The following is a 72,089-nucleotide window of genomic DNA, read 5'->3' as shown; positions in this document are numbered from 1 at the left end:
TTTACCGTCCTTTCCGTTTTTGAAACGGAAGAAAAAATAGGGTTCTGTTCCGTTCCAAAAAACGGAACATAACTGAAAGGACGAAAATCGGATGTCAGCGTATGGTCATCCGCTGACAAACCCGCAATGCCATTGACATACATTATGTCCGTATATCATCCGCAAAAAAATGGGATGATATACGGACATACGGAACGCCCGTGTGAAAGAGCCCTTAGTGACTCTTCTCACCGAGCGAGACAAAAAGTGAAGAAAAGTACAAAATTTAAAGTTGCTACCAAAACAAGAAGAGAGGAAAAATCTAATAATGGGGTCACTAATTCCAGTGACAACTGTCGGTGAAGTATTTACTACTGTTCATACTTTCCAGTCCCATTCTCTTTCCCAGTGGCCACTGGTCTTTTTTTTTTTCATCTCCCTGCATCACAGGGGTGTTTTGCTGGGAAGCAAAGCAAGGGTAAACGTCCCCATTGGATTTACTAACAGATGCCTTCTAGGGATGGGATGGCAGAGTTGACACCTGTTTGGCTTTGCACAAGAAAGTCCATTTTATAGCACTTCTGTCAGATTCGCAGAACTGTGTCTAAATGTACTATATCTGTAGACCTGGCAGATCACAAAGTCGGGTCTGGTTCCAGCATCAACTTGTATCTCTCTTTTGTTAAAATAACAACATATCTGGTCATGGACATCCAAACATTCTACGATGGCATGCCAAGGATTGACAGGAAGGAATGTGTACTCTATGATGATGGCTTCTGACTGGCTTCACAAACAGATGCCTACTGGGGACGGGGACAGAGTTGAAACCAGTTTGGCTTTGCTCCAGAAAGTCCATTTCTCAGCTCTTCTGTCAAATTGTCGGCTATGTGCAAGTTTCTTATATCTGCAGAAGGCAAAACCAGTTCTCTGGTGCAGCTTGTAGCTCATACTTGTTTAATAACAACAACATCCCTGCCTATTTATTGAAGGGCACCCAAACATTCTATGAAGATATTGATCCGTCAGCATTTTTATACACTCAGCTGGGCATGTGCAGTATAATGTATGCTATGGCATGGCTCTATTCTAAAATGAGCCAGTGAGTCTGAACTTGTATTTTTTTTATTGTCTTGGAGCCTGGTGTCTCCTGCATTAGGTGGGAAGAGCCACTCTCTCTCACGTGCTGTCCTAGAAGACTCCTGGAAATTAGGTTACCAGGTAATCAACTTTTTACTTTTTTACTTATATAGCTTTTACATCAAATAATAACTGGACTTCAAGCGGTAGTAAACCACTGGGTGTTTTTTTTTTTTTTTTTACCAACCTAGAAGGTAATGTCATAATGTGCTAGCATACTAGCACATTATGGTAAATTTACCGAAAAACAAAGCCTTCTAGCGCCGCACTGTCACCGCTGCAGGCGCTTCCATCTTCACCCAGTCTTCCTTCTGGGCTCGCAGACTCCGGCTGGGTGACTGGCTGGACCCGCAATGACGTCACTCCCACGTATGCGCATGGAACCGTGCTTTACGGCACAGGACTCTGAAGGAACGGCCACCCGGGGTCATCACCAGCTGCATGTACAGTAAATACCTCCTGAGCGGTGCACGTTTAGGAGATATTTACACTAACTATAGGTAAGCCTTAATATAGGCTTTCCTATAGTTAAAAGTCAGAGATGGGAGTTTACTCCCACTTTAAGACCCTTGTAGACTCAGAAGCCCATAGATGCACTTTAATGATTTTTAATGAACACATCCTTGCATGAAATGGTGTGTTTTGCAACTGCTTTGAGTTCAATATTAATATTCATTATACAATTTCCACAAAATCAATAGACTTTGGCCCAAGTTAACAGTTTTCAGGTAACCTGTGTGAAATATGAGCTGATTTCCAATTGCAGTAGTAAGTAACATACAACATGTAGCTGAATAACTGCACATTCTAGCCCAGCCATTCTCACTAAGTGGTCCATTGAACTCTATAGCTCCTCCAGAGTATGATACAGGTTCCTCAAACAGTGGTTAATTGACCTTACATTTGATGGTGCCTACACAGTTTAGGGCCAATGCCACTTGGCAAAGCCAGCTACATGACACCAATGATCTGTTTAGCTGACTGTAAAGGTATTCTGACTACCACTGTAAAGGGGGCAATATTTCCAGTAGCCACCATTGCAAGGTGCACTTTTCCAACTGACCTCCAAATTAATTGGTTTAAGCAGGGGTCCTATGAGACCTTCAAATATTTGTAAAGGGTTCCTCTGGGTTAAAAAAGTTAACAAAGGCTGTTTCTAGCCACTTCCAGAGTCAGCCATTTTTTCCTCATTAAAAGACGACAACTTGTCCCCAGGATATTTTAGATAAAACAACCACAAAGCTGCATTGTCTCAGCTGAGAATTTTGGCAAGTGACACTATGAACCATAAAATAATTTGAGTGTTGCAATAGCAATACTAGTCACATAATACTTTTGTACTTACTTGGGTGCTTATAGCATGTTACTCTTGTTGGGGAATAGCGCAAATACTATGTTACAAAATGGATTCTCTTTTGCCTGAATTTGTGTCAAACCCCAAGCATGTATTCAGTATGAGAACTCCAAGGCCATTCTCCATTGTGGCCACAATGCTTTCAATCAGCCCTGAAGAAGAAGGCATTTGTGATCTTCGAAATACAATGACTTTTCAAAATAAAATCAAGCAGTCTTTTCAAATTCTCCTGTTAGCACTCCAAATACACACATACCATGGCAAGTTACACCCAATTTGTCATTGATGTGGGTTTGACTTTGGCATAGGAACTGCCCTACTGTCAGTTCATTGGCTTAGGAACTGTCTTGTGGCCAGCTTGCTTTTGAAACATATCTCCTCTAATATTTGATCCATCCCCACCATTCCTACACCTTGTCACTTTGGAGTTAAACCTTTTGAGATGGTTGGGGTTGATTTACACACAAAGCAAATGACCAGAATAATCAGATAATATAGGAATAACCTGATAATAAGGAGCAACCCATATGTATTTGTTTAATTTAAAAAGTAACACTGGACTGCTTGCCCTTGTTTACGTTTTACTGGAAAACTAGATAGCTTTATTAACATTTCTAAAGGCAACATTTTTTTTGTTTGGATACAGTAGGAAATGGTTAAAGCCCTTATGAGGTTTTTTTTTTGCTGTGCTGCTTTGGAGATATTTCCTTTCTTCAAAGTGAGGCAAATCCCCTTTTGGACAATGGTCACCAGACAGTTGTCCCCATTGTATGATTTGCCCTCACCACTAGTTCTGGTGGCAGTTGTAAAACCAGTTAGGACCCAGGTGGCAATTATAGCCTGTAAGGATCCATCCCCCTTCATCAAAAAGTAGAGGTTTTGGCTTTCCATTTTCTTTGTATGGAAGAGCCCTGGGGCCATCATAAAAAAAAATTTCAAAGATTTCTGAGTTTGAAAATATTTTTTTTTTTTTTTTTTTACAGAATTCTGAGTTTGAAAGTCAGAATTCTGAGATTAAAAGTCAGAATTCTGACTTTGCAAGTCAGAATTCTGAGATTACAAGTTTGGACCATGCTAGAATTTATTAAACACAATTCTGAGATTAAAAGTCGGAATTCTGAGATTAAAAGTCAAAATTCTGACTTTGAAACTCAGAATTCTGACTTTGAAACTCAGAATTCTGAGATTAAAAGTCAGAATTCTGAGATTAAAAGTCAGAATTCTGAGTTTAAAAGTCAGTGCTTTGCCCAGCCTCTTCCTAATCCTGCATAGATATATCAATCTCTACCATATTCATGGAAATACAAATACATATACTGTTGGTGGAAGGTTGCCTAAATCTGTTCTTGTGCTAAAAAATGGCCCCTCATTAGCATTTTTTTCACAGAAAGGAAAATATAAAATAAAAAAATCAAGGCAACAGTACACAGATAAGGATGAAATACACATGTGGAAAATACACAAATACAAAGAACACTCAATAAAATAAAAGAAAGTACCCTAAATGCATCACCCAAAAAAAAACACATCCTCAAAATAAAAAATTAAAAAAAAAAAAACATTTTAAATGTATTTTTTATTTTATTTTTTACTGCAGATGTAAGCAAAGTTGACCGACTTTTGGAGAAGTTCAAGTCTTGGTATCTTTTGCCAGCATGCTGAGACCTAAAGTTCATAGTCAATAAAAGGGAACAGGTATTTTGTATGTATACAGTAATTTGTATCCAGGTTGGCCCTTTACAGTGATGTAATAATGCAATGGGTATAGACCTGCCATGTCTGGCCCTCTCTGGTTTTCATGTCACACAATGCGCCTTTTGTTTACTACTCGTTTTAAGAATGTATTCATTCTCTAGAAATGCTCTGTACATTTTAATGTTCCAATTGACTGTGCGGCCTGGAACCAAGAATCTGCCGGAAGGCGTACTTCGTGTCACCTTAATTCCCTAGTATCTGTCAGTAAAAGGAGCAATATATCTTAAACACTGAGAATGTCATTGTTTGCCTTTGACACAGTTTGAACTGAGCAGTCTAAAGTAGACCACACATATAATCGGATTTCTGTACTGCAAGGTTAAATGCTAGTTTTTGCTTAGGGAATCATTTCGGCTGGGCCTGCATTGTACATAGTGATATCAGAGTCCGAAAAGGGCGCTGAAAATAACTAACTTAAGCTGGATACACACTATCCAACTTTTGTGGTTAGATTTCCTTCAGATTTACCTTTTCTATGTAGTGCAAGGGCCTGCCTGATTGCATACAAATTGAAAGTGTTTAGGTTTGACCTCATATTATATGGTTTTGGTAAGTCTAAAGGAAAATGTCTTCAGAAAATCTTATAGTGTGTATGGCCCATTAGGGGGACCAGTTGCTTCAGAAAGAAGGAAACCTGCAGGAGCCAAGGATAAGGAAGCTAAAGCTGATTTTTAATGGTACCCTAGACCAGAGGTTCTTAACCTTGTTGGAGGTACTGAACCCCACCAGTTTCATATGCGCATTCACCGAACCCTTCTTAATTGGAAAAATAAAATATGATTTTTTCAAATTCAAAACATAGGTATATATTTAGGTATATATTTATACATAGGTGCACAAAATAAACAAAACCATTAAAGAACAAAACCATTAAAACATGATTTTCACCCAAAAACATGAATTTGGGATAACTTAACTTCAGCCGCTTTTCCCAGCATGATATTCGCCATCTTCAACACAGCTGGTTTTATGAGTGTTTCACCAATTGTGTGTGGTTTGCCCTGCTTTGCAATCAGGTAAGCAAATTCGTACTATGCTATGAGGATCGGTTTGTTGATGGGTACAAAGCCGAGAAAAGGCAGACTAGCCTTTTCATCGAATCTGGCTCTCCTCACCTTGAATTCAGCGAGCGTTGTGTTCTTGTATTTTCCATCTCCATGCAGCTTAAGGAAGTGTTCTCTTAGTTTTGCCGGTGCTAGACTAGAATTGCTCAACTTGGCATTGCAAATCATGCAGTTAGGACGCTGACTCCCATCACGTTCCGTTATACATGTGAATCCATATTGTACAATTCGACTACTGGGCGTGCCAAATTCCCTGCAGCACAGATAGGCCAAGCGATGTTGTGTGATCACCTGCAGCCAATGAGCGGGGCGTGTCATCACGAATCATATGAGTCTTGTGTGTGTCTTGACCTCCGCCGAACCCTCCAGACTGACTCACCGAACCCCTGGGGTTCGATCGAACCCAGGTTAAGAACCATTGCCCTAGACAAAAACAAGCATTTTGCAGTGCAAGAAAAGCCCTACAGCAAGGGTAGTATTTATAATCCCCAGAGTTCATAGATCTTTAGTCGAAACTTGGAAAATGGTTAAAATCTTTGCTGAATTTTTTTTTTTTTTTTTTACTATCTGTGTCCCATTAAGGTAGATTTCCTTTCACTTTCTATCCCGTAGACACATTAGGAAATGACAGAGATAGCTCCATAAAGAAATGGGTTTGAGGAGTTTGGTTTGAAGAACGTGAGTGGCCTGCACAGAGCCCTACCATTACCCAACCAAACACTTTTTGGGATGAAATGCATGGCCAACTTCAGTCCAGGTCTTCTTGCCCAACATTTGTAGCTGCTCTTTGGCTGAATGGAAATGAATTCCCATAGTCACACTCCAATCTTTGATGCAGTGATAGCTGTAACATAAGTGCCATCTGCTGCTAGAAATGTATAGGAAACATGCTGTCGTGCTCCCAAGCAGTGGATAAATAAGCCATGCTTTCTAGCAGTAGGTAAATTCTTCTGAATAGCAGCAACCATGGGCGTGCGCAGCCTATTAAATTAGGGTGTGCACCCCAAAGCTGAAACACATGTGTTTGTGTGTGTTTACATATATTTGACCCCAGCACATTTATCTCCCTGCTGACACATTGAAAGGCAAGTGCCTAAAGACTTCTCTTATGGCAGAGCCAGTAAGAGAGAGATTTTTCCCATCTTCCTACCAGCACAAAAAATGATAATGTTAATGTACATGGGGTGATTAGGGTGGGCCAAGGCACACCTGGCACACCCTGTGCACACGCCTATGGCAGCAACTATGTATTTCTCAAACATGTACTCTATGTCCAAGCTGTAAAAGGCATTGTAAACTCACCAGGGTGCTGTAGAGAAAGAAGACATATCCTCGTTGCCAGTCTTGTTATGTCCTGTACTCTAGATGTAGAGTGCTTTATTAAAAACCTCAGACATCTATGAGTACATTATAACAAGAACATGAACTAGAACAAATTTGTAAGGATTATAGATAGCATAAACCTCCCAATCTTAGCAATAGCTAAAATGGATCATTGGTGTCCGGAGCTACTTACCTGAGAGGAAGAATTTGTTAATTGCTCAGGGAAAAATCTGAAGGAACCCAAGGGTTTCACAGAATCCTAGCAAAGAAAGATTGCTATAAAAATATGTTGTAGTCTACACTCTGTTATCTCGTGATTTTTTCCTGTTTACCTACAGTATTTCATCTAGTGATCCGGCCGAGAGAAAACTCTGGTATTCAGGAGCCATGTTTTTTTTTGTCTATGACACAGGTTACGGTCACAGTGCCCTCCAGACCCAGGCACAGACAAACCATGTTTGCGCTCATGGTTTGGATTACAGCTGATTGAGCGATTTGCGGAACGTCCTGCTCTCCTGCCCTAATTTAGTCCTCTATAATGCATCCCTTGCCTGTGGAAGCAGCTGGAAATCAAATAAGCTATTATCAGCAGTGACATTACCTAGCTTCTAAGAATTCATGAAAGCTGTTCTCTGTATCCCATTTTGTGTATGGAGAGGTTTACATTAATTTGGCCAACTCTCCCACTCACAACATGATGAATGTTACCCAGAATGCTTTGGGTTGTTGTGCTATTCCATTGGGGGGTCTTTCTCTAAGAATGTTCAGTACAATTAAAGTATTTGTAAAGCCCTGTATATTAAAAACTGGGGTTTCACCTTTGCCAATGTGCTTCAATTGGGGCCATAAAGGCCTTAAATAAAAAGCTGGGAGTCCAGTACTGGGGTGGGGGAAGAGGGAGGGGTAGATACGATTTGTTGGCAGCAGAATAGAGACTTGGCTACTTTTTTTTTTTTTTGAAAATATTTTTATTGAAAATTTTCAAAAGAAACATACAGAAGGTCACAATAAGCAACAATCAACAATACACGATATGAGATAGAACACATAGAGGTAGCAGATATGCAAAATATCAATGTAGTTATACAAAACCAAGAGAAGCTCCAAGTGTGGGAATGTGCAGAAGTGGAGAGCTGCACGACCTCCCCAGCACCCCCAATGGGAACAAACTGCGCCCGGGGAAGTGGCAGCCCCCCGCCCCACCCCTGTATACAAAAAATTTGTGACATGGGGCTTCAAGAAATTGAGACTAGGGTATAAAGGGTTATCAGAGACTTGGCTACTTTTAAGGTAGTTCCCATGAGTAGGTGGTTTCTGACTTTGGATGAGCTCAGGGTTATTTCCCATGGTAAGTCTTTCCGGAGAGATAGTTTCCTATTTTTTACAGTAGGATGAGGGGTCTTGGGATTCTTGCACAGTCAAGAGCGAGTGAAGGAACTCTAGAAAGTGAAGAATGGGACTAGGATCTAAGCATGTACTTCCAAAATGTATAAGTAGACTATGAAATGCTTTCTAGGAGGGTTTTTAAGTAGTGGCTGAGTTGTAAAGTCCTACATCAGTCTAAGTCCTCATGAAAGGGGCCTACAAGGCCTTCGTAGCTTTGGAATTTACAATCAGAGGAGTAGTAAAGATTCCTGAATATTCAACCATTGCAAAGGTGCTTAAAAGCACACCACCAGCCTTTAAAACTCTATGAGAGGCTGAAAGCTGAGTGATACTAATATTGAGGGCAGTAAGCGCCCAGGGACGAATGACCAGAACACAAGCAGTCTTATGTACCATCTCATTACATCAATGCATAATTGTATTTTCAGTGCCTTTCCTATGCCTTCTTTCCATCCTGGGCACTTTCAACATATATAATATTTGCCCCACCCTCCAAGATCTGCACTTTGCAGCTTCCTGGCAAAGCAAAACCTCTGTCAAAAATACTCTGAATTCTCTTTGAAAGGGTACTCCAGGCAAATTTAACATGATCCAAAAACAAGAGGCATGTGGGTTGTTGAATCTAGGCATCTTTTGTGTATTTCCTCATGTGCAGTAACCCAACATTAAACAACTCCTGCACTTTGCCTTTGTGCAGGAGCCTCCTGTAATAAAGAATAGCCACTGATGCTCTCTCTCCTTGTGCAAGATGGCTGATCTTGTATCTACCCCCTGTAGTTTTCTGCAGACCACATGTAGTTGATGGGCCAGCTTGGATTAGTTTAACTGTGCATGTTCCATATGTAGAAGATCCCAATGGAAAGTGGGAATCACTGTAGTAGGTACTGCTACTTTAGTGATCGCATAGTTGCCAACAGTCCTGATTTGCCCGGGACATTCACAGAATTCTGACTCTTGTCTTGGTCTGAGCCTGTCCCGGGCAAAATAGGAAACAGGAAAATAGACTTTGTCCCAGGCAGGGGGCGGAGCTGGGTGGGGGGGTCTGACCCCCCATAAAAAAGCTGCACCGCTCCACTATCACTCTGTGTTGCACTAGCATGGTCGGAAAAGGTGTCATCCCGGGCTGCCCACATAGTAGGCTGGGGGGGCTGGTAGTTTGGGACTGGGTGATGGAGGAAGAGGGAGGGAATTTAAAGAAAACTTCAGACAGCTACTGGCCAAGGAGGTAGCAGGAGGCAGGCTGCACCACGTCCCCAGAAAATGGGTGCGTTGTCCATTACTGGTCATGTTGTGGCATGGAGCAGCTGTGGAAAGAAGTAATTGAGATGAGGAAGAACAAAGTTTATTATGGCTGAACAGTACTAGAATCTCTCTCTGTCTGCAAAGAACAAAGTATATTATTGTGGAACTTGTATTTAGTAGGCAGCAGGGTCAGGAACCCAGATCTCTCTTTCTTCCTCTCCCACCCTCACTCTCTTTCTCTCTCTCCCTCTCCATCACTCTTTCTTTCTCTCTCCCTCCATCCCCCTTTCTCTCTCCCTCCATCCTGCTTTCTTTTTCTTTATCTCTCCCTCCATTTCCTTTTCTTTCTCTCTCCCGCCATCTTTCTTTTTCTTTCTCTCGCCATCCCTCTTTTTTTTCTGCCTCTCTCCATCTTTCTTTCTCTTTCCTTCCATCCCTCTTTCTTATCTCTCCATCCCTCTTTCTTTCCCTCCCCATCCCTCTTTCGCTCTGCCTCCATCCATTTTCTTTCTTTTTCTTTTTTTTTTTTCTCTCTCCCCGTCCCTCTTTCTTTCCTTCCTTTTCTTTCCTTCTCTCTTTCTATCTCCATCCATTCCTCTTACCTTCTTTCTCTCTCCCTCCCCCTCCATCTCTTTTCTTCCTTTTTTTCTCTCTCCCTCCATCCATCTTTCTTCCTTTCCTTCTCTCTTTTTCTTTCTCTTTCTTTCTCTATCCCTCAATCACTCTTTCTTTGCTTTTCTCTTCCCCCCTCCAGCTTTCCTTCTCTCTCTCTCTGCCACCATCTTTCTTTCATTCTTTCTTTCTTTCTTTCTTTCGATTTTGCTCCCCCTCAATCTTTCTTTCTCTCTCCCTCTATTCCTCTTTCTCTCTCTCTCTCTCTCCTCTTCTTTCTCTCCTTTCTCTCTCTCTCTCTCTTTCTCTCCTTTCTTTCCCCCCCCCTCCCCCCTCTATCTCCCATTTCTTACATAGTTACCTAGTCAAGTAGGAAAGACACAAGTCCATCTGGCTCAACCAATAAAAACAAAAAACAGTAAAGAAAACACAACCATACAGTCCCATATACAGAATCCCATACCTGCAGTGAATACAGAGAAAGGCAAAAAGCCCCAGCAAAGCATGATCCAATTTGCTACAGCAGGGGAAAAGATTCCTTCCTGTTCGCAGAGAGGCAATCGGATATTCACTGGATCAATTTTACATATAAATACCTTTTTTAAAGCAATCTAATGAGCTTGCCAGAACCACCTCTGGAGGGAGTCTATTGCACATTTTCACAGCTCTTACTGTGAAGAAACCTTTCCGTATTTGGAGACAAAATCTCTTTTCCTCTAGACGTGAAGAGTGTCCCTTTGTCCTCGGTGATGACCTTAAAGTGAATAACTCAACACCAAGTTCACTATATGGACCTCTTATGTATTTATACATGTTGATCATATCCCCCTTAATCTCCACTTCCCTCACGCACTTAGCACAACACATTTTTCGCTCCTAATAGACCACGCCCACAAATTAATGTCCTGCCCCTAATTAAAATAATACCCCGACGACAGAAAAATAAGTGTCCCTAATATTTTTTTTTAGACTGTTGGCAACTATGTGATTGCTGCTGGCTTCCAGGTCCCACGCCAAGAAGCTACCCTGCTGAAGGTTGTTCACTCGGCACAGGCGCTATTCAGAGAACACTTTAAAAAAATCAATGAATACAAAGCATTCTCTTATTGGATGAGGTGGAGAGGCGGGGCAGTAGTGTCACAATATTCAACTCGTCTAACCAGAGAACACTTTAGATTCATTGAGAAAATGTGTTGTCTGAATGTTTGTTGCCATTTTTTACTTAAGAGATAGGATAACCGGATTATAGCAGATCTTTGATGGAGGACAAACTCACACAGGCACCATGCTTTAGTTTTTTCTCAGGAACACACACTGCAGTCTCTGCTGCCTCTTTTTTCTCTTTTTTTTTTTTTTAGTGAGTGCAACTTTATTTAAACACTTCCTGGTTAACAAACAGACAACATATTCATATCACTGTAGATCAATGGATAAGCTGTATAAGGGCATATAAACAAAATGTCATATATCTTAACACCCCCACTTGCTCTTATACTGCTTATGAAAAATAGTTTAGTACAGTTACATCATTTTACTCTCTATACTCCAAAAATATAACTCACAAACCTATCAAGCTTAAACTTTGTTATTGGTTTAGTCATAACATCAGCTACCATTTTATCCGTAGAACAATACTCAAGATCTATCTTGCCTTCACTCAGAATAGACCTAAGGAAATGGAATTTAATGTCAATATGTTTGCATCTTTGATGGTAAACTGGGTTCTTTGCGAGAGCTATCGCACTCTGATTGTCTTCAAAAATCTTCACTGGCTCAAACTGACATTCACTGTCCAATTCTCTCAGCAGTTGTGTAAGATATAGACTCTCCTGTGTGGTTGCAGCTAATGCTATATATTCAGCTTCACATGAAGATAGTGCAATTGTTGGTTGTTTCTTTGATTTCCAAGAAATCAGAGGTCCATTTTCAGTCAGGCTAAAACAATATCCTGTTGTGCTTCTCCTATCAATCTGGTCTGAGGCCCAACTGGCATCACTATACGCCTCTAGTTTTAACTTTTCTTTACATTTTCTGTAGCATAGTTCAAAATTGACAGTTCCTTTCAAATATCTCAGTACGTGTTTGGCCGTGATCATGTGTTGTACACTTGGTTGTGAAAAGTGTTGTGACAGTTTGCTTATAGTCCAACTCAAATCCGGTCTTGTACACGTAGCCACATAAATCAAACTGCCTACTATCTCCCGATAGCTTTTTACATCTGCAAGTTCACTTTTGTCGTCGAAATCTAATTTTTGTTCACAAGGAGTAGATCTCGGTTTACAATCTGACATACCAAATCTTTCTATCATTTTCAAAATGTATCTCTTCTGATTCATCTTCACCGTTTCATTAGTCTGTCTAAAATCAATGCCCAAAAAATAGTTCAGTTTTCCAAGATCCTTCATTTTGAATTTTGTCGCAAGTGTTGACTTCACATCATTGAGTAGTTTTTCATTGCTTGCAGCAATGATGAGATCATCCACCCATATTAGTAATATTGCTTGTTCATCTCTGTTCTGTTTGACATAAACACAATGGTCTACAGAATTTTGTATGAATGCATTTGAACATAGATAATCATGTAGCATCTTGTTCCAGTTTCTTCCCGATTGCTTAAGACCATACAGTGACTTTTTTAGTTTGAGAACTAGCTTTTTATTTGTGTCATCTTTGATCTCAAAACCTTCTGGTTGGTCTATATATATATCACAATCAATTGGGGCATGTAAGTAAGCTGTCTTCACATCCATTTGATGCAAGATTAAATCATATTGTGCTGCCATTTGCATCAAAATGCGTAATGAAGTAAAATTCGCAGTTGGAGAAAAAGTTTCCATGTAGTCGGTTCCCTTTACTTGATTATAGCCTTTTGCCACAAATCTGGCTTTGTACGTTTCAGTTCCATCTGCATTGCTTTTTATTGCATATACCCATCTACCCCCCACTGAATGTTTGCCTTCTGGTAATGTGGTCAATTTGAAGGTATCATTCTCCTTTAGTGATTCCATCTCATCTTTCATTGCATTTAACCAACTTTGTGACTGGGGTGTTTCCATAGCTTCTCTGAAGGTCTGAGGTACATCATGTGCTCTATAGCAGTAATCTATGTTCATTAGTACCTGATCATCACCAACAGATTCTAGTACATAGTCATTTAAATACTGAGGAGTTTTTCTATTTCTTGTAGGGTATCTTGTACCATGGTCTTCATCTTTGTCCTCTACAATCTTCTCTAAAGAATCTGGGGTCTCATTAGTCATTGGACCTGATACAGGAATTACACTCCTTTCCTCATAGAAATCATCATTATTGTCCAACAGCTCAGTCTGAGTTTGTTTCTCGATTACATCCTTTTCAACGAATTTTACTAGTCTGTGCTTGAAGACTTTGCCAGTTTCAGGGTAATACACTAGGTAAGAAGGACTATTTTTGTCATATCCTACAAAAATTCCTTTTGTGCATTTTGGATCCAGCTTTTTCTTATCGTGTTTGTATGCAAAACATTCTGACCCAAAAATCTTCATTTTTGATAAGTCTGGTTTCTTCCCTGTCAGTATGTTGTATGGCGTTTGCTTCAAACGATTGTTAAAACATCTATTTCGAATCATAGCTGCTGTCATCACTGCATATGTCCATAACTCTTTTGGTACTTTGCTCTCTATTAGCATACATCTTGCCATCTCTATCAGTGTTCTCCAGTTTCTTTCAGCTGTTCCATTTTGATGTGGTGAATAAGGTGCTGAAGTCTCATGTCTTATGCTCTTCTTTATGAGTAGTGACTGGAAGTCATTCGATGTGAATTCGGTACCATTGTCTGACCTCATTCTCTTGATGATCCCATAGGGGGCAGTATCAGCGATAAACTTCTCTGTGGCTAGAACTGTGTCACTCTTGTTTTTCAGAAAGTATACAAACACTGCACCAGAATAATCATCAGTGAATCCTAAGACGTATTTGAATCCGTCCTTTGCAACTGGCTCTATAGGACCTGTTAAATCTGTGTGTACTAGTTCAAGTGGGTATTTTGCACGGGTGTCAGGCTCCCTGTTTCTACTCTGAGCAAATTTCCCTTGGATACAAATCTCACAATTCAGGTTGGACTTATCAACCTTACCTTGGATCTTCATTCCATCTACTAGATTCTGTAGTTTCAAGATATCATCGTAATTACAATGACCTAGGATTTCATGCCATGTCTGAATATCATAACAACCGTAACAACTGTCATCGCATTCCTTATAGGTGTTCAAATAGTAAAGCCTGTTGTATTTCTTTATAACAAATTTTGTACCATTCTTATGGATCAGAATACTGTCATCTTGTCTGAATTCAACAGACGCCCCATTTCTTGTTGCTGCTTCAACAGAGAAAATGTCTTGTGGATATGTGGGGATAAACAATGCGTTCTGTAGCAATGTCCTCCTTTGTCTTCCCTTACTGTCCATTAGGTACACCTCAGCGTCGCCTCTCTTGAGTGCTACACCGGAAGTTCTTTTCCCATCTGCCAACTCCATGTAATGTTTCTCTGGCTTAAACGAGGTGTCAAATCTTTTAAATTTCTTGATGTCTGTGATAATATGCGATGTTGCTCCTGTATCTACCATCAGGTTTTTTGTTTTGGGATTGTTTAACTGGTCTTCGCTTATTTTAAAAGCAAATGTTTGTTCTGTATCATCCACTACCTGCTTTACATTGTCTCGTGCCTTTCGTCTGCACAATGTCTCACTGTGAGTGGAGCTCTTGCAATAATTACACCAATTTGTCTTCCTCTTATTCATTTTGTATGGACATGCATTAGCTTTGTGACCTTTCTGATGACAACTGTAGCAGACAATGATGTCTTTCTCCCTTGTTGGTACAACAGGGGTGCTGATTTTCATTACATTATCAGTGCTTGTGCTGCTGTGATATTTTTCAGTGTCCTCAAAAATCCTTAACTGGGTTTTAAAGTCAGTAAACGTCATATCTTCTTTACCTTGTGTTATGTGGATTGCAAATGGTTTGAATGATTCAGGCAGGCCTTTAAGAATCATAGCCACTAATAGTCCATCACTGAGGGTCTCTCCTGCATTTCTAAGTGCTGTAATCGCTGTTTCTGTGCGTATGATATAGTCTGTGACACTTTCACATTCAGACTTCTGAAGAGATGTTAGTTCTGTGTATAAATTTATGATACGTGGCTTACCTTGGCCAGCATAATGATCTCTCAGGATTTTCAGCGCTTTTCTTCCATTATCAGTTGCTTCTCTCATTATAAGAGATAGACTTTTATCATCCAGGAATTGTATTAACTCAGCATAAGCTTCCTCATTCTTATTCCTGTCTTGTACAGGGTCTGTTCCGTCTGGTGGTTCCTGCAGGATCGTTTCTTTGAAGGCCCGTACACACGTACCGATCGTCGGCATACAAACGTCGGTGGACGAAGGATCTGCCGATTGTACGCGTGTTAGTATGGTGCCTCCGACAGATGTCTGCGCACAATCCGCGGACAAAAGTCTTTCGTGCAAACATGAAAATATTTGTATGCCGACACCAGAACGGACTATTGTTCGCCTGTCAGTACACAATTCGGCCGACAGACCGCAGATTTGCAAGACTGGGCATGCTCAGAAAATAGAAAACACAGGGAAAGTTAACCATTACATGACATCACTTCTGCAGTCGGCGGACAAAATTCTTGTGCTGTCCTTGTGCTGTCTTTGCACTTTTCAGCAGACACCGACATCCCGGGGAGAAAAGAGGAACATTTGTAAGCCGACCATCGGTACGTGTGTACGGGGCTTAAGATTCATCAAGCGCAGATGGCCTAGGAATTTTGTCTCCCACAGCTCATAATTTTTCTCATCTCCATCGAAAAGCAGCCTGTTCCATCGGCTTGTTCCCTCTCTCCTGGGCCCATAACCTGTTGCCATTTTTTACTTAAGAGATAGGATAACCAGATTATAGCAGATCTTTGATGGAGGACAAACTCACACAGGCACCATGCTTTAGTTTTTTCTCAGGAACACACACTGCAGTCTCTGCTGCCTCTTTTTTCTCTTTTTTTATTTTAGTGAGTGCAACTTTATTTAAACACTTCCTGGTTAACAAACAGACAACATATTCATATCACTGTAGATCAATGGATAAGCTGTATAAGGGCATATAAACAAAATGTCATATATCTTAACAATGTTGCCCATGCCAAACGATCGACTTTCTGTGTTCACTAAGCAGCTAGTCAGCTGCTAGACACAGGACCTGGAAACTAATGGAGATCAATAGAGTAGCGGTGTCTGCTACAGTAAGTCCTCATGCACTGCAAAGCCAGTTCTGACGCCAGGAAAAAGTAGCTGTAAAAACGTGCTTTTAGAAGCGTTTTGTTTTTTAATGCACGTTTTAGCCACGTTTAGCAGCATAAGCGTTTAGCAGCCTTTCTTTGCCCTCTTTTATTTTCCATCCTCAAATCCAACTACTACAGCCTAAAAACAGCTGACATGGCCGAACGCTGTATGCAGCCTTTAGCAGCATTAGGCATTTTTACAGTTTAACGCTGCTGCTCCAGAACGCACTGACTCTGGGTTTTTTTACAGCTAAAAAAACGCCTATGCCACTTGCAACTCCTGCAAGCTTATGTGTGCATGAGCCCATAGAATAACATGGAGGGGTGTTTTTAAGCTGCAAAAAAAGTCTGACGCTCCTAAAAGCAGCTGTAAAAATGCTCTGTGTGCATGAGGCCTTTTTTCCAGCTTCCATAGGTTTCGGCCAGGTATGGTATATGGTTACGTACATTGGTCCAAGTTGGGTCAATATAATTATGCAAAAAAAGCTGGAATACAGCTTTAAAGTCATAATAAACCTGGAATTCTACTTTACGGTTGTAATCCAGCCTTCTCAACCTTTTTACTATAGAGGAACCCTTGCAATTATTTTTAGGTCTCAGGGAAGCCCTAATAAAACCAATTAATCTGGGGCCAATCTTGAGCAGTGAGTTCTTGTCTTTTCAATCTGGTGCCAGTTGGAAACATGCACCTTACGTTAGTGGTCAAAAGAAAGAATGAAACCCTTAGTGCCGGTTCACATTTGTGCGGCTTGCGAGATTGCATGTAATTCGGAGCGCACTGCTCCTTCATTACATGCGATCTCATGTGCAGATGCAAATTCAGCCATACACTTTGTATGGCTGAATTCGCACTGTATCCGTACCAAAGACGCACATGAGGCATTTTTTCAGCCGCATCAGAATCGGGTAGCACAGTGGTTCACACTTGTGCCATCCGATCCTGTGCGAACTGTCAGATCACACTGCGATATACGATCAAACTGGGGTTGTCGTTAACATTTAATTGACACCCCCTGTGTATCGCATATTCGCAGCGTTCCCGCATTGCACAAGTGTGAACCGGCACTTAGGCCTCTTTCACACGGGCGTTCCGTATGCCCGTATATCACCCCATCCGTTTGCGGGTGATATACGGACATAATGCATGTCAATGGGATTGCGGATGTCAGCGGATGACCATCCGCTGACATCCGATTTGCGTCCTTTCAGTTCTGTTCTGTTTTTTGGAATGGAACAGAACCCTATTTTTCTTCCGTTTAAAAAACGGAAAGGGCGCAAAATCGGATGTCAGCGGTGTCATCCGCTGACATCCCCAATCCCCATAGACATACATTATGTCCGTATATCATCCGCAAACGGATGGGATGATATGCGGACATACGGACCGGATGACACAAGTGTCATCCGTGTCTGTGAAGAAAAAAAGTGCAATACAGTCCGCTCTGTGTGAAAGGGGCCTTACAGTAATGGTCGGAATGCCCCCCTTACAGACAGCTACAAAGATAACTGGTGTCATGCAACTGGCTCTCTCAAGTGGTGTTGGTCCTGGAACAATCCAAGCATTAAATCGGAAGTAAATCAGACACAGCCCTATGGAACCCCTAGCAATCTCTTGTGTAGAATGGCTGCTCTAAACTCTTATAAGTTTGGTCTGATGCTGGTTGCAAAACTATGAACTATATTATTATAGCATAGTGGCCTCTAAAGAAATAATGAGTAGGCACTGCCATCTGGTGGTAGAAAACAATAATACAAGTAGCAGATAAAGAAAACAGATCCAATAATTAATTGCAGTTTCATAGTACAGAACAGGAAATGATAGAGCTCAGCTGAAAGTACATAAACACAGGCTCACCTGTGTCCTAGCAGGGCAGAATATTGACAATCTTTATGTAACTGTATATTTACGCCAGGATCTCCCAACCTGCTATTATTGCATTGCATAATTCATTTTCATAGAGCTAATATATTCCATGGCTCTGAACGGAAATTATTATTGGATTAACCACTTTACCACCGGAGGATTTTGCTGTCTTCCGTCCAGGCCACTTTTTGCGATTCGGCGCTGTGCGACTTCAACTGACAATTGCGCGGTCGTGCGACGCCGTACCCAAACGAAATTTACGTCCTTTTTTTCCCACAAACAGAGCTTTCTTTTGGTGGTATTTGATCACCTGTGCGATTTTTACTTTTTGCGCTATAAACAAAAAAAGAGCGTTTATTTTGAAAAAATAACAATATTTTTAACATTTTTTTATATGAAATTCCCCCCAAAAAAGATGTAAAAACCAATTTTTAAAAAAAAATTTGGCCAATTTGTTTTCTGCTACCTATGTTTGGTAAAAAAAATCACAATAAGCGTATTTTGATTGGTTTGCGCATTTTTGGTGTTTTTTTTTTTAACACGTAATGGCGGCGATCTGCGATTTTTTTTGTGGGACTGCGACATTGCGGCGGACAGATCGGACCCTTGACTGACATTTTTGACACTTTTGGGGGTACCAGTGACATTACTGCAGTAATCAGTGCTATATATATGCACTGTTACTGTAAAAATGACACTGGCAGGGAAGGGGTTAATTTTATTGGAGAGGGAGGGGTTAATGTATGCCTGGTGCTTACTGACGTGTGGGGGGGGAGGTGACTGTGTGAGTCATGGACAGATCGGATGTCCAGCTATGCTGAACAGTCCGATCTGTCACTCCCTGTCACTATGGAGATCCGCCCGCTTGTGTTTACACAGGCGGGCGGATCTCCACACTAGATCCCCGGCGATCGGGGCAGAGCAGCGGCAATCACCGCTGCTCCTCCCCTGGCCCGACTCCCGCTGTGAATGAAAACAGCGGGAGCGAGCCTCCGGCGGCGCGCAAGCGCCGCCCAGAAGGGGGAGTGTCTGACGACGTTAATACTACGTCGCCAGACGATAACGAACCACTTTGCCGCAGTACTATTACCGTACTCGGTCGGCAAGTGGTTAAAAGAGTAGGTGGAGGGCAGTTGCAGGAGTGAATTACCGGCAGACTTCACCCAACTCTTTTAACCCTCCTCTTTTGTTAGGGTCAAAACTGACCCGTTTTCAGGTTTTGAATGTCTATAAGTATCACATAAATTTGTTTATTGCATCAAGATTTTTTTACTTTGTCAGGAACCTCTATTTAAACAATGTAATAGAAAAATAATCCTTTTCACTAAATTATAAAATACTGTGGTGAAAATTAAGACGTTCATGGTGTTAGGGTCAATTCTGACCCAGTTATAATATAGGATTTCTCTCACAAGATCTACCATGTAGAAATTTTATTTTATAATATAGGATTTTAGGACACTAATAAGTGCCAAAACTGAAATCATAAACACTCTCTCTGCTTAGTAACAGTGACAGCCAATCCCCTCTCAACCCTGTGAGCTGTAGTTAGGGAGGGGCCTATCTCTTTTCCTGCTTGTCTGCTTCTCTAAATAAAGTGAAGAAACATAGGACCAATACATTTCAGAGTTGCTGACTTTATTTTACCATTTTTTAAATTTGACAATGAGAGGTATGCTATCAAAAGAAAGGTCTAGGGGTCACACCAAAAATATTAAAACCAATCTTTTCGAGGATAAAGAAGCCTAACAAGGTAACCAAGAGGTAAGAAACAAATTTGATGATAAATAATTATTCAGAGGGTATTTTATGGCTGATTTAAAACACGGGTCAAAACTGACCCTAACATCATGGATAGTAATGGGATTCTAACATAAGAGGAGGGTTAAACAAAGGTTGTTTGTTAAAGGTTTGACAATCATATGTTTCAAGCACCAGAGGATGGTGGAAATGGTATAAAGACAACATACATTCTTCATCCATGTATCAGTGGTGGAGTTGTGACCCCCACAGAGAAATAACCTCTGTCTTGCACAATGTGGTCACATTCATCCTCAGCAGTATAGAATTAGTGACACCGATAAAGTCTTGTTCATATGTTGCGCATTAATTGCTTTGGTGCGAATCAGCACAGTTTATTCTGAATGGCACCCCAACACACTTGCCATCGAACTTCCATTGCATTGCAGCACGGCACAACACACTAACATGCACTGCACTGACAAAAAAGGATCATGTCTGGCAACATACTGTATGTCCATCAGCAAGTTTTTTTTGGGCGCCTTTCAGAATGAATGGCACCACATTGCACCAATGCAATTAATGTGCATGCATTAAAATGTATTTCAGACGAGCAGGTGGGGTGCAGTAAAAACAGGTGGGTGAGCCGCAGCTTTACCACCCCCAGCTGCCCACCCAAACTGTAAAATAACACCCAGACAGGGCTGTTCATTTGCTGCAGCAGTTTTAATGCCGGGTGCAGAGTTTGACAAGCTACTGCTTGCCAAACTCACCTACTGAGTTTATTAGGACAGTGTCAGTAGGACAGGTTGGGCAGTGGTTGGTGTCGGTAGCTTTTTATTTGTATTGTTTTATTTTTTTTTATATCTTTTACAAATTAATTTTTTATTTTTTACATTTTTAAATCATTTTTTACACTTTTATTCATTTATTTTATACTCTTATTTTTTTTTATTTAGGAGTCCCATTGGGGGGCTATGGTGATATATCAGGGGTTTTAAAAGACCCCTGATCTCTCACTTTTGAGACAGAGAAAGGGACTGAGGACAGAGATTGTCCAGTCCTTTCTCTGTTGCCTCAGCTGCACGGAGCAGTGAATGAATGGGAAGTGCTCTGTGCTGAGTAGCTTCCTGTTCATTCACAAACTGAAGCATTGTTTACTATGCTTCAGTTGTGATTGAACAGTCAGTGATTGGTATTAATCAATGGCTCAATCAATGATTAGTGTTCATTCAGAAAAGGAAGGGGCCCGACTATGACACATTTAGGAGCCCCTTCCCTGCTCTCAATCCTGACACATCCCTTACAGCAGCTGAAGGGAGAGGTGAGGAGGTGAGAAGAGGAACCCGGCAGCGCTTCGGGGGGCACAATGGAGCATACAGGGCATGTCTTGTATCTGGACTATCATTGAACCACTCTGCCTGTCTACCAACTGCAAGTACCTGTTTGCTTTGCTCAGTTTGCACCTGCCACGGCGTGATAGCCAAGCATTATAGCATTGTGTATAGATCCTGGGGGCAACCGAGTACCGGTGCTTGCCTTATGAGAAAGGGGGCTACTGTCGATGAACACAGATACTAGCTATAGTGTCTGAGCACCGGTGTAAGGGGTAAGCGTGGCAATTACAACTTTTTTCCCCACAATTTTTCTGTCCAATGGCTGATTCCAAAAATCCTGTTCTTTTGGTTCCTGAAGTGTCATTCTCTTGTAGCTCCAGCAAGGACAACAGCTTGGAACACAAATGGTCTCTGAGGCTGGGAAGCAGAACAAGCCTACAGGGCAATGACTGCAATATACAACACAACGTCTAAACACGAACAGAGCTGGCCATCTATTGATCCAAGGATGGCAATGATGATAAAGAGCCAGGCTAATGCTTCTTCCAGAGATACGCCTCTATAATGAGTATTATAATCACCCTCATCCATCAGGCTGCTGCAGTCACCGTTAATGAGAGCTAATGTGGTTAATTGCTCTGCACTTCATTTGGCTTCCATGAAGGATGGGCATTAGGTGCAAGCACAGGGATGCCAGATTTACTGCATTATACATAATCCCCCTGGGACATATTTACTGTATTTTTGACAGTTAGTCTTAAAAGACCAGTCCTCCCAAAAGTGAGATTTTAGTTTTAGGGGGTGCTTGGTGGAGTCAATACCTGGCTTTTTTCGTCTTGGATGTCGGAAGTGAAACAGCATCTACTATGCACTCTGAACTATAGATAGGGCTGTAGTGATATACTAGCGTCTGTGTGTTTATAAATGCTTGTATATTTTGCACAAAAAGAAAGATTTTTTTTCTCTGCTCTCTCCTGTAATGCTGTTCTCACACACATATGCTCAGGGATGTACAGTATCTGCCTCAAAGAAAACAAGGCATTTGCGACAGCCCAATAGCCAAATGATGGCTACAGTGCAATTGTCCAGTTAAATAGATGCCCTCCCAGAACTCGCTGTGATCGCTTTCAGACACAGCTGATCACAGATCAGGGTAAAGAGCCAATCACAGTGACTCTTTACCTTGTAATCAGCTGTGTCCAATTCCACAGCGTGAGGAGAGAGCCGGTAACTAGTCAGTTTTAAAAGGGGACATCTACACTGATAATTAGGGCACTGATCATCAGTGACCTAATCAGTGTAGCCCCAACAGTCCCATCAGTGCTGCCTATCAGTGACAATCAGTGCTGCCATTCATTGCCCATCAATGCCCTTCATTGCCACCTTTAGTGCCCATCAGTGCATTCTATCAGTGCAGCTTCATCAGTGCAGCCTCATGAGTGCACTCCAGTGCTACCTCATCCTCCGGCCCACTGACCACATCCTCTGCTCCATTGAACACATATGTGGCACTTGGACAGATCATGTCTTAGGGTCTGATGAGAAAGCCACAGCTGTTCAGTGTGAATGGCCTGCAGCTTCCTCAGACCCGAAGAAAAAATGGTATACTGCGGCTGGGGTGGGACAAATTTAGATGGGTAGGGGGGCACCAGATTTAGGTCTTGTCTAGGGCAGCACAGAACCAAAATACACCACTGCATATGCTGTTCTTCTATGCAAGCAAAGCTAAATTCTACATTCCTCAAGATCTCAGTGCCTCATCTTATCACATAACCAAAAGGTGTTGGGCCCAGGCACTAAACAAAATACTACAAGTGGGCAAGTGCTGCATTCCAGCTGCTGAAAAATGGCAAGTTGCTCATGTAAGGGTCTGAAAATCACAAAGCTCAATAATACCAACTACCAGCTTTGGAAGTTCAAGCTGGAGATGCATCTAAGCAAGGGCAACTTGTGACAAGTACTGGACACAGACAGACCCACTAATGGACCAATGGAGAAATTAATAGGACAGGAAGATCAGGCAAGCAAAAGCAACCATAAGTCTGCTAGTGGAAGATGATCAGCTCATCCACATAAGAAAAGAAAATACAGCTAAAGATATGTGGACTGCACTACAAAAACTGCTTGAGAGTTCAAACCTAAATATATATATATATATATATATATATATATATATATATATATATATATATATAAAATGACTATGGATGCACTCACCAAGCCATTGTTAAAGGAACATCATGGCCTTTTTTAGAAGAACCTCAACATCATATAGCAAAGCACATGTTGTTGAGAAAGGGTGTTAGAAGTGCAACAATATGAACCGTGCACTCCAAATTATAGAAGGTGCTGTAGTGATATACTAGCATCTGTGTGTTTATATATGTATGTATATTCTGCAGAGGAAGGAGTTTTTTTCTCTGCTCTCTCCTGTAATGCTGTTTTTAGACATGTATGCTGTTCTCCTATGCAAGTAAAGCTGAGTTCTACAATTCTCAAAATCTCAGTGGCTCATCTTATTAAATAACCAGCATACTTCAGCAGCATGAACTCCCTCCTATATATTTATTACTCTTTTCCAGTCCACCTAGGAATTTTGTGTGCCCCCCCAACCCAACACCCCAGCTCCTTAGGTTAAATTCTCCATAATATAAAAGAAATATTAAATTCCACCAGGGATGGCGAGAATACTTCAAAATGGGAACTAGTAACAGAGATCTCACTTATAGAGCATCAGAGAGATAGAAGAGACCATCAGGGTGTTTATCTCTCCATATTCACAAAAAACTAAAATTTTACCTTTCTTCATTCTTCTTTGGTCATCTGGTCTTTAACTGATTTAAGATTTCCATTCGCCAGTTTCCGGCCAGCCTATAGTCAAATGACGGCTGGGCGAGACCTTTACTGGGGCCGCACTGCAGTGTGATCTGTCACCTACTGTGTCCACTAGACACAGCAGATGACTGAACGGTGTACCAGCTGCTGGTACCATGTGATCACTGTGACTAATCACAGCAGATCACATGACAATTGTACACAATGGATGGCTTTCATTCAAGACATCCAGTGTGTATTATTGTGTTGATCTCTGTGATCGGTCACAGTGGTCACATGGTACAGACAGGACCAATCACAGCCCTTCTGTACCATGTAATTAGCTGTGGCCAATCACAGCTAACCACAATAGTAAATACTGGATGAATCAGTTTCATTCAGTAAAAATGGTTGCTTATAACAGTGAACTTCACTGGTATAAGCAATCATAATGTGTAACACTGTATTGCTCTGGTCACAGTGTGTTAAAAGAAATTGTAACAAAAAATAAATAAAATGTAATAAAAAGAGGAAAATAATTTTTCACAATTATTATTATTTTTTTTTTTTTACATACTGTCACTAATCAGTGTCCCTGATCACTGCCACACTATTTATATGATGACGCTGTACTGTACTGCTGACAGTATAAAACATTTTGACAAAAAAATTACAACTTGGAAAAACTGGCCATGCCTCTTACTAAATATCTCATACTGTCTACTTTCCAAAAAGGGGTCATTTGGGGGGTATTTGCACTGTCCTGGCGTTTTCGAGCCCCAAGAATTTAGATGTCATGAGATGTCAGAAGCCGTCAGTAGATCAGGAGTGATCAATTTTCAGGTATATATCATAGTTTGTGGACTCTATAACTTTCCTACAGACTAAATAATAAACACGGATTTGGTTTGTTTCCACCAAAGAAATGTATCAGAATACACTTTGGACTAAATTTATGAAGAAGAATTATTATATTTGCAAAATTTTATAACATAAACTAAGAAAAACTTGTTTTTTTTTCCGGTCTTTTTTCATGTATTTAGCAAAAAATAAAAAACCCAGTGGCGATTAATTACCACCAAAGGAAAGCTCTATTTGTGTGAAAAAAAATGATAGAAATATCATACGGGTACAGTGTTGCATGACTGGGCAATTGTCATTCAAAGTGTGACAGCGCTGAAAGCTAAATATTGGCCTGGGCAGGAAGGGGGTGAAAGTTTCCTGTGAAGAAACTATATATCCAACAATCCCTGGGTCTCTGAGGTGAGAGCAATTACCAGGTCGGGTACTCTGTCCTGTCCCTGATCCAAGTCCTATGTAGGACATTAGGACTGTTCCAGGTATTCCTCAGCTGGGGAAGCTTTACAACTCAGCGGAAAGGGTCCCAAGTCCCAAGGGGGCCAGCTACGGAGCCTAGCTCCTGTCCTCTCAGATTCCCCATCTGAAATCTATTCTCTGCGACTCAACTTACTATATAAAATTTTGGGGGAAGTACCTAGTAGCCAGGCAAGGAATTGTACTAAAACCCCCTTTACACATCTATACAAGGCCCAAAAGGCTTATGAGACAAAGTAGAGCACCTAATAAAAATACACACATGATCTATATTATATTTGACATGCACTAAATAATAATTTTATTCTGCTAAACATTGGTTGTCAAATTGTGAAACCTTTTCATATAAACATTATAGGTGCACCCAGGATAGTTGGCATTAAGGATGTGTCCCCGGATTATAATAAAATACGCTCTAGCACACCTACAATACACACTTTGGACCCTTTGACTGGGTAAAGCTGAATCTCTAGATTCACTATGTCAGGAGTGTGCAGGGCTCCTGATCCTTGATAGCTGTTGGTCCCATTTCAGCATCCTGGTTTCAGCTGTAATACATTCTCCCTGTCTGTTTGTCCACCTGCAAGGTGATTGATGTGGCCAGTCTCTGGGTGGAGACCAAACCTGGTTTAAGCCAGCCAAGCCTTCAGTCTCATACTTGTGATATTGCGTTTGTAACATGTGCTCAATACTCTCTGTATGTCTGTCCTGCTCTGCTGTTTGGATTCCCTCGTCGATGACCTCAGATTGGATATTGACAACTCTCTGAACTCTGCCTGCCTTTTGACTATGGATTTGACCCTGACTATTCTGAACCTTGCCTGACTTGTATCTGGACTGGCATTAAACCACTCTGTCTGTCTGACAACTGCAAGCACCGGTTTGCTATGCTCAGTTGGCCTCTGCCCCTGCGTGGTAGCTGTGTTAAGGGTTTGCGATAAAGAGGGGCTGTGGCGTCAGGAGGTTAAAGGGAGTAGTCTGACTCCAGATTGGTCATTCTCCTACCCTTTTTTGGCCTGCAGCCATAGACCTTGCTTGGTTAAAGTTACTAATTTCTTTCTTCCCAAGGGACTGACCATTTATATAAAAAGTTTGACAATAACCTTATTTCTTCTATCTGATCCATTTTCTGTTGATTCCATTTACTGCAAATCCTTAAAGTGGGAGTAAACTGCCATGCATGATATTTACCTATAGGTAAGCCTATAATAAGGCTTAAGTGCCGGTTCACACTTATGCGATGCGGGAAGGCTGCGAATTCGCAGCCTGTTCCCGCATCGCACACGCACCCCCGGCAGTTCACACTGCCATATGCGATACGCTGGGGGTGTCAATGTAATCTTAACGACACCCCCAGTTTGATCGCATATCGCAGTGCGATCGTGCAGTTCGCACAGGATCGGATCGCACAAGTGTGAACCGCTGTGCGATCCGATCCTGATGCGGCTGCAAAAATGCCTCCTGTGCGTGTTTGCTGCGGGTGCGATGCAAATTTAGCCATACAAACTGTATGGCTAAACTCGCACCGCACAGCCGATCGCATGTAATGTCGGAGCAGTGCGCTCCGATATTACATGCGAACCCGGCACTCGCACAAGTGTGAACCGGCACTAAATTAAAAGGAAAAAGGGTGCGCTAACCTTGAAACAAATATAAATATAATAAGGCTTACCTGTAGGTACTGTATATATCTACTAAACCTGCACCCTTTAGGAGATACTTACTGTACATGCAGCCGGTGATGTCACGGGCGCATGCGCTCTGAAGGAAAGACCATCCGGGCCGTTCCTTCAGAGTCATGTGTCATAAACAACACCTCCCGCACTCTTACATGGTAGCGACATTGCAGCCCCAGCCACTCACACAGCCAGAGTCCGCGATCCCGGAAGGAAGACTGGGTGAAGATGGAAGCAGGGGCGTAACTACAGGGGTTGCAGGGGTTGCAATCGCTACCGGGCCCCATGCTCCAGGGGGCCCGGTAGCAAACCAGTGGGTGAACTTTCAGGATCGCAAAGGTCACACTTGCGACCGGACCCTGGCATTGCACCACTGTGGGGAGGCCCCAAGATTGTAGGAAGGGGGCCCACTGCAGAACTTGTGAAAGAATCCTGCTGCGGGACTGAAATAAAAGGCCATGCAACGAGTGTAAAGAGCCCCAGGATTAGTGGGAAGAGCCCTGGGCTTGAAGGTAAGGGCCCCGGCCAGGGGTCTGGGGGGCCCTTCATGGTTTCTTGCATCAGGGCCCTGAAGGTTCTAGTTACGCCTCTGGATGGAAGCCCTGTCACCGGTAACTGGAGGGCTTCATTCTAAGGTAAGTTTCACATAATGTGCTAGTATGCGATGCATACTGGCACATTATATCTTTGCCTTGCAGGTTTAAAAAAAAAAAAATTGCAGGCCATTTATTACCGCTTTAATTAAAACTCAACAGGGGTTCTGTGGAACCGAAGACCACATCAAGTTCAGAACATTACTAAAGCAATTTTGTAGACCAGTCCTTCTCATCTGGTTTACTGTGAACTATTCTGTGTCTGCATCCATATTTCTTTGCTGAAATGTCTGATCCAAGGGTGTCAGGAGACTTACAAAGTCAGGGCAATCATTGGGGTACAGTATCTTTAAGTGGCCCTCACAGGGGCAGTCCTACATATAGAAGACCTGAGGGCAACCCAGTACAGGTAGGCCTACTTGACTTATAGGAAAGGGGGCTGCTATAGGTGAAAAACACAGTAGCCAGCTATAGTGCCTGACCACCTGCATTAGAGGTAAGCGTGACACTCTAACTAGAAACCTAAAGTAGAACTATAGGCAAAACTTTTTTTTCCACTTTGGATAGATTAAGGAAGGGTTATAACCCCTGTCATATCTTTTTTTACCATCTGTGTCCCATTGCGGAGATTTCCTTTCACTTCCAGTCCCCAGAGAGGAAGTCCCTGTAAATCAAGTGTAGCAGGTTTTCCAGGCATTGTGCCTGATGTGGGTCTGCCATTGTTACCGGATACCTCTCCAGCCCTTGTGAGCTGCGACCCTGGGTGTGAGAACTGAGACATGGACAACTCCAGCATCTTTGTTTTGTTGTTTTATTGTATTTAATGGAATAGGAGAAGGGAATGAGTGGGATACTCCTTTAGGCTCAACTAAGTACAACTTGGAACTTTCTCAGAAAATGTCTGTCAACGCTGTCTTGACGGTAGCCGACGCTAGCCAACGCTCACTGACGCTCAGAACACACTGTAACTTGAAGGAAGTGCTGAATTCCCGACTTTGGGTCCAGAAGATCCAGGACTATAGAATCATGAGCTTCTAACACTGCTGCACTGCAACGTCACTGACTTCTTCCTCCAGCCTTGCACTGGCTTGAGGTAGATAGATATGAATTCCTGTATGGCTGCAACTCTCAACTAAGACACTGCACACTGTCTCTTCAGGGGCCAAACTGCAGGTGCCCCCTTTAACTCTTCAGGGTCCCCTGAGTAGGTACCCCCTCTGTCACTTCAGGGTCCTCAACCTAGGTACCCCCTTTTCAGCTAGCTGGATCCTAGAACCTTCTCCGGAGTGGTCCCCTCTAACACTTCAGGCAGACCCCCAGGGGCAATCCTCAGTACTCACGACCTGTGTAGGCTTTGCTGGGACTGGACCCCTCTTGCTCTCCGCTGGTTCTCGGCACACCGGATCCCCTCAGCTCACTTCAGCACTCTCTGGATTCTTAGGCAGCACCCAAGATATCCTCTTCCTCAAACAGGGGGAGAGACAGCAGTTCTCTCCCTCCTGGGACTCTGCTCCCACCAAAGACACCGAGTAACGCACTTCCCACAAACTTATACCCACTCCCAGAATCCCTTGCGGCATAATCTGCCTTCCGGGGTAGGTACAAGCCTGAATGTATCCCCTGATTGGGTTTCCTCCACCGCCCTATGAGAAGCCTCTAACAGGGACCAGTGGGGAGACTCCCCTCTCAGCAGGCACACCTTGAAGTTATGACACCCTGCCAAAAATAAATCATGGCCCTGCTGTTAGGCAGACAAGGCCCACTATACATTTACCTAGCACCCACCTGTAGGGTGCTACACCAGGGAATTTCTTGGGGAGCCCTAGGTCACCAGAACTAGTATACCCATTGGACAATTTCCCCTCTATTACTTTTCTGGGGACTAACCAAAATTTGAGTAATTTATTTTACTTTCAATGATAATGGTAAAGAGGACAAATAGAGAGGGTGAATCTCCTTAACAGGCACAGACAGCAATAAAAACTGTCAGGTGCTCTAATCCCTCTCCACTCTATCCAAAACTACAAAAAAAAAGTTTTGCCTTTAGTTATACTTTATTCACTTTTTGACCGGGCCTTTTTCTGACACTTGTTGTTTACAAGTTAAAATCATTTTTTTTTTGCTAGAAAATGCTTAGAAACCCCAAACATTATATATATTTTTTTTAGTAGAGACCCTAGAGAATAAAATGGAGATCATTACAATATTTTTATCACACTGTATTTGCGCAGCGGTCTTACAAACGCAATTTTTTTTAGAAAAAATACATTTTTTTAAATTAAAAAATAAGAAAACAGTAAAGTTAGCCCAATTTTTTTCTATAATGTGAAAGATAATGTCACACCTCACTAAAGAGATACCCAACATGCCATGCTTCATAATTGCGTACGCTCGTGGAATGGCGACAAACATTGGTACTTAAAAATCCCCATAGGCGACACTAAAAATTTCTACAGGTTACCAGTTTAGAGTTACCGAGGAGGTCTAAGGCTCAAATTATGGCTCTCGTTTGCACGGAATGCCTCACATGTGTGGTTTGAACGTTGTTTACATATGTGGGCGTGACTTGCGTATGTGTTCAATTCTGCGTCCGAGCTAACAGGGATGGGGCGCTTTACTTTTTTTTTTCCTATTTATTTTATCTTTTATTTTTACACATTTTTTTTTTTTTTTATAATTTTTGATCACTTTTATTCCTATTACAAGGAATGTAAACATCCCTTGCAATAGAAATAAGCATGACAGGACCTCTTTAATGTGAGATCTGGGGTTCAAAAAGACCTCACATCTCACATCTACACTAAAAAAAAAAAAAAAATAAAATCATTTTTTTCATGATGGAAAAAAAATGGGCTCTTTAAATCCGTTGCTAGTAAGCAACGTATGACGTCGCTCCGGTCCTCCAAGGCCATAGAGTCGAGTGAGGGCCATCTTGTCCTAACTCGACTTCCTGCCTGAGAGGACAGCGGACTGGATTGTTTTCCCTGCTACTGACCGGTCCGGTAAGCGGGGGAAACGACCGGGAAGGGACCGCCCTTATGTTAAAGTGGACCGCCCGCAGTTTACCAGCGTAAAACTGCGGCAGGCTGTCCGTAAGTGGTTAAGAACTTTTCACTTTCTGTGAAGAAGCTAATGCAGTGTAAATTCTGATGCATTTCTGTCTATACGTGGCAGCGTGTGATACCAACATTTCAGCTCTACCTAAAAGTTCCAATACACAATGACAATATGGCTGCTGTGAGCTCACCCTTTAATAGAAAGGGGATTGGATTATCCATTCCTTCAAATGATTGGCTCTTGTGACTCAGCTGACCAGGGGCAAAGGCTACATAGTTGCCAACATTTGAAAAAAATTTTGAGGGAAACTTTGCAGCACAGCTATCAATTACTTACCACACCCACTTACCTGAAGCTCCGCCCACTCCGCATAATTAATCTCCACCTACTTATCATCAGATTATAGGGTCTACTCAATAAAGAGAGAATTACAGGAAATTAAAAAGGGAATTTCAAACTTAAGGCCAAATTAGCAGAGTTGGAAAAATTCTCCCATTCAGCTGCACTACTTCTGCCTAAAGTTTAAAATTCTCATCACAATTCCCTGCAATTCTTAAGTGTCAAATATGCTCAGGTGTGCCCATACAAAAAAATGAAATATGTAAATAGAAATAAAGTGCAAGGTGTAAATAAGTAGGATAAAACCTAATTATACTATCTGGTATATTTAGGTTATAATGGCGCCAGGCGCGAAATTATGTAACTGCGCATGCGCCCGCCCGGCTGAGCTTGTACTAGCTTTCCCGAGCCCGGCAGGTGTCGGAACGGCGCATGCACCGTTGCGATGTCGGCCCACAACCATTTTTTTTTACGGGCATTTACAGGCAGCCCGATTAATAGGCGCTTGCCGGGACAATGTAAAGTACCCGGGAAAGGCTCCTATTTGCCGGAACCGTCCCTGCAAAAACGGGACAGTTTGCAAGTATGAGGCTATCCATTGCATAATAGGTTGTTCAGCTAACCTTTGCAAATGCAGGGTACTCACCACAGACCCATGGTAGCCACGAGCCAGAAACTCAACCCAACTGTAACACGTGTAGCCATCTTTACAATGCTCTTCTCCTTTTGTTCTATGTAGCTTTTAAGAACAGCAAGAATAAGTACTACACTTTTCAATATTTTGAAAGGCATAATAGTTCTTATATTGTGTATTGATTACTATATTGTGCACTAATCGTCTACCATTTGCACTTTAAAGATTCCTGTTCAACCTTAATGTCTCTGCCTTTAAAAAATCTTTTCATTTCTTTTAAATCTTTTTCGATTTTGACGTCAGCAGACGCGCATCCCAACAGTCAGAGACGGGAGCTGATCCTGGTCGCATGTTGCGAACAAAAAAAAGAATCCGAACGTTTTTAAACCCAGCATTGTGTGCTGACCTTTCTATCCATCAAGGTTAAGTGGCAATAATGGAAATCCAGCTGAAAGAAGAGCTGTGATGATGTCACCCGCCTATATATAGCAAATCACTGAATGGCTTAATGGCCTGATATCAGCTGGCGGGAGGGGAGCGCTCGTTAGCTGTCAGCCGAGAAGGGATATGACAGGCTGGAAATGTGATGTGAATTAATTAATTCCCGGAAGACTATAGGATAGATGGCTGAATGAGGCTGGGTGTGACTGGTGCAGGCTGGTCGCTTCATTGTTATATTGTTTTAGCGTAGTCTGCTGTTGTTGGCCTCCATACAAAAAATGCTAGTTATCTGGCTGCCTCTGGGTTTAATAATTTTGGACGCTGATTTGGAAAAAGCTTGCAGAGGAAAGGCAGTGCAATCTGTTTTTTGGTATCAAAGACTGTGGACTGTGATACCAAAGTTAAAGGGGAACTTTACCCTTAACAACTACCGTTCTTTTGCAAGGAACATACATTCCACATTAATAATTATGCCACCAAAATTAGTGTGTGTTGGAAATTGCCTCCAGCATTGCTCTGGTTTCTTCTCGCTGGAGGCTGCCATTTTGCTGAAGCCCAGAGCCCCTGAACAGCAGTAAATCATAAAGTGGAACTGAACCCATTTGTTTAATGGTTTAAAAAAACAGTTCCATTCCTGGAATGTGAGGATTACTAACTGTCACATTTTCTTGTGTCCTTAAAGCGGAATTCCGCCCCCCCCCCTTCTGAAAATTAAAAGTCAGCAGCTACACATACTGTGGCTGCTGACTTTTAATATTAGGACACTTACCTGCCCTGGGGTCGGCAATGTCTCCATCGGCTGTCGGATGCTGCCGCCGCCATTGCCGGTAAGGGAACCCGGCAGTGAACCCTTGCGGCTTCACAAGCGGGTCCCTACTGTGCATGCGCGAATCGCGCTTTGCATTTGGATTGGCTTGGAGGCGGGGGAAGGAGGAGGGGGCAAAACTTCAGAGGGACGGCGCCGCGGCGCTCCCGGAAGTGGAGAAGGGTATCTGTCAAAAACAGGTACCCGTTCCCCCCTCCCCACTGAAAGGTGCCAAATGTGGCACTGGAGGGGGGGGAGGAAGCAAAAGAGCGAAAGTTTCACTTTTGGGTGGAACTCCGCTTTAACCAAACTCTCAAACCATCAAATGACTGGTGTCATAACTGATTACATGTGCAGGACCATGGCAGATCAAACAGAAGCAGCTTCCATGGCTGTAAAAGATAAGAGGGTTTAATTCCACTTTAAGGCTGTCAGTAGTTAGGGTTCACACTTTTGCGAATTGGTTTCCCTGCATCCAATTCGCATGACAGGAGAGTGTGCCTGGCTTTTAATGGAGCCTGTTCATACATCACCGGGGTGGCTGCGAAGTGGATTGCACGGGAGTCCTGTGAGTTTTTGGCTCAGTTTCAGGTCTTAATTCAGGCAAAAATTCTGGCCTAATTCACCTCTGAAATGGAGAACAGGGACGAACTGGACCCCTGCTATGAGCTGCATCCGATTTAAATGTGAACCCAGCCTAAAATGGTTGTAAACCCTTACATATACCCTATGAAGTGGCCTCAGGTGATACACAGAGATGAAACAAATTCTCCTATATAAGTTGTGCCTGTTTATCTGCTGTCTTCTCTTCTTTACAGGTTTTCAGACTTTACACAGTATTTCTGAACTTTCAGACAACGGTGCGGAGTTACACACTGCAGAGTTCAGTGAGGAGAGGTCCGAAATCTGATTGGAGGGAAGAGACACACCCCCCTTCACACAGCACACAGGAACAGAGCTGAGGCTGTCAATTACAGACCGTGTGCTGGAACTCCCTCCCCCGTTACCTTTTTTTCTCTTGGTGTCAGGAAAACTTGTCAGATGTGATTCATGCTGATAGCAGAAGAATGAAGCAACAGACAGAAATGAGGCTTGGTGCACCTAATTGAGACAAGTACACACTATATAGAGGGATATGCTTTGTTCATATTTCATGTCTGAGGTTTACAACCACTTGCATCACTGTGCCGGAAAACACAGCCAAGCATAGGGAAGGAAGTCAAACTGCCCTATGTGAACGAGGCCTTAGAAAGTGTTTGGAGGGGTTTTTTTGGGGTCTTTTTAAAGCGTAACTCCACTTTTGTTGTAGAAAAAAACATTCCCCTCTGGGTGATCTCTGTACATTACAAGGATTTTAACAAACGTTGTTGCAGATTCCTACCTTTTGTTAATCCTGAAGAAATTATTGCTTGTTCCTCTGTGCTGAGTGGGTCAAATGGGAGTGGTTTCATAGTTATCTATCAGCTGTGGCAGCTGCAGAGCTCTAATGAGGAAATCTGCTTGGCCTTCCTCCCTTTAGATGCATTCCTATTGGTAGTATCTCACCAAAAATGACATTTTTGTTGCAGGGGATGCCAGAAATCTGACTTGTATCTTAGTGCAGACTTCTGGGAAAATTGGTGAGCCAATCACACAAGCAGGAAATGATGTTTCTGGGGGTGTGGTCAGTATGCATTCTGTGTACAGAACACCTCCAGGTAGTCATATTGCATTGCATTTTCAGAACATTACAAAAGCAGCAAATTGAAAAGGAAAGGTCCTTTCAATTACAATATGATTTGTGTTGCAATTGTATACGCAATATTGTTTTTTCTTTATTTGCTGATTTTTTCCCCCACGAAAGTGGAGTTCCCCTTCAAGGTAGTTTATTTTTTTTTTATTTGTCTGTATGTATTAGCGTAAAAAATTAGGAAAGATAAAAAATGTTGTGATATCAATTGTGACACACTAAAGCTGGCAACACACTAGCTGAAAAATCGTTCAAACTCATTTTCGAAAAACGAACACTCGGCCGTGAGAGCAGACGACCGAATTTTGAACGATAAATCTTTCAATGGACATAAATTAATCACTTTTTCCTTCATTTTGTCACATATGCCTAGTGCAAACAGTTCGGGCGAGAAACACATTAACCTTTCAATCCATCGTTCGTTCGCAGAATTTTCCAAACTGATTTTCTTTTTTGTGCCCATTGGACAAAAAATAGACGAACTGACCAAATGAAAGATTTTCGAATGATTTTTTGGCTAGTGTATGGCCAGCATTAGATATACCAACTCAGCAGTCAAAGATCTCTGGAATAAAAAATATCGTAGTCTTAGTCATTTTTTTCCCGGCATGGAAGGAGTTAAGGCAGGCCAATTTTCTAAAGCTCTAGCAGTCAGAGCCAACATGGCTGGGGTTCAGCTCTGGGCCTCAGCGCTTGTGCGGTTCAGCGGAGGTAAAACAGAGCCGGTATTGGCTATTTCTTGCAGGTTCTGTATGTTCTGACACATCTAATCTCAGAGCCCCAGTGACTCACAGACTCCTGATGTCGATTAGACTCATTCAGGCTTCGTGTTTAATCACAGCTGCTAATAAATAAGGCTGAAGTGATGCGCAGGCCTCTCACGCCTCACATACGCTGCTGACGTACTGCTGAGGTATCTGCCAACTTCTGCTGTTGACCGCGCATTGCTTTACAATCTATGCTGGAGGGTTAAAAATACAGAACATTACGTTAATGAAATGTGTCGCCTCATTCTTGGGTGATGCTGTTAACCACTTAAGCCCCGGAGGATTTGGCTGCTAAACGACCAGGGGGTATTTTGCGATTCGGCACTGCGTGACTTTAACGGACAATTGCGCGGTCGTGCGACGCTGTACCTAAACGAATTTGGCGTCCTTTTTTTCCCACAAACAGAGCTTTCTTTTGGTGGTATTTGATCACCTGTGCGATTTTTTGATCACGCGCTATAAACAAAAAAAGAGCGTCAATTTTGCAAAAATAACAATATTTTTCACATTTTTTTATATGAAATTCCCCAAAAAAAAAATGTAAAAATCAAAATTTTTTAACATTTTCGGCCAATTTGTTTTATGCTACCTATGTTTGGTAAAAAAAATCGCAAAAAGCGTATTTTTATTGGTTTGCGCAAAAGTTATCGCGTTTACTAACAAAGGGAAAGATTTCTGTCATTTTTGTTGTTTTTTTTTTTAACGCGTAATGGCGGCGATCTGCGATTTTTTTTGCGGTACTGCGACATTGGGGCGGACAGATCGGACCCTTGACTGACATTTTTGACACTTTTGGGGTTACCAGTGACATTTCTACAGTAATCAGTGCTATACATATGCACTGTTACTGTAAAAATACACTGGTAGTGAAGGGGTTAATTTTATTTGGGAGGGAGGGGCTGTGTGTGTCCCTAGGGGCGTGCTTTCTACTGTGATTGGCTGTGGCTTGAGCTGTAAGGACACTGATCAACGGATCTACATACTAGATCCGTGTGATCAGTGTCTTTACACCGAGGAGAATGACAGGTGGCTTGTTTACACAAGCTGCCTGACATTCTCCCTCTCCCCCGCCGATCGCCGAGTGGCCGGCGGACATCGGGTCCGCCGGTCCCACGCGCGGGGGGGTCCGTGACCACGCGGGAGTGCGCCGCCGGCGGCGCGCGCTCGCTCCCCAGACCCTCCCAGGCTAGTGACGTACCGCTACGTCACTCTGCCTGTGAGGGGCTGACCGCCGCAGTATATAGTCGTGCGGCGGTCGGCAAGCGGTTAAGGTAAAGTGATTGTAAAGTCTTGATTTTTTCCATTAAAATAACAAACATGTAAGTAATACTTACCTCCTCTGCGCAGTTGGTTTTGCATAGAGCAGCCCGGATCCTCCGCTTCTCGGGTCCCTGGTTGGAGCTCCTGACCCATCCCTCCTGTCAAGTGGCCCCACAGCAGGCAGCTTTGTATGGGGGCACCCGAGCCGAGCTGCAGCTCTGTGTATCCATTCAGACACAGAGCTGCCATTTGGCCCCGTCCCTCTCTCTTCTGAACTGAGTTTGATTCAGGAGCCAGTGGCACCGCTGCTGTGTCTCGGCAAATCAGGAGAGAGAGTCCTAGGTGGCTGAGGTACTCGTGGACAGCACAAAAAAGAGAGGGGGCTCAAGTAAGTATTGAGGAGGGCTGCTGCGCACCAAATTTTTTTTTTTATCTTATTGCATAGTATGCATTATGATAAATTATGATAAAAAAAAAAAAAAAAATTCTGACTTTACAACCCCCTTTAACCACTTGCCGACCAGTCACTGGGACTGTACTGCGGCAAAGTGGCTCGATTCTGTCCAGCGACGTAGACCTACGTCGCTGGACTCCTCCCCCTGTAGGCGGTGCTCGCCGCTGCTCTTCCCCGATCGTCGGGGAATCGAGTTTGGTCGATCCGCCCGCTTGTGTAAACAGAGCGGGCGGATCTCCTAAGTGACAAACAGTGACAGATTGCAGGGTTCAGCATGGCTGAACATGCGATCTGTCCCTGTGTCACTCAGTCACCTCCCCCCACACACGTTAGTAAGCACCAGGCATACATTAACCCCTCCCTCTCCAATAAAATTAACCCCTTCCCTGACATTTTTACAGTAACAGTGCATATGTATAGCACTGATTACTGCACTAATGCCACTGGTAACCCCAAAAGTGTCAAAAATGTCAGTCAAGGGTCCGATCTGTCCGCCGCAATGTCGCAGTCCCGCAAAAAAAAAAATCGCAGATTGCCGCCATTACTCGTTAAAAAAAAAAACACCAAAAATGACAGAAATCTTTCCCTTAGTTAGTAAACGCAATAACTTTTGCGTAAACCAATCAAAATACGCTTATTGTGATTTTTTTTACCAAACATAGGTAGCAGAAAACAAATTGGCCAAAAATTTAAAGAAAATTTGATTTTTACATTTTTTTGGGGGAATTTCATATAAAAAAATGTTAAAAATATTATTTTTTCAAAATAAACGCTCTTTTTTTGTTTATAGCGCAAAAAGTAAAAATTGCACAGGTGATCAAATACCACCAAAAGAAAGCTCTGTTTGTGGGAAAAAAGGATGTAAATTTTGTGTGGGTACGGCGTCGCACGACCGCGCAATTGTCAGTTAAATTCGCACAGTGCCGAATCGCAAAAAGTGGCCTGGACGTAAGACAGCAAAATCCTCCGGTGGTAAAGTGGTTAAGGTTAGAAACAAGGCTGGGATCAGAGTTAGGGTAAGGGCTAGGGTTATAGTTAGGGTTATAGTCAGCTTTAGATATAGGATTAGTGTAAGGGTTGAGTTAATGTTAGAAAAAGGGGTAAGGTTAGAGTTAGGGTCAGGGCTAAGGTTATAATTAGGGCAAGGTTAGAGTTAGGGTCAGGGCTAAGGTTATAATTAGGGCAAGGTTAGAGTTAGGGTCAGGGCTAAGGTTATAATTAGGGCAAGGTTAGAGTTAGGGTCAGGGCTAAGGTTATAATTAGGGCAAGGTTAGAGTTAGGGTCAGGGCTAAGGTTATAATTAGGGCAAGGTTAGAGTTAGGGTCAGGGCTAAGGTTATATTTAGGGCAAGGTTAGAGTTAGGGTCAGGGCTAAGGTTATAATTAGGGCAAGGTTAGAGTTAGGGTCAGGGCTAAGGTTATATTTAGGGCAAGGTTAGAGTTAGGGTCAGGGCTAAGGTTATAATTAGGGCTAGGGTCAGAGCCAAAGTTATAGTTAGGGCAAGAGTTAGATTTCCAAATAGGGTTAGAGTTGGGCTAGAGTTAAGGTTAGAAAAAGGCCTAGGATCAAAGTTAGGGTATGGGCTAAGGTTATAGTTAGGGCTATAGTCAGGTTTAGATATAGGATTAGTGTAAGGGTTGAGTTAATATTAGAAATAGGGCTAAGGTTAGTGTTAGGGCCAGGGGCAGTGGCGGGTGGTACATGATAATTTGGGGGAAGGGGGGCGGCAAAACCCACCCCCCCCCCCCCACAGGACTGCCGGAAGGCAAATCCATTACCCCCCAGCGGACGGACAGCCAGCATTCTTACCTCCTTCCCGGATGGCTGTGTGGCTGTGATTCTCCTCCAGGCCGTGCGTCTCCTCCCTCTTACTGGCCAATGGCCAGTAAAAATCACTTCTCTTTTCAGCTAATCGGGAAAGGGGTCTCACGACCCACTTCCTGATTGGCTGGGAGGAGAATCAGTGTGATAATAGCCAATATTCATTCGCTATTGTCATACAACTGGGCAGGCTCAGGGCGCTGTGCTCTGCGACCCGAGCCCACCCTTTTTTGAAGCCTATTAGAGCCTCTGGCTCTAATCACACGATTAAAAAAAAGCCCCATTGGAATCCATGCATCTGGCGGCTTGCATGTAGATTAGGGGGCCGGATGCATGGATGGGGGGGGGCGTGCCCCTGTGCCCCAATGGACAGGCCGCCACTGGTCAGGGGTAAGGTTATAGTTAGGACTATAGTCAGGTTTAGACATAGGGTTAGAGTAAGGGATAGGGTCAAGGTCAGAGTAAGGGCTAGGGTCAGAGTTAGGGTTTAGGCTACAATTATAGTTAGGTCCATAGTCAGGTTTAGACATGGGGTTAGAGTAAGGGATATGATCAAGGTCAGAATAAGGGCTAGAGTCAGAGTTAGGGTTTAGGCTACAATTATAGTTAGGTCCATAGTCAGGTTTAGACATGGGGTTAGAGTAAGGGATATGATCAAGGTCAGAGTAAGGGCTAGAGTCAGAGTTAGGGTTTAGGCTACAATTATAGTTAGGTCCATAGTCAGGTTTAGACATGGGGTTAGAGTAAGGGATATGATCAAGGTCAGAGTAAGGGCTAGGGTCAGAGTTAGGGTCTAGGCTAAAATTATAGTTAGGGCAAGAGTTAGATTTAGACATAGGGTTAGAGAAAGGGCTAGAGTAAAGGATAGAAACAGGGCTAGGATCACAGTTAGGGTCAGGGCTAAGGTTATAGTTAGGGCCAAAGTTAGATTTAGAAATAGGGTTAGAGTAAGGGAACCCTACTCAATAATAAGCAGCACACTTATTAATTGATGACAAATTTTGTTCTTGCCACAAAGGTTTGATAAAACTCTAGAAGGAGTTGAAGGGCATAGTGTACACAGCTGATCTAGCAGACCTTGGCTCTTTTTTCATATAGCTACTACATGAAACATGAAAGAACATTGCAGTTACACTTGTATCACCCTGCTCCAGACAGGTTAAATGTAGTTTTTGGTTTGGCTATACTCGGCTGAGAAGCAGTTTTGTTTTTTGGTCTGGTTGAGTCTCCCAAAGCTTCCAGAAATAGAGTAGAAGGGTCAGCCCTTGGATTATATTTATCGGACTTCAACCAATCCCTGGGAAGGGGCACCCAGAAGGTGGCTGGGGAGAAGATAATTGTTTGAGAGGACTGTCCAGAGTTCTCTCTGTCCCAGGGCTATACCCCTGGGATGCAGCCTATGCTACAAACCAGCTTTTGCTGTGGACTTCAGCATATGCATAGCTGAGGGCCTTGGAAGGAAGCTGGACTGGCTGGAGAGGTGGGTGCCTTTCGCCTTAAGCTTCAGATCCAGATTCTGTGTTCTATAGGTAGACACCGGATGTTGCTGTATGGGAATGGGACTGCTCTTATTGAATCACAGGGAAGCTGGTTGATTCCTCAACTACCTTCAAAACTACTTAAGGCTGCTACTAAAGTATTTTTTGCTGAGAATTTGTTCTCTTCTACCTGTTGTTGATTTTTGGAGTATCCTGCACCCTCATCCCTCTCTCCTGTTCAATTATTACAATAAATATACAAAAATCCATCCCCTAGGCCAGTGATGGTGAACCTTGGCACCCCAGCTGTTTTGGAACTACATTTCCATTGAGGCTCATGCACTCTGCAGTGTAGTTGAGCATCATGGGAAATGTAGTTCCAAAATATCTGGGGTGCCAGAGTTCACCATCACTGCACTAGGCTGAGTCTGTGTTTGCCTATGTGATCTGGAACTTCTACCTTGGCCTGGCAGCCTCTGGACAGAAAAAAAAAACATTATTGGATAACAGAAATCAGCAAAGCTTTACCACATTCCCTAAGCTCTGGGGAAAAGGAGTGCAAATGCACTTGCAAAGTGCACAGTCTTTTTGCCTTTCGTAAATTTACCCCATAAACTTGGGACGAAATGGCCTGCAGGACAGCCAGGCAGCATCTCCATAAGGAAAGGTCAGAAATGGCAGCCTCTGTGGATGAGATTCAATAAGAATATGTTAGGTTTGCACTTACACTAAACATAATGGGCTAGCTCTATACAGTGTCTTTGCAAAAGTATTCGGCCCCCTTGAACTTTTCGACCTTTTGCCCCATCACAGGACCATTCTGGAAGAAAACCTGATGGAGTCTGCAAAAGACCTGAGACTGGGGCGGAGATTTGTCTTCCAACAAGACAATGATCCAAAACAAAGCAAAATCTACAATGGAATGGTTCACAAATAAACATATCCAGGTGTTAGAATGGCCAAGTCAAAGTCCAGACCTGAATCCAATCGAGAATCTGTGGAAACTAAAAACTGCTGTTCACAAACGCTCTCCATCCAACCTCACTGAGCTTGAGCTGTTTTGCAAGGAGGAATGGGCAAAAATTTCAGTCTCTCGATGTGCAAAACTGATAGAGACATACCCCAAGCGACTTACAGCTGTAATCGCAGCAAAAGGTGGCGCTACAAAGTATTAACTTAAGGGGGCTGAATGATTTTGCACGCCCAATTTTTTATTTGTTAAAAAAGTTTGAAATATCCAATAAATTTCGTTCCACTTCATGATTGTGTCCCACTTGTAGATTCTTCACAAAAAATTACAGTTTTATATCTTTATGTTTGAAGCCTGAAATGTGGCAAAAGGTCGCAAAGTTCAAGGGGGCCGAATACTTTCGCAAGGCACTGTACTTCTCTTGTTGCCAAGCTTACCTAAACGCGGCGCCAAAAGCTCTTTCTCCTTCACATAGTTTTAAATACACCTGGACTCTGGTGCTGAAACCTACGGGTTCTGGTGTATGAGTAGCCTTAGCGACGCGTTATGGCTCATTCACGCCACAATGCACAGAAGATGCATGCAGGAGGACATAGAGTTTTTAAGTGTTGCATTGTGTTTAACCAGGCATTGAACTGTTTTAAAGGCATTTTTTTATGCACAGACCAAATTTTTAACATCTTTTTATATGCTGTATTGGCATACTTATTCTGCTTTGCATTGCATAAAAATGCAGTATGTCTGCCTTTTTCCTCAACACACACCAAAACACTTGTATGGTGTGAGCAGGGTATATAAGGAACAGTTGTTTTTTCAGTGTTCTTGCATTGATTAAAGCGTAACTCCACTTTTGTTAAGAAAAAAAACATTCCCCTCTGGGTGATCTCTGTACATTCCAAGGATTTTAACAAAGTTTGTTGCAGATTCCTACCTTTTATTATTCTGAAAAAAATCATTGTTTGTTCCTCTGTGCTGAGTGGGTCAAATGGGAGCGGTTTTTATAATTATCTATCAGCTGTGACAGCTGCAGAGCTCTAATGAGAAAAGCTGCTGGGCCTGCATCCCTTTAGATGTGTTCCTATTGGGAGTATCCCACTAAAAATTGCATTTTTATTGCAGGGGATGCCAGAAATCTGACTTGTATCTTAGTGCAGACTTCTGGGAAAATTGGTGAGCCAATCACACAAGCAGGAAATGATGTTTCTGGGGGTGTGGTCAGTATACATTCTGTGTACAGAACAGCTCCAGGTAGCCATATTGCATTGCAATTTCAGAAAATTACAGCAGCTGCAATGGTAAGTTTTAATAACATTCAATTACAATATGACTTGAGTCGCAATTGTACACGCTAGAATTTTTTTTTTTTTTTTTTTTTATTTGCTATTTTTTTTCCCCACAAAAAGTGGAGTTACCCTTTAATTCAGATCAATCCACCTGGTGCAAACAAGTCTTTACAGCTCTGCACCAAACTAAACAACAGGTAGACAATGGCCTTTAGGGGGTCTCCAGGTCATGTATTATCATTACAGTAAGTAGGAATATCTCCCAACTTTTCGAAAATGAAAAAGAGGGACACCTTTTAGCACACAGTATGCAGGTGGAAATATAGCTGTCCCTTATTTGGAGGGACTGTCCCGTATTCGGTACCAAAACCTTTTCCCCTCTTTCCCCATCATTTGTGCCTCTTTTTGATATATTGTACAAACCCTTATTTAAAAAAATGACAGCTAACTTCCAAAAATATGGAGTCTTCAAAAAGATTGACTTTTTTATAGTTACTAGAAATTAAAAAAATGCGGCAACTTTTTGAAGAACCCTCTTAGTTTGGCCTGTTTCACACGGGCTTCAGCTTATTTAAGAGCAGTGTGAACTGCAAGCCTTGACAAAGCATTTGCAGAGCTTTCAGCAAGCTCTGTTGAAGCTTTTAACCCATATTCACATTGGTCCGATTTGACATGCGATTTAACCTCTTCCTGACCGCCCGCCGCCTTTTTACTGCAGCAGTGCGGCCCTCCGTCGCAAACTGACGTAAACCTACGTCGGTCACGCGCCTGCAGCTAGGGGGCGAGTGCGTGCCGCTGCCGGCGCTCTCCCGCCCCCACTCGGCAGGGGAGAAGCCGATGCACGGGGTAGGCGGCTCCGATTGCCGCCTGACACCCGCGATCGCTCCCCGCTGAGAGAGAAGAACGGTCAGCTGTTGTAAACACAGCTGACCGTTCTTCTCCCTGGAATGGTCATAGAGCCCATGTGATCCTTCTATATAGGATCACAAGTCTCTATGATCATTCCACAAGCCATGTCCCCCCCCCCCCCCCACAGTTAGAATCACTCCCCTAGGCTCACATTTAACCCCTTGATCAATCACAATGTTAACCCCTTTCCTGTCAGTGTCATTATTACAGTAACAGTGCATATTTTAAGCACTGATTACTGTAGTAATGTCACTGGTCCCCCAAAAAGTGTCAAAAATGTCAGCTAGGGGTCCGATCTGTCCGCCGAATTGTCGCAGTCCCGCTAAAATCTGCAGATCGCCACCATTACTAGTAAAAAAAAAAAAAAAAACACCACAATACATATGACATAAATCTTTCCCGTAGTTAGTAGACGCGATAACTTTTGCGCAAACCAATCAAAATACGCTTATTGCAATCTTTTTTACCAAAAATATGTAGCGGAAAACAAATTGGCCTAAAATGTTAAAAAATTTAGATTTTTACATTTTTTTCGGGGGGGGGGGGGGGGGGGGTATGTTATATAGCAGAAAGTGAAAAATATTGTTTGCTTTTTTTCAGAATTGTCGCTCTTTTTTTGTTTATAACGCAAAAAATAAGAATCGCACAGGTGATCAAATACCACCAAAAGAAAGCTCTATTTCTGGGGAAAAAATTTATTTAGGTACATCATCACACGACCACGCAATTGTCCATTAAAGTAATGCAGTGCCGAATCGCAAAATATGGCCTGGTCATTAAGGGGAAAATCTTCCGGTCCAGAAGTGGTTAAGATGTCAAATCAGAGCCTTTTGCCGGCAATGACACCGTTTGAATCAGTGCGATGCCAACTTTGCCACGCTGCACCGATTCCCACAAGTAGTTTCTGTACTACTTTTACGACTTTGGGGGGGTGATTTTAATATACATCTGTACAGGAATTTGCACAGATGTCTGTGAAATCTCCCCCCAAAGTCGGTCTGAAATTGCCGGTTTGAAATTGTGTTTGGGTATCTCCGCTGACAGGGAAGCGAAGTGCTCACATAGTTATAGCTATTAGCGGCCGCTCGCCCGCCCGCCCGCCCGGTGTGTTAGTTCATTCACATCGGGAGGCGGGCCGTCGGCCAGAGGCAGGTCTTTTGAAAGGAAGGACACAGGAGGAGCCGAGTGAAAGTAAGGAGATTGCATTGGGATGGTGAGGGACGCTGAGGCAGGGGGGGAGGGATGCTGAGGCGGGGGGGGGGGGCGCTGAGGCAGGGGGGGGAGGGACGCTGAGGCGAGGGGGAGGGACGCTGAGGCAGGGGGAGGGACGCTGAGGCAGGGGGGGGGACGCTGAGGCGAGCTTACCAATGGTATTAGTATTATGCAGCATGAGGGGGTTAATGTATTGCCACTGCTGGTCACTGATGATCCAGGACTGTGTGTGCCGCCGCCACGTGCGTGTGGCGTGCATAGGCTGCTGAGGCCCGCTCGGGCCCATCCTGTTCAACTTCTAGTTACTAGTTAGAGACCACCACCCTTAAACCTGAGACCTGAGACCCGGACCCCCATCAAGATCCAGCAGTGTTTAGACCACCATCCAGCAGACCAGCACTCACTGCAGCAGCATTTCAGGCCTCCTCTGACCTGACCAACATCCCTTAGACTGAGACCACCATCCAGCACTTTGTGCATTATACAGGCCATCCCTTAGACCTGAGACCCCAGGCTCTAGCACTGTCCAGCAGCATTACAGGCCTCCTCTGTCTGACTGACCTGACCACCACAGGCATCCAGGGCATTACAGGCCATCCCTTAGACCTGAGACCACCAGGCTCCAGCACTGTCCAGCAGCATTTCAGGCCTCCTCTGACCTGACCAACATCCCTTAGACTGAGACCACCATCCAGCACTGTGTGCATTATACAGGCCATCCCTTAGACCTGAGACCCCAGGCTCCAGCACTGTCCAGCCGCATTACAGGCCTCCTCTGTCTGACTGACCTGACCACCACAGGCATCCAGGGCATTACAGGCCATCCCTTAGACCTGAGACCACCAGGCTCCAGCACTGTCCAGCAGCATTTCAGGCCTCCTCTGACCTGACCAACATCCCTTAGACTGAGACCACCATCCAGCACTGTGTGCATTATACAGGCCATCCCTTAGACCTGAGACCCCAGGCTCCAGCACTGTCCAGCCGCATTACAGGCCTCCTCTGTCTGACTGACCTGACCACCACAGGCATCCAGGGCATTACAGGCCATCCCTTAGACCTGAGACCACCAGACTCCAGCACTGTCCACTCCAGCAGCATTACAGGCCTCCTCTGTCTGACTGACCTGACCACCACAGGCATCCAGTGCATTACAGGCCATCCCATCCCCTGAGACCACCATCCAGGCTCCAGCACTGTCCAGCAGTGCTCTGACCACTGTCATCCACAGTTACACACAGCACGGTCATCCAGAGAAATGTCCGCAACCGGCGCGTCTGTCTCGTCTGTGACTGGTAGAAAGAGAAGAGAAGATCTATGGGTGTATTTTACATTTATATAAACACAAAATTAAGCAGCGCTGGCACGCAAGTAATATATTATATTATACTTGCTTGTTTACCAATTAAATGACACTCTAATAATATGCGCTCAATAGTGTAAAAGTCCTCATAAAAAATTCATAATAAAACTAAATTAATAAAACGCAATCTGGTGATATTCTAGTGAAATATATAAAAAAGTCCATACAATAAATTATTTATACAATAGTGTCCTTATAGTGATCCAAAAATAAAGTGCTCCAGTGCTGATATACAATAAGGTGCTCCAAACGTGATAAGTGCCCCTCTCGGTTCCCCACTCACCAATATTTGGAAGCCTTGATAATATTGCACATAAGCCCTTGGCACCAGGATCTTTATAAAAAATTCTCCATACGCCTTTCAGTATATACCCATGGGTCCGCTTGCGCATCCACCATTAGAAATGAAAAAGGCCGAACATAGTGAAGTATGTAAATACAGTTTAATCTCGCTGCAAAGTCAAATACATACTCGCAGCATAAAGATAGTAAATGGGCATGTACAAAAAACCTCGTGGTTACGCCGCTCGGCGTGCGTTCCACGGGCAGGAAGTAGCCAACCGGAAATGACGTGCCGCTCCGTGCGTGGCAGGAAATACGTCAACGCGTTTCGCCATAAGTTCCGGCGTTTTCAAAGACATCATTTCCTGTTTACAAATGCCTTTTATATGGTAGGCTTACCGAACGTCATATCTGGATATTCAATGGTCTGAAAACTAATATCCGAAATAATACAAAAATAATACAAAAAGGATGGAAGTGTGTATCGTGATTAATATATTGGCAATATTATCCGATTACCTATGTCATATTTTTATAGTATTGGATAAAATCGCGGTATGCAAGATCCGGGCTTCACTTCCTGTTTACATCGTGATAGTATACATTAAAAACATATTTTATTGCACATATTTATTAAAATCATACAAACATAAGACATATGCATCACGGTTTATTTAAATTAAACCTGCATAATTATATAAAAGTGAATTTCAAAAAAATTTTTTAAAAAATTATTATAAATTGCATAGTTATATGGAGATTGGTTATGAATATATGGAGGGGAAATATTAATAGGTTGATAGTGATATTAACTAAATTTAAACATTATTTAAAACTTTAAAAATATTATTGATCTTTTATTGATAATACGAAATATAGAATAAATTCCTTGATTTATTTTTATTTTTTAAATTCTATAGCAATTTAAATTGATATTTAAAGGCAAATGTTTTAAAATGTTACAAAACATTCCAAAACATCCAAAATATTAAAAATATTAAAAATATAAAAAAAAGTATTAATACTGAGGTATAAAGGAGGGGGGAGTATTCTTAATTTGCATGTAGGAGAAAACGGAGGGGGGGGGGGGGTTTATTTTTTTATTTAGACTGTGAAAGTATGAGCTTTAAAATTACCAGTTGGATAAAAAACAGTTCACATCCACATCCACGTTTAACCCTTTCGGTTTTAATGTCTCTAAACGATGGATCCATTGTGTTTCATTCTGTGAGACAGCTTTTTTGAGGTTGCCCCCTCTCCAATGGGGCTCAATTTTGTCAATGCCACAAAAGGTTAAAAGAGCAGGGTTGCTCTGATGTGCTAACTTAAAATGGTGAGAGAGGCTATGATTTTTAAAACCTTTTTTGATGTTTAAAACGTGTTCTCTGAGTCTTACTCTCAGTTCCCTAGTGGTCCTTCCCACGTATTGCAACCCACAGGGACAAGAAAGGAGGTAGGTTACGTGGGTGGACGCACAGGTGATAAATGTATTTATTTGGTAGGTTTTGCCATTGTGGAAAGAATTAAAATCACTACTTTTTCTTTTCCTATACCTAGATGTCCTACAAATATATTATCAATAAAAGATCAATAATATTTTTAAAGTTTTAAATAATGTTTAAATTTAGTTAATATCACTATCAACCTATTAATATTTCCCCTCCATATATTCATAACCAATCTCCATATAACTATGCAATTTATAATAATTTTTAAAAAAATTTTTTTGAAATTCACTTTTATATAATTATGCAGGTTTAATTTAAATAAACCGTGATGCATATGTCTTATGTTTGTATGATTTTAATAAATATGTGCAATAAAATATGTTTTTAATGTATACTATCATGATGTAAAGAGGAAGTGAAGCCCGGATCTTGCATACCGCGATTTTATCCAATACTATAAAAATATGACATAGGTAATCGGATAATATTGCCAATATATTAATCACGATACACACTTCCATCCTTTTTGTATTATTTTTGTATTATTTCGGATATTAGTTTTCAGACCAATGAATATCCGGATATGACGTTCGGTAAGCCTACCATATAAAAGGCATTTGTAAACAGGAAATGATGTCTTTGAAAACGCCAGAACTTACGGCGAAACGCGTTGACGTATTTCCTGCCACGCACGGAGCGGCACGTCATTTCCGGTTGGCTACTTCCTGCCCGTGGAACGCACGCCGAGCGGCGTAACCACGAGGTTTTTTGTACATGCCCATTTACTATCTTTATGCTGTGAGTATGTATTTGACTTTGCAGCGAGATTAAACTGTATTTACATACTTCACTATGTTCGGCCTTTTTCATTTCTAATGGTGGATGCACAAGCGGACCCATGGGTATATACTGAAAGGCGTATGGAGAATTTTTTATAAAGATCCTGGTGCCAAGGGCTTATGTGCAATATTATCAAGGCTTCCAAATATTGGCGAGTTGGTGAGTGGGGAACCGAGAGGGGCACTTATCACGTTTGGAGCACCTTATTGTATATCAGCACTGGAGCACTTTACTTTTGGATCACTATAAGGACACTATTGTATAAATAATTTATTGTATGGACTTTTTTATATATTTCACTAGAATATCACCAGATTGCGTTTTATTAATTTAGTTTTATTATGAATTTTTTATGAGGACTTTTACACTATTGAGCGCATATTATTAGAGTGTCATTTAATTGGTAAACAAGCAAGTATAATATAATATATTACTCGAGTGCCAGCGCTGCTTAAATTTTGTGTTTATATTCTGTCTAAGATTTTCTTAGTGTGCAGCAGCTGTACTCTATATACACATTTTCCTTATATTTTTTCTTTATATATTTTGTACACAATTCAGAGATATAAGTGATTGATTCACCAGAGCATCCATAAGCGCGGGTATAAATTCGTTTTTTCACTTTGTATTTTACATTTGATGCTAAGGACAACAAGACCCTTTGCAAACCATGTGGAGTGACACTAACTGGCCAATTGAACTACACCCAGTCAATTATAGATGACTAAAATTAGTTTTAGTTTACTAAAATGTACAACGTTTTAGTCGACTAAAATGTACTGGAGTTTTAGTCGACTAAATACGACTAAAACTAAAACACTTGCAGAAGACTAAAATGGGACTAAAACTAAAATGCCATTTTAGTCCTAAGACTAAGACTAAAACTAAATTGAAATTTGCTGCCAAAATTAACACTGGGCCAAAGGGCATCCTGCATTTTCGGTTTCGGTCCAGAATTTTCATATATATATATATATATATATATATTTATGTATATATGTAAATATGTTTTTATTAAAGTGGTTCTAAAGGCAGGAATTTTTTTTATCTTAATGCATTATATGCATTAAGATAGAAAAAACCTTCCTCAACCCCCCTGATACCTGAGCCCATTTCCATCCAGAGATGTTACATGAATGACCCGGCTGTCCGGGACTCTTCCTCCTTATTGGATGAGACAGCAGTGGGCGTCATTGGCTCCTGCTGCTGTCAAAGTCAGTGAGCCAATAAGAAGAGAGAGGAGGCGGGACTGAGCCATGGCTCAATGTCTGAATGGACACACTGAGCTGTGGCTCAGCTTGGGTTCCCCCAAAACAAGCTGCTTGCTGTGGGGGCACTCAGCAGAAGGGAGGGGCCAGGAGCACCGAAGAGGGACCCGAGAAGAGGAGGATTGGGGCTGCTCTGTACAAAACCATTAGAGAGAGCAGGTAAGTATAACATGTTTGTTATTGTAAAAAAATAAAAAAATGGGACTTCAGTATACAGTGCATCCAGAAAGTATTCACAGTACTTCACTTTTTGCACATTTTGTTATGTTACAGCCTTATTCCAAAATGGATTAAATTCATTATTTTTCTCAAAATTCTACAAATACCTCATAATGACAACGTGAACGAACTTTGTTTGAAATCTTTGCAATTTTATTAAAAATAGATGTAGCACCCTACAAGGTAGGTGCTAGGCAAAGTATAGTGGGCCTTGGCTGCCTAACAGCAGGGCCATGATTTTCAGCTGGGCTGTCATGTCTCCCAGGTGTTGCTATTGAGACTGGGAAGTCTCCCCACTGGCTCCATGAGAAGGTTTCTCATTGGGCAGTGGAGGAAACCCAATCAGTGGCACATTCAGACCTGTATCTACCCCAGAAAGGCAGATTCTGCCACACAGGATTCTGGGAGTGGGTATAAGTTTGAGGGGAACGCATGACGCAGCGTCTTTGGTGGGAAGCAGAGTCCTAGGAGGGAGAGTACGGCTGTCTCTCCTCCTGTCAGCAGGATTGGGTGTCCCAGGCGGCTTGCCTGAGGTGACAGAGGGCTGAGCTGAGCTGCAGAGAGGATACGGTGTGCCGAGGACCAGCGGAGTTGAGAGGGGTCCAGTTTCAGGAAAGCATTCCCAGTTCCTGAGTACTGCAAACTGCCCGAGGGGCTGCCTAGAGAGAGAAGGGACCACTCCGGTGAAGGTCGTGGGGATCCAGGAGCTAGCTAGCCAGTGCAGGAGCAAGAGCAAGAGTAAAGGGGGTGCCAGTGTTGACCCTGAAGAGAAGCAAAGAGGGTGCCAGTGTGTGGACCCTGAAGTGCAGGGAGGGTGCCAGTGTGTGGACCCTGAAGTGTAGAGGGGGTGCCTAGTGAGAGGTCCCTGAATTGCAAAGGGGGCACCAGCGGTTGGGCCCTGAAGTGTTAAAGTGTACAGTGTTGAGAGTTGCAGCAGCACAAGCAGTTACAGGAGCTACCTCAGTCAGGATGGACTGGAGGGAGCTGTATGCAGGAATTTTTTAGCTAACCAGAGTGTCAGAAGTCAAGTTCAAGTACAGTTCAGCAAGTCAGTGTTTTTCAAGCGCTAGCAATCGATGGTCGGCATCCAGCCGGCATCAAGACAGCGTTGAAAGGCATTTTTTTCTTCAAAGTGTCCCATTTGTACTTAGTTGAGCAAGAGGAGTATCCCACTCATTCCCTTCTCCCATCCCCATATAAAATAAACAAAACAAACCAAAGATGCCGGAATGGTTTGTCTCAAGTCTCACACTTGTGTATTCAGCTTAAATGGGCTGAAGGTGTCACCGGTAACCATGGCAGACCCACATCAAGCCCAATGCCTGGTAAAACTGCTACATAAAAAACAAAAAAATCCCATCTACATAAGTATTCACAACCCTTGCCATGACACTCGAAATTGAGCTCAGGTGCATCCTATTTCCAGTGTCCACTGATCATCCTTGAAATGTTTCTACATCTTGATTGGAGTCCACCTGTGGTAAATTTAGTTGGATATGATCTGGAAAGGCACACATCTGTCTATATAAGGTCCCACATTTAACAGTGCATGTCAGAGCACAAACCAAGCCATGAAGTCTGTAGACCCCTGAGACAGGATTGTATGGAGGCACACTTCTGAGGAAGGGTACAGAAACATTTCTGCAGCATTGAAGATCCCAATGAGCACAGTGGCTTCCATCATCCATAAATGGAAGAAGTTTGGAACCACCAGGACTCTTTCTGGCAGCCTGGCCAAACTGAGCAATTGTGGGAGAAGGGCCTTAGTCAGGGAGGTGACCATGAATCTGATGGTCCCTCTGTCAGAGCTCCAACGTTTCTCTGTGGAGAGAGAAGAACTTTCCAGAAGAACAAGCATCTCTGCAGCACTCCACCAATCAGATCTGTATGGTAGAGTGGCCAGACGGAAGCCACTCCTTAGTAAGAGGCAAATAACAGTCTGCCTGGAGTTTGCCAAATTGCACCTGACGAACTCTCAGACCATGAAAAACAAAATTCTGCTCTGATGAAAAAAAAGATTGAACTCTTTGGCCTGAACGGCAAGCATCATGTCTGGAAGAAACCAGGCACCCCTCATCACCTGGCTAATACCATCCCTACAGTGAAGCATGGTGGTGGTAGCATCATGCTTTGGGGATGTTTGTCAGCAGCAGGAACTGGAAGACTAGTCAGGATTGAGGAAAAGATGAATATAGCAATGTACAGAGACATCCTTGATGAAAACCTCCTCCAGATCGCTCTGGACCTCAGACTGGAGAGAAGGTTTATCTTCCAACAGGACAACGACCCTAAGCACACAGCCAGGATAACAAAGAAGTGGCTACAGGACAACTCTGTGAATGTCCTTGAGTGACCCAGCCAGAGTCCAGACTTGAACCAGATTGAACATCTTTGAAGAGATCTGAAGATGGCTGTGCACCGACGCTCCCCGTCCAACCTGATGGAGCTTGAGAGGTCCTACAAAGAATAATGGGAGAAACTGCCCAAAAGTAGGTGTGCCAAGCTTGTAGCATCATATTCAAAAAGACTTGAGGCTGTAATTGGTGTCAAAGGTGCTTCAAAATATTATTGAACAAAGGCTGTGAATATTTATGTACATTTAAGCTGTAAAAAATTTTTAAGGATGATCAGTGGAAATAGGATGCACCTGAGCTCAATTTTGAGTGTCATGGCAAAGGCTGTGAATACTTATGTACATGTGTATTTTTTTTTTTTTTATAAATTTGCAAAAACTTTAAACAAACTTCTTTCATGTTGTCATTGTGTGGTATTGTTGGAGAATTTTGAGGGAAATAAGGAATTTAATCCATTTTGGAATAAGGCTGTAACATAACAAAAGGTGGAAAAAGTGAAGCGTTGTGAATGGGGCCATGCTGCACTTGCGTAGCAACTGGATGCAATACACACAGTTGTAGAAGGGTGGTTTGTCCTTTTCAGGGTTAAAACCGGTAGTAAGGAGCAGACATATCGTCTCTGTCAGTCATCAAGGGGAAGCCCTTAACCACTTAAGCCCCGGAAGATTTTACCCCCTTCCTGACCAGGGCCTATTTTGCGATTCGGCACTGCGTGACTTTAACGGACAATTACGCGGTCGTGCGACGCTTTACCTAAACAAATTTGACGTCCTTTTTTTCCCACAAACAGAGCTTTCTTTTGGTGGTATTTGATCACCTGTGCGATTTTTTGATAATGCGCTATAAACAAAAAAAGAGCGTCAATTTTGCAAAAATAACAATATTTTTCAAATTTTTTTATATGAAATTCCAAAAAAAAATTTAAAAATCAAAAATTTTTAACATTTTAGGCCAATTTTTTTTTTACCATATGTTTGGTAAAAAAAAAAAAAAAAAAAAAAATCGCAAAAAGCATATTTTGATTGGTTTGCGCAAAAGTTATTGTGTTTACTAACAAAGGGAAAGATTTTTGTCATTTTTGTTGTTTTTTTTTTAACGCGTAATGGCGGCAATCTGCAATTTTTTTTGCGGGACTGCAACATTGGGGCGGACAGATCGGACCAATGACTGACATTTTTGACACTTTTGGGGTTACCAGTGACATTACTACAGTAATCAGTGCTATACATATGCACTGTTACTGTAAAAATGACACTGGCAGTGAAGGGGTTTTATTTTTTTTGAGAGGGAGGGGTTAAGTGTGTCCCTAGGGGCGTGTTTCTAACTGTAATTGGCTGTGGCTTGATGTGTAAGAACAGTGAACAACGGTCCTACATAGCAGAACCGTATGATCACCATTCTTACACAGGGGAGAATGACAGGCGGCTTTGTTTACATTAGCCGCCTGCCTTTCTCCCGGTGTAACGGACGTTCGCGAGTGCCCGGGAGAGTCGTGACCGCGCGGGAGCGGGAGCGCGCCCCCGGCGGCGCGAGCTTGCTCCCTAGAGCCTCACAGGCTAGCGACGTAGCCCTACGTCGCTTTGCCTGTGAGGGGCTGACCACCGTCGTTAATAGTTGTGCGGCGGTCGGCAAGTGGTTAAGGGAATTTTCACATGGGCATTTCAGTCAGGTCTGTCAGTTTTTCAGGTGGACCTAATTGGAAGCTCCATGCTGCCCTACGGACAGGTGGCTGTAAATGGACCTGGGTTCGTTTTCCCAGACCTAAACATGATGGATCGGAGGTAGTCTGATGTAAACAGACAGCAGTGTCTGTTCACACCCAGCCGCCCATAGAGCTGTCACGTCTCCGGGCAAAAACTGAACTGACATCCGTCCGTTCAGCTCCGATTCAGCAGGGGATCTATTCACAAATCTGTGTGAAAGAAGCCTTAGTTTTCGATGAATGCAGAAAGCTTAAGGCTCCGTTCACATGTCAGCGTATGGATCGCGGGCAGAACCACCGCGGTTCCGCCCGCGATCCGGGGAGATTATTGGAAATCGCGGGACGCCTGTGCGTTGCCCGTTGATTTGCAATAGCTCCCCAAACGCTGAGCGATGTTGCCGCGATTTCCGCCTGCCGAATCGCGGTAACATCGCGCAAAAAAAAATCGCGGACGCAATACGCTCCAAAGAAGCTCTTGTACTTTTTTGGGCGTAAACCGTCCCGTGATTTTTTTTTGCGCGATGTTACCGCGATTCGGCAGGCGGAAATCGCGGCAACATCGCTCAGCGTTTGGGGGGCTATTGCAAATCAACGGGCAACGCACAGGCGTCCCGCGATTTGCAAAAATCTCTGGATCGCGGGCGGAACCGCGACGGTTCTGCCCGCGATCCATATGCTGACATGTGAACGGAGCCAGAAAACCCTGACAACTTATTTTTTTTTTGCTGCCTGTGTTCCCTTGGAGATATTCTTCACTTCTTGTCCCAGAGACGCAACAGGAAGTTAGAGGAAATCTCCCAAAGTGATGGGAATTCCTCACTTAGACAGTTGTACCCGGTACAAGTGTCCCCATTACAAGATTTCCCCTCACCTCTTGATCTGGGAACAACCCCAACATTAGTGCCGGGACAAGGTCATCCAACACCCAGGGCAAGGATGCCAAACTGCGCCCCCCCCCCCTTCCCTTAGGATTAGGGTCAAGGTGCCACCCCATCCCTGCAATAAACCATTGCACCCAGGACAACCGCCCACCCCCCCCTGCCCAACATTTTGGATTCCCTTTACTTTCTGTTCCTGTTACAGTGATCACCGGGACAAATCTAGAGAGTGAATCTCCCTAACAAGGACACTGACTGCAATAAAAAATTGACTCTTCCCCACTCTATCCAAAACTAAAAAAAATTGGTTTCACTTAGTGATACACTTTAGGTCCCATTCACACCCTCACATCACATGAACGTGTGTTTTTTTCTGTAGCACTGCCCCAGTAAGGACTGCCAGATTTTACATTTGCGGGTCCCCTGAGTTATCAACAGCAACCTTGACATGAACAGTTTCTCACTTTTCCTCCTTGGCTCGCTACAATAACCAGTCCAGGGGTATTTGGTTGTTTTGTGTTTTATTATAAATTAGGGATAGGAGAAGGGAATAGTGGGATACTCCGAATTAACTATGCACAATGTTGGAGGACTTCTATCTTCATGTACAGCCAGGCGTACTCACCTGGCCACTAAAGGTGAATTTGAATTAAGTCTCTTTTCTAAGACAACTTGGTGAACTATTGATTTTCTTCAGGACACTCTCCTCAGCATCCTCTCTCTTTACTGCTGACATCTGTCCTCTGACTATCCTACATGTGCGGTGGCCCCCCTCAGGTCAGACCCCTTGTCACGAGTCCCTGTACTCAGGATACTGTTTTTCCAGGGTCTCCAGTGTCTCCCCTTCAGTAAGCTCTCCTAGACCTCTGGGTTCAGCTCCTCTCATCCATTCCTCCTGCCCTAAGGAGGACCTCCTGCGACCGCATGGCACTGCTACAGAGCAGGAGGCATCCGCCCCCTCCCTCCGGGACTCTGCTCTCCAGCCAAAGACCTTGCAGCACATGTGCTCCTGGCTTTTATACAGTATCCCAGAATTCACCGAGGCGACCTGCCACTGCCTATCACCAGGACTGTATCTAAGCCTATGCATTCATTCGTCAGGTTTCCTCCCACTGTTCAACATGCCTCCCTATTGGACCAGCATGAAACACTCTCTAGACACAATGAATCACATACTGAGCACAATGAGCAGACCTCACTAACAGATCCTGCTCTCTAGTAGGCAGAGAGCAATATAGATTTGCTTGCAGCCCTTCTGGTAAGCAGACAGAGCCAAAAACTATACTCTCTCACTAACACAGACATCTCAGGTCTCCCCTCAAGTTGCGGGAGTCTCCCCCATTTCGCCCTGCACTCATGGACACCCACGAGCGCAGGGCGATATCCCGGCAGTGTCAGAGGCGAGCTCAGCTGTCATGACCGAGAACGGAGCTGCTATTCAGGGCCGGCTCACAGGCGGAGTGATATCAGGTGCACTCCGCCTGTGGGAGGAGGAGCCATACAGTGGAAGCACGCGGCTCTGCTCTCTACTGCAGCCGTGTGCTTTCTCTGTATGACTCCTCCTCTCACAGGCGGAGCGCACTTGAGATCACTCCGCCTGTGAGCCAGTACTATGGAGGAAATAGCGGCTCCATTCTCACAGTCTTAACAGCAGAGCTTTGACACTGCCGCCCTCAGCCCTGCCGGAATATCCACAGCATACTACAGAGACCGCAGCACAGAGCCCAGCGCAGCACAGAGCCCGGCGCAGCACAGAGCCCGGCGCAGCACAGAGCCCGGCGCAGCACAGAGCCCGGCATAGCACAGAGCCCGGCATAGCACAGAGCCCGGCATAGCACAGAGCCCGGCATACCACAGAGAACGATACCATAGATACCACAGAGACCAGCATTCCACAGAGACTGGCACCACAGAGACCAGCACCACAGAGACCGGCATAGCACAGAGACCAGCACCACATAGACCAGCACCACAGAGACCAGCACCACAGAGACCAGCACCACAGAGACCAGCATACCACAGAGACCAGCATACCACAGATACCAGCACCACATAGACCAGCAAAACACAGAGCCCAGCGCCACAGAGATCGGCATACCACAGAGACTGGCATACCACAGAGACTGGCATAGCACAGAGCCCAGCATACCACAGAGACCGGCACTACAGATACCACAGAGCCCAGCATAGCACAGAGACCAGCACCACAGAGACCAGCATAGTCTGCAAAATAAGTAGAAAAGGTATGTGCATTAGTGTGTGTAAATTGTTGCAATGTGTTTTTTAATACCTAGCTGTGTTCTGTCATAATAAAATATCACGTTCTTGTACATACATGTATGAAGAAGGACATGACATTTTCTGTCTGCCTAAGTCACATGTGCTAGGGGTGCAACTATCCCCCAGCATATAATTGTAAATATCCCAGCATGTGCAGTGTTTCTGACTCCTACCACCATCACCACTTCAAATCACTGAAGTGGTCATGGTGGTTAGAGTGTTCCTTTAATATCTCCCAGAAGAAGTAAACCTCCGTATACTGATTCCATTTCATTTCATCATCCTCTGGTTGTAATAAATTGGGAGAGGGGGGTCTTTTGTTGTGGCGATGCCACCTCCCTGAAATTAGTTTTTGCAGGTTGGGATGTCTGCTAACACCTACCTAGGAGGGTGTTACAGTGCACATATAAGGGGCGTCTGTAGATAATAACAAACTGTGCAGCAAAGTTGGATAATACCCTTGTTATAGGTGCAGGCAATTTACATACCTCATAAAGCCTGCCTGAAATACTCCCAGGACGTTGCTAAGTGAGGCCTAGTCATCACTGCCCACCTCCACCATCACAGGAGCAGGGGTCTCATACGCTGAGCTCAGAGCTACTACACCTGGGGAGAGAAAGTGCATGTGAGGGGGTTTGTATCACGGAAAAAGCTCGCTCTTGTGATGGTGGAGGTGAGCAGGAATTACTAGGCCTCACTTATAAACATCCTGGGATTATTTCAGTCCGGCCTCATGAGGTAAGTAAATGGCCTACACCTATAGCAAGGGTATTGTCCAACTTCATCTTTAGTAAGTGTTGCACAGTTGATTTTTCTCTACAGACACCACTTATCTGCACAAGTAGTTTTCTTGTAAAGAAGAACTAACCCTTTAACCACTTCAGCCCCGGAAGGATTTGCCCCCTTTCTGACCAGACCCTATTTTGCGATTTGGCACTGCGTTACTTTAACGGACAATTGCGCGGTCGTGCGGCGCTGTACCCAAACAAAATTTACATCTTTTTTTCCCCACAAATAGAGCTTTCTTTTGGTGGTATTTGATCACCTGTGCAATTTAACATAATGTGTTACACCAAAAGTGTGAATAGGCCTTTACACCTAAAGAGACGTAAAAACAGGATCTGCATAACAGCCAGGAAAATAGCATTTTCAAGAGGCCAACAATTGCATCCTACATTTCACAACAGTTAGGTTATATGCATATATTGTAATGTGATTTTTATCCACTAGGTGGAAGCAAAGGGCAACTTTTTGTTTAAGCCTAGAAGAGCACAGGTGACACAGCTCAACATAATTCTATAATGGATATTCCTTGCCAGGGTGTCACCTTCCAATTGAGTTCCATGTAGGTAATACCTCTGCTCAAATACCACGGGGAGCTATTTATTTTCCAAATTGACACACCAAAGAAAAATAACAAACTGAACTTTGAGGTCCTGAAACAATGGCAGGCTTATACTGGGTGCTCCAGAATGCTGATGTTCGGACGCTGGGGCCCCCAAACGCTGATGTTCGGACGCTGGGGCCCCCAAACGCTGATGTTCGGACGCTGGGGCCCCCCAAACGCTGATGTTCAGACGCTGGGGCCCCCAAACGCTGATGTTTGGACGCTGGGGCCCCCCAAACGCTGATTTTTCGGACACTGAGGCCCCCAAACGCTGATGTTCGGACGCTGGGGCCCCCAAACGCTGATGTTCGGACGCTGGGGCCCCCAAACGCTGATGTTCGGACGCTGGGGCCCCCAAGCGCTGATGTTCGGACGCTGGGGCCCCCAAACGCTGATGTTCGGACGCTGGGGCCCCCAAACGCTGATGTTCGGACGCTGGGGCCCCCCAAACGCTGATGTTCGGACGCTGGGGCCCCCAAACGCTGATGTTCGGATGCTGGGGCCCCCCAAATGCTGATGTTCGGACGCTGGGGCCCCCCAAATGCTGATGTTCGGACGCTGGGGCCCCCAAACGCTGATGTTGAATAATCACAGACTGATGTTTGGGGTCCTGAAACAATGGCAGGCTTATAATAGGTGGCCCTGAATGCTGTTCGGACGCTGGGGGCCCCCCCGAACGCTGATGTTCGGATGCTGGAGCCCCCCAAACGCTGATTTTTCGGACACTGAGGCCCCCAAACGCTGATGTTCAGACGCTGGGGCCCAAAACGCTGATGTTCGGATGCTGGGGCCCCCAACTGATAATGTTCGGACGCTGGGGCCCCCAAATGCTGATGTTTGGACGCTTGGGCCCCCGAACACTGATGTTGGGACATTGGGGCCCCCGAACGCTTATGTTCGGACGCTGGGGCCCCCCGAACGCTTATGTTCGGACGCTGAGGCCCCCCGAACGCTGATGTTGAATGTGGGAGCCAGCTGTGACTTCTTCATGTCCCACAGGCGCCGCACCACTGCACATGGGCGAGAGGACGCAGTGTTTTGCAGACTGGTCCCCCAGCCTCCTGAGAAGTGTGATGTGCCCCAGGAAGGTGGGGGGTGGCCGAGTTGACATTGGCCGAGTTGACATAGGCGAGAATTGTGGAATTAGGAGCAAGTACCTGTCAGAAAAAGTACCAATTCCAAGAAAAAAAACAATAATTTTGCTAATGTTGGAGGGAGGAGGAAGATGAGCAGAACTTTCCCTACTAGCCAGTAGGAACGGGCTCGGGCGTGTTCGGGATCTCACGTGCTGATCCCACCAGGAAACTAACACTGGACACGGCTAATCAGAGGCAGTGAGACATTTCACAGTCCACAGCTGCACAGATCAGGAAATGTCTCACTGCCTGTGATAAGCCGTGTGCACAGGGCCGGTGCTAGACTATTTTGCGCCTTAGGCAAGACCAGCTACTTGCACCCTCCCCCACCACCACCTCATTGGCTGGATATCTCTTCTTCATTGATTGGCTGAAGTTTGCAGGAGACAGCTTTGTCTCCAGCTAACATCATCCAATCCTGCAGCAGTATGCAGAACTTCAGTGTGTGGGGAACTGAGCAGCCATCAGAAATTTTGGGGCCACTTACGCAGCTTTAGGCCTGGGCCCCCCGGGCCTGACCCCCTTACATCATAGTTTACCACTTTTATTAGAGTCCCCAAAGTCCCCTCTCCTTTAATCAGGGTCCTCAGAGTTCATTCTTACAACAGAGACTTCACGTTATTAGGATCCACAAGGTCTTTCCTTACATTAGCATCCCAAAGTCCCCTCTTACATCAGGGTCCCCATAGCTCCCTTACATCAGGGTCCCCATAGCTCCCTTACATCAGGGTCCCCATAGCACCCACTTACACCAGGGTTCCCAAAGTCCCCCTGGCTGCGCGCTAAACAGCAGTGCACCCTAGGCGGCTGCCTAGTTCGTCTAGTGGTAGCACGGCCCTGTGTGTGCTGTGTTGCCTTCCTGGTGGGATTGGACAAGTGGGATCCCGAACATGCCCAAGGCCATCTCTATTGGCCAGTAAATTAAGGCCCAAATCCAGAGTGCTCAGATAAAGTTCCTCTGAGCACAGGTATAGGGGGCTGCACTGTGCCCCAAGCAAATAATACTGTTCCTCTTTAATAGGGTGCTGTATAGGGTTGCCATCTCATCCCTTTAATCCAGGACACATATTAATACACAGGTTCATAAGGCACTAAGTGAGTTTAATTACCACCTTAATCAGCCACAGAACCTGTGTAATAATATGTGTCCTAGTTTAGGGGGATGATGTGGTAAGCCTAGTGCTTAAGGCTCCTTTCACACACTCCGTCCGTTGGACGGAGTCCGTTTTTCTCAGCAGGGGATCGAGCCGCCGATCCCCCGCTGAGCAGCAGGAGGACAGCTGTGTCTCCGTGCTGTGTGCGGAGACACAGCTGTCAGTTCCCCATGCATCTCTATGGGGGAAATCGGATGGGAACGGACCGTCGGTCCGTTCTCATCCGATGCCATCCGATCCGCTGGACGGATGGAAAATAGGGGTTCAATCCGTCCAGATTTGACGGATCGGATCGGGTCGGATGTCAGCGGACATGTCTCTGCTGACATCCGATGCCCCATAGGAATGCATGGGGGGACCGTTCAGATCCGCCAAAAAAAAAAACAGACAGGCGGATCTGAACGGTCCGCCGGTGTGAAAGGGGCCTTAGGCCCCTTTCACACTTACGGTCCGTTCAGTTCATCAGTTCATTCACGTCAAAATGTATCAGTTTTTCATCCGTTTTTCATCCATTTTTTCATCTGTTTTTCGTCAGTTGTTATTCGTTCAATTGTTATCTGTTTTTCATCCGTTGTCATCCGTTTTGCCTCCGTTGTCATCCGTTTTTCGCCGATCGGTTTTTTTGACGGATGAAAAATAGGGCATTCATCCGTTCAAAAAAACAGACATTGACGGAAGCGGATGAAAACGGATGTTAACTGATGATCATCCGTTTTTACATAGAAATACATTGATCTCCGTTTTTCATCCGTCAACGGATGGATGAAAAACAGACAAACGGACAGCGTGTGTGAAAGGGGCCTTAGGGTTTGGCCAGCGGCCTCACACAACTCCTAGGTCTCCCTCAGTTCTTAGGTGGCTCAGCCAAGTCAGCAGTAGCAGCCTGCTCCCTTACCACCCCCTCCCCCCCCCCCCCAAAATCATGCAGCAGCACCAGTCAGAGACAATGACATTCTCATGTACCAGGAATTGTCTGCTACTCTACCTCTCTGCATCCCTAACGGGTCAGCATATGTTCTGCTAACGAACTGCAGCACAGTTCGTATCCCCACAATGTCATGACCTGGAGCTTGAGACCTTCCTATTCCTTTCCACACAGCCCAGGTCATGCTAGAATGTGAAGTTATATGACCAAACTGATACAAAGGCTCTGTCTGGGTACTACATTTCCCACAAGTCTCGGTTCCTCCCAGCAGACTCTTGCCACTCCCAAGATGCTCAGTAGTCCATATCCCCTTCCTCTGTGTCCTCCTTTGACCAATCACAATCTGACATACATATTGGTTCACCCAAAATGGCCACCTCCGGGGTTGAAGACACCGCATAGCTGAGCATTATTCATGGTCTTCCCCAAAATGGTCACTGCAGCTCAGCATTGCAAGCCAATCATTTACCCCTCTTTGTGTTACAGGTGAGGAACAAAGCTTCTAAAACAGGGGAAAACATTTGTAATCACTAACAAACCTGACCACAATCCACTGTTTTCATTTGAAAACGTTTACTTGTCAGATTTCCTGTTTGTGATCACACTGCCAATCAAATCTCAACCAATACAATCTGTAAATCAATTTTTACGTCTGGAAAATCGAAGAAACAAAGTTTGCCAATCAGATCAAAGGTTGCCTTTGTTTTTTCAATCACTTTCCATCTTATTAACAATTCAAACTTGCTGAAAGTGGTTGGAACAACCTGAAAATTGCCAAGTGTAGCCACACAAATCAATGGTTTTCTCTATTCACTCAATTCAGGCTTCCTTTTCGGGTCCATTTACTTTATTCCAATTGTGAGGGGCCCGACCAGAAGAAGGCAGGAGCAGGTGAAGGGGGGTCGTGTTGTGCACTACAGAAACAAGCTCTGCAACTTCTGCTGCTTTGTGTCATTGAGTTCAGAAATCAAGCTCATTACTGCCACCTCTGGCTACTAACTGCATGTGCACCCCTCCTGTGTGTACTGCCTATACTGTGTTCTGTACTGTGATTGGCTGCAGCTCCTCTGTGTCTCAGCAATGTCTCAGCTTTGTGGAAACAAGAGCTGGGAGAAGGTAGGAGGACCCCCTTTACAAGTAGGGGCTGTGAGGGAAAGGGGGTGACAGACATACATACAGGCATGGGGGGGGGGGAGAAATATACAGATGTGAGGGGTGCTGACATATATACAGGTGTGAGGGGGGGCTGACATATATACAGGTGTGAGGGGGGATGACATATATACAGGTGTGAGGGGGGCTGACATATATACAGGTGTGAGGGGGGTGACATATATACAGGTGTGAGGGGGGCTGACATATATACAGGTGTGAGGGGAGCTGACATATATACAGGAGTGAGGGGGGGCTGACATATATACAGGTGTGAGGGGGGTGACATATATACAGGAGTGAGGGGGGTGACATATATACAGGTGTGAGGGGGGTGACATATATACAGGTATGAGGGGAGCTGACATATATACAGCAGTGAGGGGGGCTGACATATATACAGGTATGAGGGGAGCTGACATATATACAGCAGTGAGGGGGGTGACATATATACAGGTGTGAGGGGGGCTGACATATATACAGGTGTGAGAGGGGGGTGACATATATACAGGTGTGAGGGGGAGCAGACATATATACAGGTGTGAGGGGGAGCTGACATATATACAGGTGTGAGGGGGGATGACATATATACAGGTGTGAGGGGGGATGACATATATACAGGTGTGAGGGGGGGCTGATATATATATATATATACAGGTGTGAGGGTGCTGACATATATACAGGTGTGAGGGGAGCTGACATATATACAGGTGTGAGGGTGCTGACATATATACAGGTGTGAGGGGGGATGACATATATACAGGTGTGAGGGGGGGGGGGCTGACATATATATACAGGTGTGAGGGGGGGCTGACATATATATACAGGTGTGAGGGGGGGCTGACATATATACAGGAGTGAGGGGGAGCGGACATATATACAGGAGTGAGGGGGGGCTGACATATATACAGGTGTGAGGGGGGCTCACATATATACAGGAGTGAGGGGGGGATGACATATATACAGGTGTGAGGGGGGTGACATATATACAGGTGTGAGGGGGGATGACATATTTACAGGTGTGAGGAGGGATGACATATATACAGGAGTGAGGGGGGTGACATATATACAGGTGTGTGGGGGGCTGACATATATACAGGTGTGAGGGGAGCTGACATATATACAGGTGTGAGGGGGGCTGACATATATACAGGAGTGAGGGGGAGCTGACATATATACAGGAGTGAGGGGGGGCTGACATATATACAGGTGTGAGGGGGGCTCACATATATACAGGAGTGAGGGGGGGCTGACATATATACAGGAGTGAGGGGGGGGCTGACATATATACAGGTGTGTGGGGGGCTGGCATATATACAGGTGTAAGGGGCGCTGACATATATACAGGTGTGAGGGGGGCTGACATATATACAGGTTTGAGGGGGGCTGACATATATACAGGTGTGAGGGGGGCTGACATATATACAGGTGTGAGGGGGGCTGACATATATACAGGAGTGAGGGGGGGCTGACATATATACAGGAGTGAGGGGGGGGCTGACATATATACAGGAGTGAGGGGGGGCTGACATATATACAGGAGTGAGGGGGGTGACATATATACAGGTGGGGGGGTGACATATATACAGGTGTGGGGGGGGTGACATATATACAGGTGTGAGGGGAGCTGACATATATACAGGAGTGAGGGGGGGCTGACATATATACAGGAGTGAGGGGGGTGACATATATACAGGAGTGAGGGGGGTGACATATATACAGGTGTGAGGGGAGATGACATATATACAGGTATGAGGGGAGCTGACATATATACAGGAGTGAGGGGGGCTGACATATATACAGGTGTGAGGGGGGCTGACATATATACAGGTGTGAGAGGGGGCTGACATATATACAGGAGTGAGGGGGAGCAGACATATATACAGGAGTGAGGGGGGTGACATATATACAGGAGTGAGGGGGAGCTGACATATATACAGGTGTGAGGGGGAGCTGACATATATACAGGTGTGAGGGGGGGATGACATATATACAGGTGTGAGGGGGGGATGACATATATACAGGTGTGAGGGGGGGCTGATATATATATACAGGTGTGAGGGGAGCTGACATATATACAAGTGTGAGGGTGCTGACATATATACAGGTGTGAGGGGGTGACATATATACAGGTGTGAGGGGGGATGACATATATACAGGTGTGAGGGGGGTTGACATATATACAGGTGTGAGGGGGGATGACATATATACAGGTGTGGGGGGGGGCTGACATATATACAGGAGTGAGGGGGGATGACATATATACAGGTGTGGGGGGGGCTGACATATATACAGGTGTGGGGGGGGCTGACATATATACAGGTGTGAGGGGGGATGACATATATACAGGTGTGAGGGGGGATGACATATATACAGGTGTGAGAGGGAGATGACATATATACAGGTGTGAGGGGGGATGACATATATACAGGTGTGAGGGGGGGCTGATATATATATATATACAGGTGTGAGGGTGCTGACATATATACAGGTGTGAGGGGAGCTGACATATATACAGGTGTGAGGGTGCTGACATATATACAGGTGTGAGGGGGGATGACATATATACAGGTGTGAGGGGGGGGGCTGACATATATATACAGGTGTGAGGGGGGGCTGACATATATATACAGGTGTGAGGGGGGGCTGACATATATACAGGAGTGAGGGGGAGCGGACATATATACAGGAGTGAGGGGGGGGCTGACATATATACAGGTGTGAGGGGGGCTCACATATATACAGGAGTGAGGGGGGGATGACATATATACAGGTGTGAGGGGGGTGACATATATACAGGTGTGAGGGGGGATGACATATTTACAGGTGTGAGGAGGGATGACATATATACAGGAGTGAGGGGGGTGACATATATACAGGTGTGAGGGGAGCTGACATATATACAGGTGTGAGGGGGGCTGACATATATACAGGAGTGAGGGGGAGCTGACATATATACAGGAGTGAGGGGGGGCTGACATATATACAGGTGTGAGGGGGGCTCACATATATACAGGAGTGAGGGGGGGCTGACATATATACAGGAGTGAGGGGGGGGCTGACATATATACAGGTGTGTGGGGGGCTGGCATATATACAGGTGTAAGGGGCGCTGACATATATACAGGTGTGAGGGGGGCTGACATATATACAGGTTTGAGGGGGGCTGACATATATACAGGTGTGAGGGGGGCTGACATATATACAGGTGTGAGGGGGGCTGACATATATACAGGAGTGAGGGGGGGCTGACATATATACAGGAGTGAGGGGGGGGCTGACATATATACAGGAGTGAGGGGGGGCTGACATATATACAGGAGTGAGGGGGGTGACATATATACAGGTGGGGGGTGACATATATACAGGTGTGGGGGGGTGACATATATACAGGTGTGAGGGGAGCTGACATATATACAGGAGTGAGGGGGGTGACATATATACAGGAGTGAGGGGGGTGACATATATACAGGTGTGAGGGGAGATGACATATATACAGGTATGAGGGGGGGCTGACATATATACAGGAGTGAGGGGGGCTGACATATATACAGGTGTGAGGGGGGCTGACATATATACAGGTGTGAGAGGGGGCTGACATATATACAGGAGTGAGGGGGAGCTGACATATATACAGGTGTGAGGGGGAGCTGACATATATACAGGAGTGAGGGGGAGCTGACATATATACAGGAGTGAGGGGGGTGACATATATACAGGAGTGAGGGGGAGCCTACATATATACAGGTGTGAGAGGGGGCTGACATATATACAGGAGTGAGGGGGAGCAGACATATATACAGGAGTGAGGGGGGTGACATATATACAGGAGTGAGGGGGAGCTGACATATATACAGGTGTGAGGGGGAGCTGACATATATACAGGTGTGAGAGGGGATGACATATATACAGGTGTGAGGGGGGGATGACATATATACAGGTGTGAGGGGGGGATGACATATATACAGGTGTGAGGGGGGGCTGATATATATATACAGGTGTGAGGGGAGCTGACATATATACAAGTGTGAGGGTGCTGACATATATACAGGTGTGAGGGGGGTGACATATATACAGGTGTGAGGGGGGATGACATATATACAGGTGTGAGGGGGGATGACATATATACAGGTGTGAGGGGGGTTGACATATATACAGGTGTGAGGGGGGATGACATATATACAGGTGTGGGGGGGGCTGACATATATACAGGAGTGAGGGGGGATGACATATATACAGGTGTGGGGGGGGGCTGACATATATACAGGTGTGGGGGGGGGCTGACATATATACAGGTGTGAGGGGGGATGACATATATACAGGTGTGAGGGGGGATGACATATATACAGGTGTGAGAGGGAGATGACATATATACAGGTGTGAGGGGGGGATGACATATATACAGGTGTGAGGGGGGGCTGATATATATATATATACAGGTGTGAGGGTGCTGACATATATACAGGTGTGAGGGGAGCTGACATATATACAGGTGTGAGGGTGCTGACATATATACAGGTGTGAGGGGGGATGACATATATACAGGTGTGAGGGGGGGGGGGCTGACATATATATACAGGTGTGAGGGGGGGCTGACATATATACAGGAGTGAGGGGGAGCGGACATATATACAGGAGTGAGGGGGGGCTGACATATATACAGGTGTGAGGGGGGCTCACATATATACAGGAGTGAGGGGGGGATGACATATATACAGGTGTGAGGGGGGTGACATATATACAGGTGTGAGGGGGGATGACATATTTACAGGTGTGAGGATGGATGACATATATACAGGAGTGAGGGGGGTGACATATATACAGGTGTGTGGGGGGCTGACATATATACAGGTGTGAGGGGAGCTGACATATATACAGGTGTGAGGGGGGCTGACATATATACAGGAGTGAGGGGGAGCTGACATATATACAGGAGTGAGGGGGGGCTGACATATATACAGGTGTGAGGGGGGCTCACATATATACAGGAGTGAGGGGGGGCTGACATATATACAGGAGTGAGGGGGGGGCTGACATATATACAGGTGTGTGGGGGGCTGGCATATATACAGGTGTAAGGGGCGCTGACATATATACAGGTGTGAGGGGGGCTGACATATATACAGGTTTGAGGGGGGCTGACATATATACAGGTGTGAGGGGGGCTGACATATATACAGGTGTGAGGGGGGCTGACATATATACAGGAGTGAGGGGGGGCTGACATATATACAGGTGTGAGGGGGAGCTGACATATATACAGGTGTGAGGGGGGATGACATATATACAGGTGTGAGGGGGGGATGACATATATACAGGTGTGAGGGGGGGATGACATATATACAGGTGTGAGGGGGGGCTGATATATATATATACAGGTGTGAGGGGAGCTGACATATATACAAGTGTGAGGGTGCTGACATATATACAGGTGTGAGGGGGTGACATATATACAGGTGTGAGGGGGGATGACATATATACAGGTGTGAGGGGGGATGACATATATACAGGTGTGGGGGGGGCTGACATATATACAGGAGTGAGGGGGGATGACATATATACAGGTGTGGGGGGGGGCTGACATATATACAGGTGTGGGGGGGGGCTGACATATATACAGGTGTGAGGGGGGATGACATATATACAGGTGTGAGGGGGGATGACATATATACAGGTGTGAGAGGGAGATGACATATATACAGGTGTGAGGGGGGGATGACATATATACAGGTGTGAGGGGGGGCTGATATATATATATACAGGTGTGAGAGTGCTGACATATATACAGGTGTGAGGGGAGCTGACATATATACAGGTGTGAGGGGGGATGACATATATACAGGTGTGAGGGGGGGGGCTGACATATATATACAGGTGTGAGGGGGGGCTGACATATATACAGGAGTGAGGGGGAGCGGACATATATACAGGAGTGAGGGGGGGCTGACATATATACAGGTGTGAGGGGGGATGACATATTTACAGGTGTGAGGAGGGATGACATATATACAGGAGTGAGGGGGGTGACATATATACAGGTGTGAGGAGGGATGACATATATACAGGTGTGTGGGGGGCTGACATATATACAGGTGTGAGGGGAGCTGACATATATACAGGTGTGAGGGGGGCTGACATATATACAGGAGTGAGGGGGAGCTGACATATATACAGGAGTGAGGGGGGGCTGACATATATACAGGTGTGAGGGGGGCTCACATATATACAGGAGTGAGGGGGGGATGACATATATACAGGTGTGAGGGGGGTGACATATATACAGGTGTGAGGGGGGATGACATATATACAGGTGTGAGGAGGGATGACATATATACAGGTGTGTGGGGGGCTGACATATATACAGGTGTGAGGGGAGCTGACATATATACAGGAGTGAGGGGGGGCTGACATATATACAGGTGTGAGGGGGGCTGACATATATACAGGAGTGAGGGGGGGCTGACATATATACAGGAGTGAGGGGAGGATGACATATATACAGGAGTGAGGGGCGTGACATATATACAGGAGTGAGGGGGGGTGACATATATACGGGTGTGAGGGGGGTGACATATATACAGGAGTGAGGCGGGCTGAGTGAGTACAGGTGAGGTGGCCGGTGTGGATTTGGTGGGGGGGCCATGGGCAGGCCCTTGGTGGTCAGGCTCAGAGGGGCCCAGGCCTAACGCTGTGTAATGGGCCAAAAATTTCTGATGGCTGCCCTGCCCAGGGGTTATAGAGGTTCCCTTACTCTATACAAAATGAAAAAAAAAAGTTTTACTTATAATTCCACTTTAACCTGTTCACACAAGCTGCACAGAAACATGTGGCCTCTCGAGTGGGCCTGCATGTCACGCGGCCCACTTACTGCCCTCCCAGCAGGGTAGCCCGCTCCCAATGTATACTAGCGATCAGGAGCTTTCCGATCATGTGACAGCCAATCACAGCAGTCACATGACCTGAATGCCCACCTCTGCCTCCCGCCTTTTAGAACCTTTAGAAGGGCCGGTCGGTGGGAAGGGGTTAATAATAAGAAAAGTCGTAACATAGCCAGCAACAATAGATCTCCCAGAAGCCAGCATCTCAAGACCCCACCCTCAACAGTAGATCCCTCCCTTGCATCAACAGGACCAACACAGCAACAGTAGATCTTCCAGAAACCAGCATCAGTAGATCCCTCCCCAGCAACAACAGATCCAACCCAGCAACAATAGCTTCCCATCAGCAACAATAGATCTTTCAGAAACCAACATTAGTAGACCCCCCCCCCCCCTCAACAGTAGATCCCTCCTAGCAGCAATTGACCTCTCAGCAATAGAGATGGGCTCAGGCTTGTTTGGGATCCTAGTCCCAACCCACCAGCCTGATCCTGCCAGGAAGCCGACACTGCTAATCACAGGTACATTTCCCGGTCCGCAGCTGCACAGTGCAGTGTCCACTTCCTGGCGGGATCAGGCAGGTGGGTTGGGACTAGGATCCCGAACACGCCTGAGCCCATCTCTACCCGGCAACAATAGATCTCCTGCCAGCAACAATAGACCCCCCCCCCCCAATAAATCTTCTGCAGCCAGCATCAAAAGACTGTCTAGAACACCCTAGCACCCTTTTCCATTGCATACATTCAGTACAGGAGGTTCCGGGACTGGGTTCTTTGAGTTCCTGCTGAAAAAAAGCCCTGGGTCAATCTAATGCAGCATGCGGGAATGCACAAAAACACGTATGTTGCTGCACGCTGTGTTCTGGGGGGCCCTTTGCAGAGGAATTCCAGCAGCATTAAATTTGGGACACTCTCATTGTTGGCAATAGTCTGCGATTTGACCTGTCAAATCACGCAGATGTGAACGGGGGCTCAAACCTGGAAGCTGATTGGTTACTATGCACAGCTGCACCAGTTTTTGTGTGCTCCAGTTTTAGAAAATCTCCCACCTAAATATTTAAAAAAAACACAGACTGATAAGTATCCAGGAGAGGGGTGGAGTTATATTATTTTTGGTAAAGTGTTGGAAGTTCCTCTTTAATCTGCCTTTTTTAGTGTGAGCTTTCTCTAATTACCCGTACACAGATGTCCAGGGCCACTTTGGCATGCCTGCCGTATTACCTTTTCTATGTTCTGGGCTGTGAATCAAGAACAGCTCAAAGTCCTGTTTAAAGTGGTGATAAACCTTTGTGGGGTTTTTTTTTTTTTTTTTTATATAAAAAATAAACATGGCTATACCTACCTGCTCTGTGTAATGCTTTTGCACAGAACAGCCCCGATTCTCTACTTCTGGGGACCTCCACCGGTGCTCAAAGCCACTCCTCTTCATTGGGTGCCCCCAGGGAAAGCGGCTTTCCCTGGGGGCACCTGTGTGTGCTCGCTCCCGAGTCCCCCTGCTGCATCCATTGACTCCATTGCCTTCCTGCTCCCGTATCACCGGATTTGATAGACAGCAGGGGGAGCCAATCGCTCCTGATTGTAATCAATCTGTCCAATGAGGAGAGAGACAGTACTTTTACACATTGGATTGGATCGGGATCAGGCAAGGGAAGATGGGGGAGGGGGCTGCAGTTCAAAAGGTGAAATGCATGCATTAAGGTGAAAAACCTTAAAGCAGAGTTCCACCCAAAAGTGGAAGCTCCGCTCATCTGCTTCCTCCCTCCCCCACATTTGGCACCTTTGGGGGGGGAATGAATACATGTTAAACACAGGTACCCACTCCCACTTCCGTGTAAGGGCATCTCGGCGACCTCAGGGCCGTCTTTAACGAAGGGGAAAAGGGGCAGCTGCCCGGGGCCCAGTCATTGTTGTGGGGCCCAAAGTAGCTGCCCTTTGAGCCCTCATTGCCCGCAAACAGTTAATACTTGGATTCGGGAGGGGCCCATGAAAATTTTTGCCCAGGGTCCAATCAATATTAAAGTTGGCCCTGGGCGACCTACATAATTTGGGGTTCCTTCTCCCCCTTCTGGGAGACACACACAGGTCCCAGAAGACAGTGGGACCATTCACAAAGCGCAGTGCGACTCACA

The sequence above is a fragment of the Pelophylax lessonae genome, assembly GCF_965119305.1.
Source record: "Pelophylax lessonae genome assembly, chromosome: 6".
NCBI classification, from domain to species: domain Eukaryota; kingdom Metazoa; phylum Chordata; class Amphibia; order Anura; family Ranidae; genus Pelophylax; species Pelophylax lessonae.
This window is presented reverse-complemented; position numbering follows the sequence as displayed.